The 68962-nt window shown below is 56.4% G+C and overlaps 3 protein-coding genes across 5 annotated transcripts in view; 2 read left to right on the top strand and 1 right to left on the bottom strand.

Moving 5' to 3' along the window:
• Positions 1 to 2638, top strand: part of LOC102462155 (butyrophilin subfamily 1 member A1-like) — a 19751-nt gene extending 17113 nt beyond the window's left edge. For all 3 annotated transcript variants that reach the window (XM_075914143.1, XM_075914144.1, XM_075914145.1), the window contains one exon: positions 54 to 2638. The gene's annotated coding sequence lies outside the window, so the exon portion shown is untranslated. The remainder of the gene's footprint in view (positions 1 to 53) is intronic.
• A 25419-nt stretch (positions 2639 to 28057) lies between these two features.
• Positions 28058 to 45794, bottom strand: LOC102455716 (C-type lectin domain family 2 member D-like). The gene is made up of 5 exons (XM_075913338.1): positions 44195 to 45794; positions 43458 to 43553; positions 41433 to 41677; positions 40723 to 40787; positions 28058 to 38957 (listed from the first exon to the last, which is right to left on the bottom strand). Exons 1-5 carry the CDS (start codon positions 44247 to 44249, stop codon positions 38810 to 38812), a joined length of 609 nt encoding a protein of 202 aa, XP_075769453.1. The 5' UTR covers positions 44250 to 45794; the 3' UTR covers positions 28058 to 38809.
• Positions 44284 to 51829, top strand: LOC106732356 (C-type lectin domain family 2 member D-like). Its single transcript, XM_075913339.1, has 4 exons — positions 44284 to 44398; positions 47270 to 47445; positions 48144 to 48247; positions 50062 to 51829. The coding sequence occupies exons 1-4, from the start codon at positions 44284 to 44286 to the stop codon at positions 50207 to 50209; spliced, it is 543 nt and encodes a 180-aa protein (XP_075769454.1). The 3' UTR covers positions 50210 to 51829.
• Positions 51830 to 68962: the final 17133 nt, after the last annotated feature.

Genomic DNA, 68962 nt, shown 5'->3' on the forward strand with positions numbered 1-68962 from the left:
TCCCAGCCACCAGGGCGCCTCAGTGATTCGCGGTTTGCTGTGTCTCTCTGCAGGTGGTCAAGGCCATCAACCAGGTGCTGCTCTGCAGGGTGGTCCGCCTCGCCGACCCGGACGCCGTCATCCGGGGATTCGACGCCCTCAGCTTCCCCAACTGCGGGGGGGGGGGGGGGCCATCAACGGGACACACATCCCCATCCGTGCCCCGGAGCACCAGGCCTCCCAGTACGTCAACCGAAAGGGGTACTTCTCCGTCCTGCAGGCCATGTGTGACCACCGAGGACAGTTCACGGACATTAATGTGGGCTGGTCAGGCAAGGCACACGACGCACGGGTGTACAGGGAGCTGGAAAGGGGTGGAAGGGGAGGAAGGGAAGGGAAAGCTCAGGCTTGGGGGTCCTGCTGGTTCTCTGGTCTCGCAGCACTGTGGGGGCGGGGGTATCAGGAGGGAGTGGGTGGGGCAGGAGAGACGGGGTGTGCGGAGGAAGCAGGAGGGGGAGGAGAGGTGGGAGGAGGAGCGAGAGCTGGGGTAGCCGCAGGGGTCGGTGCAGGAGGAGGCAGGAACCTGTCCACCAGGGTCTGGAGGTGGCCTCTGAGGGCACGGCCCTGCTCCTCCAGTGCCTCCACTCCGCTGCCGCAGCTGTAGGTCCTCCCAGACCCAGTGGTCCTGGGTGCGGAGCTGGTGATCCAGGAACCGCAGGTGCCGCCGCTGGTAGTCCTTGTTCCTGGCTCTCCTGCTGGCCCGGGCGCGGGCGGCTGCTGCAGGCGGGTTGGTGTGCCCTGCAGTCCCAGGTGGTGCAGCTGTGGTGAAACGAGCAGCGGTCAATTCTCCCTGGGGACAAGGTGGGTGAAACCCAGCCCCCCTCTGCAAGGTCAGGGCCCCTGCATGACACCCAGCTGTTGTTCCATGGTGGGCAAGGCCCAGGTGCACAGTCCTTGTACTCCCTCTCCCCCCACCCCTCCCGTACACATAAGGGGAGCATGATGGCACTCACATGTGGAGCCCTCCCCGGCCTGGGATGACACAGGCGATGTGCTCTGTGGGGTGCCTCCGGGGTCCTGGGTCCTGGGCAGGCTCTCTGCAGGCTCCTGGGTCTCTGTGTCCTCCTGCTCCTCCTCCTCCTCCTCCTCGGTGTCCGGGACGGGTCCTTCTGCCCTGGGGTCGATCACCACTCAGGGAGCATGGACGGCGTGAGCCCCCAGGATGATGTCCAGGGCCTCAAAGTGGGGGCAGGTCTCTGGGTCGGCTCCTGATTGGCATGCCCTGGAGTAGGCCTGCCGCAGGTCCTTGATTTTACAGCGGACCTGCTCCCGGCTGCGCTGGTGGCCTCTGGTGGCCAGGCTGGCAGCCATGTGGCTGTAGACGGCCGTGTTCCTGTGGCTAGTGTGGAGATTGTGGACATTTGGAGGCCTCCCCCCAAACCTCAATGAGGTCCACGATCTCCGCACTTGACCAGGCGGGCGCCTGCCTCTTGTGGCCCTGGGCAGGCTCCTGGGAGCCGCCAGCCTGGTCCTGGGAAGAGGTGGAGGGCTGGGTGGCAGCGGGTGGCTGGCTCATCCCATGCCAGGTGCAGGGTCTGCTGGCTGGGTGCTGGCAGACTTGCAACTGGCACAAACACTGTAGCCAGATTGTGCCCCTTTAAGGGCTCCGGGGCCGGGAGGGGGGCAGACGAGTTTCCCTGGTTTGGCCAGAGTGGCCAACAGGGCAAACTGGGGAGGGCTAGTCTCCCACTAGTTCGAATTAAGTGGCTACACAGCCCTTAATTCTAACTACTTAATTCGAACTAGGCGTTAGTCCTTGTGGAATGAGGTTTACCTAGTTCGAATTAAGTGCTCCACTAGCTCGAATTAAGTTCGAACTAGTGGTTTGTATGTGTAGCGCCTATTAAAGATAATTCGAACTAACGGCTGTTAGTTCGAATTAACGTTGTAGAGTAGACATACCCTTAGATCCCTGAAAGCTCCTTCCCTTTCCTCCCTGCAGATCCAGAGAAGGGAGGTGGAAGAAACCTACTTCAGCCCCAGGGAGCAGACAAGCCTGAAGGGATGAGGTGGGGGCTGGGAAGGGGCAGAACTAACAGCCAGGCTGGGGACAGGTGGAGGTGGGGGCTGGGCTGGGGAGAGGCAAAGGTGAGTGTGGCAGGACACAGAATTAACCAATCTGCGTTGGGGAGAAGCTGGAAGCTCTGCAGCAGTAGGAGGCGATTTGCAGAGATCTGGTCCATTGGGACAGCCAGAGGGGAAGGGATAAAATCAGGACAAACAATGGGACCAAATCAGAGGCCCATTCCCTGCCCCAATCTTGGGGTCCTTGGGCACATTCTTGGGGGGAGGGTTTCTAGGCCTTCATTGCAGAAGGAGTAACAGGTAGTTCGATTTAGGGATTTATTTTGAACGCCCGTTTCCCTGCCACGTGTAGACGCGGGCAGTTAGTCCAGGCTTGTAAATTTCAAAAAATGGCGCCTGGCCAGGAACATGCAAATCAAGCACAGGATATTTAAATCCCGGGCTTGATTTGCAATTCCAAATGCCTACATTAGCCTCCCTAGTGTAAATTAGGCTGCAAGTGTAGACACCCCCAAGGGCTGTGTCTACACTGGCCACATAATCCGTAATAGCTATGGAAATGAGCGAAGTCAGAATAGGGAAATGCGCGGGGGATTTAAATATCCCCCGCGGGATTTAAATAAACATGGCCGCCGCTTTTTTCCGGCTTGGGGAAAAGCCGGAAAAGAGTGTCCAGACTGGCGTGATCCTCCGGAATAAAGCCCTATTCCGGAGGATCTCTTATTCCTAGTTGCAAGAGATCCTCCGGAATAGGGCTTTATTCCGGAGGATTGCGCCAGTCTGGACGCTCTTTTCCGGCTTTTCCCCAAGCCGGAAAAAAGCGGCGGCCATGTTTATTTAAATCCCGCAGGGGATATTTAAATCCCCCGTGCATTTCCCTATTCTGACTTCTCTCATTTCCATAGCTATTACGGGTTATGTGGTCAGTGTAGACACAGCCAAGGACTCAGATTCTCTATGAACTCACGACTGGATTCAGGTACTGGGGACACCTGAGCTGCTACGTATGTATCAATGCAGACACACTTGGGTGCAGCGGGGGGGAGGGGCTCTTTAAGGACATAAGAACATAAGAGTGGCCATATGGAGTCAGACCAAAGGCCCATCCAGCCCAGTGTCCTGTCGGCCCACAGTAGCCAATGTCAGGTGCCCCAGAGGGAGTGAACAAAACAGGGAATTCTCACGTGATCCCTCCCCTCTCGCCCATTCCCAGCCCCTGCCAAACAGAGTCCAGGGTCACCATCCCTACCCATCCTGGCTAATAGGTAGTGAAGGGTCTAACCCCCGTGAATTTATCCAGCTCTTGCTTGGACCCTGTTAGGATGCATCTCCTCAGCAGGGATTAACTCGAAATAAATTACAAAAAGTGAGCTGTGTCAGTTGTGTTTCTGATTTTGAAATTGCGAATGTCTACACAGCACTTATGTCAAAATAAAGCTCTCTTCCTCTGACTTCCCTTATTTCTTGTACAATGAGGCTATGTCTACACTGCACGCTTTTTGTGCAAGACCTCTTTTGTACAAGTGTTCTTAGAATCATAGAATACTAGGACTGGAAGGGACCTCGAGAGGTCATCGAGTCCAGGCCCCTGCCCTCATGGCTGGACTCCAGTACTGTCTAGACCAGTGGTCTCCAACCTTTTTACACTGAAGATCACTTTTTAAATCTCAGAACAGGCGAAGATCTACTGCCCCGCCCCTTCCTTGAAGCCCCGCCCTTTCTATTTTCCTCCTGTCCATCACTTGCTATACCCAGCCCTTCCTTACCCACTCTGATAAACTGTTTATTTTTAAATTATGCAATGTATAAAATTAAAATCACGTGTTTATAGTTATGAAATAAATGGTCTGTTTTTTATTCATGCTATTTAAACGTCAAATGAAGCATTTACAATTATACTTTCTGTGGGGACAAAATTCTGCGGCTGGGGGCAGGGGAGAGGGAACAGGGTGCTGGGAGGGCAGAGGACAGGGTTCTGCAGCAGGGGACAGGGTGCCAGTGGGGACAGAGTTCAGTGAGTGGAGACGGGAATGGGGACAGAGTTCTGTGGCTGGGGTCAGGGGAGGGGGGTCTGGTGAGGGGAGTGGGGACGGGACAGGGTGCCAGTGGCAGCAGAGAGTCCCGTGCATCTGCCTCCTCTCAGGATTCTCCCCACCCCCCCAAAGAGTGAAGCCAGCACATGCCTCCTCTGGGCCCGACCCCTCCCCCCCGCCGTGCAGGGAAACCCTGCGTGTGCCTGCCCCGGGGCCAAACCCTCCTTCCACAGCACAGCCCATCCCATCTCCCCCTTCCCCTCTCCTGCAGCGCGGCCAACCCCCATGGGCACCTGCCCCTTGGACAAACCTCCCTCGCACGGCACAGCACAGCCAACCCCTCCCGCAGCACGGCCAACCCCTGCATGCGCCTACCTCAGGGCCAAACCCCCCTCCCGCATCGCGGCCCGGCCCAGCCCAGCCAACTCCCTCCCCTCCCACTGTTCTAATGCCAGAATATGAAAGAATTGAAAACCACCCTCCTCGCAGGTCCCTGGGGGGGAAGGGCACCGGGGGCCAGTCATGAGCAATGCTACCCCACGGTATCCACACTGCCCCCAGTGCTGGGGCCAGAGCCCAGCAAGCTCTACACCTCTAGCCATGGTGGTTTACCCAGAGTGCAGCGACTGCGGAGCCAGTGCGCCCAGAGACCGTGTCTACTCTAGGAAAGTGATAGAAATGTAGCCGTGTTAGTCTGGGGTAGCTGAAGCAAAATGCAGGACAATGTAGCACTTTAAAGACTAACAAGATGGTTATTAGATGATGAGCTTTCGTGGGCCAGACCCACTTCCTCAGATCAAATAGTGGAAGAAAATAGTCACAACCATATATATCAAAGGATACAGTTAAAAAAAATGAACACATATGAAAAGGACAAATCACATTTCAGAACAGGAGGGGGATGCGGGGGGGGGAGGAAGGAAGGTAAGTGTCTGTGAATTGACGATATTAGAGGTGGGGAGAGTGGGATGTTTGTGAGTTAATGGTATTAGAGGTGATAATTGGGAAAGCTATCTTGATAATGTGTAAGATAGTTCAAGTGTTTGTTCAATCCTCTTTGGAGAGTGTCGAATTTTAACATGAATGACAGTTCAGAGGATTCCCTTTCAAGTGCAGATGTAAAAGGTCTTTGTAGCAGCATGCAAGTGGTTAAGTCATTGAGAGAGTGTCCTTTCTGGTTAAAATGGCAAGAAACTGTTTTTTCTTTGTGATCTTGTCTGATATCTGTTTTGTGGGCATTAATCCTTTGGCGAAGTGTCTGAGGTGTTTGTCCAATGTACATAGCAGACGGACACTTTTGGCACATGATAGCGTAGATTATATTTCTGGATGCGCAGGAATATGTGTTCTTGATCTTATAACTCACTTGGTTAGATCCAATAATGGTATCAGCAGAATAAATATGTGGACAAAGCTGGCAACGGGGTTTGTTGCAAGGGAAGGTACCAGGGTTGGTATTAGTGTGGTATGTCCTGTGGTGGTTGGTAAGAATCATCTTGAGGTTAGGTGGTTGTCTATAGGAGACTATGGGTCTGTCTCCCAGAGCCTCTTGGAGTATGGTATCCTGTTCCAGTATAGGCTGTAGTTTATTGATAATGTGTTGGACAGGTTTAAGTTGGGGGTTGTAGGTGATGACAAGTGGTGTTCTATTGTTGGTTTTCTTGGGTCTGTCTTGAAGTAGATGGTTTCTAGGTATTCGTCTGGCTCTTTCAATTTGCTTTTTTATTTCTCCGGGTGGGTAGTTGAGGTTTATAAATGCTTGGTAGAGATCCTGAAGCTTCTGGTCTCTGTCAGTGGGATTAGAGCAGATGCGGTTGTATCGAAGGGCTTGGCTATAGATGATGGATCGTGTGGTGTGTTTTGGATGGGAGCTGGAAGCATGTAGGTAACTGTATGAGTCGGTGGGTTTTCTGTAGAGAGTGGTGTCTAATTTTCCATTGCTGATTTGTACTGTGGTGTCCAGGAAGTGGATTTCTCATGTAGAATGGTCCAGGCTGAGGTTGATGGTGGGGTGTAGGTTGTTGAAATCTCTGTGGAATATCTCCAGTGTTTCTTGGCCATGCATCCAGATCATAAAGATGTCATCGATGTACCGTAGGTAGAGAAGGGGTGAAAGGGGACAGGAGTTGAGGAAACATTGTTCTAGGTCAGCCATAAAGATGTTAGCATACTGTGGGGCCATGCGTGTACCCATGGCTGTGCCGCTGATCTGGAGGTATAAGTTGTTCTCAAACTGGAAATAATTGTGGGTGAGAACGCTAGGAAACAATTTCAACATCACTAAATTCGACTTAACTCCCAATGTTACAACATCAAAATAGCGTGTTCCCACGCTATACACCCAAGATACATTCCAAAAAACATAAAGGGATATTTTTTCCCACAGCTGACTTTCATTTGAACAAATGTCTCTTTTTTTTTTGCACGGTGTAAGAGCAGGGAATGGGAGGAGGTCTAACGCAACAGTTCTCAAAACCTCAATGATGTTAGTGTGGAACCAACGTATACTGTGGATACGTATAGTGTGGAAACCCAGAATGTGGAAGCCTCAAAAATAATCCAAGGCAGGCTCCATTAATGAAACCGTGCTACCTCGACTTAGAGCTCCAGGAAGCCCTGGGGAGTAATTAGTTCAAATGACTGGGGTGTTTAACACAAGCCGTTACTGGCAGGGTGCTCTCACGTCCTCCGCAGGCCTCCGCTTTCTGCACCCGATGTACCAATGCGGGAACAGCCTGGGCAGTGTGTAGCTGGCTGTAGCGGACCGGGCCAGGTCTAGGCACTGCTGAGGGCATCCGCTTAGGGCGAATTGCTCAAACTAGGGGCTCCTTACAGCCCCCAGACTGGAGACCTTCCCAGACAGGCCACAAACCAGTCCCATAGAGCACTTCAACTGCCTGTCTGGCCAGCCTGAAGCCTCATGAGCAAAACCCCTCTAGCACCCCAGCTATCTCCATGCTCCAAACAGCCCCGATGAGAGGTTTTAAAGCCCAATCTCACCTACCCTGAACAGGTTCTGCCAGTCCCAAGAAACCAGCCACAGATCCCAGATCAATTTACCCTCTGGACCTTACCCACAATACCACACTGAGCCAATCCTTTAGAATGTAACATCTAAAGGTTTATTACTACCAGAAAGAAAAGTGCTAGAGTAAGATTTTTAAAGTATCATACATTGCATGCATTGAATCTCTCAGTTCTCGATGCAGGCTTGCAGCAGAGATGTTATAACTGCTGACTTAAAAGTCTTTGGTGTACATCCGATGTCAGGATGGGTCCACAGTTCTTTCCGGCTCCTCAATCCCTCCTCGATGCACTCTTGCCTCTGGGATGAAGAGCAGAGCTGAGCACCAAGATGGAGTCGGCCACATGCCATATTTATACCCCCTCCTGGCTTCTTCCAAGCTGGCTAGAGTCACATGGCCAGTGGCCAGATGTGTCTTTGGCCTCCAGAGATCCATTGATCCCTGGAGCTTTGCTCATTAGCATGTCCATGGGCAAACATTCCTGACTCATTGCTCTGCCTCAGATAGAGAATCTTTCAGCATCAACACAGAGTACATATTTATAACTTCACACACAGACATTATACAGGTATATGAAAAGCATATAAAGAATCCACAGACAATAACCTTTTGTTTGACACTTTACATGGCTCCCTTTGTACCAACTTTTGGGGCAAACACACCCCCATGGGCGCAGCAGCGACCTGGCTGCTCCCCTCAAAATCCAATAACGTGACACTGGCATGGCTCTCCCATTGGCCGGTGGGAAGGTCGCGGGTGAGTCACTCCGCTAGGGGCTGTGGGCGGGAGGGAGAGGCAGAGGACAGGTAGAGAAGGAGTAAAGCAGTCTCTTGCCTCCTCCTTCTGACTGCTCCATCCCAGCACAGGGCCAGGGACCCCAGTGAGCCAAATGATTCAGGGGGGGTGTCCTTCAGCCTGGAGCTGACTCCAGTCTCTCAGGTCCAGCTCAGTCACTCCCATGGCTCGCCCAGGTACCAAACCCAGGTCAATGAGCCATTGGGCTGGGTAAATCCCAGGCTGCTGGCAGAGGGAACACGGGGAAGCCCGGAGGCACTGGAACCGGGGGAGGGTCGGACAGGCTGGGCCTGGTCACTTTGGCTCCCACCCCCTCCCCTTCCAGACCCGAGCGGCCGTGCGAGGTGTCTGCACACGGGCTGGTTTGCAAGTGCCGTGTCTGTAGGTTTGTGCCCCCTTTGCACTGGGAGCTGTGGGGCTGCGGGTGTCTCTGAATGTCGCCCTGGCGCTGTGCAGCGGGGTCACACCCCACACAGAGCGGCATCAGCCCGGCCTCCCCGCTCGGGGCTCCAGCCAGGGACATGGGCTGTGCCACTGCGCCAGGGACAGACCAGGGACGGCAGCGCTGGGCCAGCGAGCCAGGGGGCCTGTGCGGTGATGCTGGTTTGGGACACAGGAAGTACCAGCCTCTGCCACAGAATGGAAAATGCCCCGGCAGCCCCTCGGCTTGGTCCTCGCTCCTGCGCCTCCCTCGGGAGCAACCTGGCTACGAACCAGCCTGTGAGGGGAGCAATGGAGGGGGGGGGGAATTCGGGCTCCTGTGGGGGAGGGGACCTGAACGGGAGCAATGGGCCACACAGGCCCAGCACTGGCAGGGGAGCCTTTCCCGTGTTTGGGGACCAGCAGCCTCCAGAGCCCTGCCCCAGCCGGCCACTGTCTGATGGGTGCACGGCCCCGGGCACGACGGCCGGTGTCCCCTTTGGGCCCTGCTCCCAGGCAGAGTTGGCAGCCACAAGGGCTGGGTCAGTGTCTGGGGCTCCCCTGCTCATGGGCCCCAGGACAGGCCTCCCTCTCCAGCTACGGCAGGGCCAGTCCTGGGCTGGGTTGGGCCAGGGGATGGGAGTCACCACAGGTGTGAGAAGACCGTCCATGGCTGGGTTCCAGCCAGGTAGAGGGGTCTGCCCGGGCAGGTCTGGGCCTGGGGTTTTGGGCTGGGAAGGGGTGACCGGGCCATGGAAGATCCCAGCTACAGGAGGAAGTGACATGTCCAGGCACCCACATGTCCAGGTGTATTGGCTGCAGCTGAGTTCGGACTGGGAGCCCCCGAGGCCTTCCTCTCTCCTCTCGCTCTGCCCAGCTAGGGGAGGGAAGAGACGCTCCCCTTGGAGCCAGAGTCCAGCCAGCCCCCGAGGGTCACTAGCTCAGCGCCCGCTACAGCCCTCGCTCTGCCGGCCGGGCTATGGAAGGGCCTGCGGGGGTTGCCGCTGAGCAGGCAGCTCAGGTTTAAGCCTCAAGCTCCAGTGCAAACCGTACAGCCCGGCCCGGTCATGCGCCTCCGCACAAGCTCAAAGGGGAGGGGGGGAGCCCTGTTAACTCAGGGCGGGGGAGGAGACAGGAGGCCCCGTCTCTCCCATCCTGGCTCTTCTGTCACAGGGTGTGGGGGAGTCACCGGCCTGCACCCCACCCACAGCCGGACGTGAATCTCACCAGCAAGTCGAATTGAAGGTTTATTGGTTCACAGGACACAGCGCAGCGCGGGATCGTTGTTAACACAGGGACCAGGAGCAGGCAGGCTCTGGGCCTGGCTCCCCACTTCCTGCTCAATCCTTCCTCCCTCATCCTAAACCAACTGAGACTGACCCTTCCCCCCAGGCCCTCGTCACCATTCTGGAGTCAGCCCCGCCTGCCCCTTTGTTCCCCTTCCTAGCCAAAAGTGTTGTCTCCGGCCCCCTGGCCCTCAGGACACAAGACTCAGGACAGGAGAGACACATTCACCTCCACAGTGAGTCATGACCAACCTTCCCCTTCCTCAACCAAGCAGTGTTGCAGTGGCCAGGGAAACTGAGGCACACACACAAAGTTATTACAGAACAGCACAGGACAGTAGAATCACATACAGCACCACCAGGCAAACAGAGTGAACACAGTCCCCGCGATGTCACAACTTCCCTGCAGGCATCACAGGTGGACATGGCAAGAATCCTCACTGAGCCCAAGGCTGGTGTGACGTAGTGGGGGGAACTTGCTAGGGCTGTAGCGACCTTGCTAGGGCTGTGGTGACCTCTGCTGTCTGTAGCAAGACCCAGCAGGGAAAACCTCAGTATGCAAAGGTGACTCAAAACCTGTCTGACCTGCTGCCCCCCATGGGGAGAAACAAAGGAAGGTGGAATGCTGCCCTGGCTGGGGGCAGGGCTTGGAGAGAGGGAGTTTGGTTCCTGTCTGGAAAGCAGGGAAGAAGGAACTGGGGAGGGGGCTGGGATTCCCCCATCTCAAGGGGGGCACTGAGGCCTCTTAGCCCCAGTTCCTGTAACCAGATTACATCTGTGCTGTGCTATATCCTGGAGAAGCATTAAACTACCTGCATTCTACTGGCTGGTGGAGTCTGTTCGTGCCATTTCGAGGGTGCAGGAGACGGGAAAACCCCAACGCATCGTCACACAACTCACATACAGCACCACAAGGCAACAGAGTGAACACAGACCCCGCGACGTCACAACTTCCCTGCAGGCATCACAGGTGGACATGGCAAGAATCCGCACTGAGCCCAAGCCCGGGAACCACATTCCCTGGAGGGAGGGGGGATCTACAAAGTTCTCAGGGGTGCAGGGGGGTAAACAGGCCGACACTGTGACATGTTAGGATGAGTTAAATCATCCTGCATTGGGCAGGGCAGGGACAGGGGTATCCAGAGGCCCCCAAACTGTGGCTGGATGCAGGAAAACCCACAAAAAGTCTCTGCCTCATAGTATATTTTGTAAAGACAAAATGACTCAGCCAGAAGCCGGGCAGAGGAGGGGAGATAGTGACTCAGGCTGGCGGAGAGAAGGGACTGAACATTGAGAGGGGAGGGAGAGATGTGTGAGTTCGGGGCGGGGGGGGACAGGGCTGAGGTTTCCATGCCCATGAACCAATCTTGTTAGTCGTTAAAGTTCTACATAGTTCTGTATTTTGTTTCATGATCAGGACAGCAGAGTTTTCTCCCTGCCCGCTCCTCTTGTGAATGTCGGGGGAGATTTCGCTGGGGGTCGAGGTACCAGGAATTCCCCAGCTCCCCTGAGTGTGGCAGCTCCCCACAACCGCGGCCCCTGACCCGACTTACCGTCCATGTTCTCCTGGGTGCTGGGGGGTGCTACAGGGAGTATTTGACCCCCCAGCTAAGCTCTGGCGCAGGGCGGGAGGACTCCAGCCGGGTGCGGCTCCCCCTCGGCCTGCAGCTGGACAGGACACAGCAGGGAGCGAAGACCCCGTCGCCCATCACAGCCTGGCCCTAGGAGCAGGACCCAATGTGGGAGGGTGCAGGGGGAGCCCCTCACCAGCCATGGAGATAAGCCAGGAGGAGGGCAAATTGACCATGAGCCCCGCACACCCTGTACCACCGGGTCCGGCGGGTGGGGCTCTCTGTGTGGGGCACAGACTGGCAGTTAGTCAGGGATGTGGGGCAGAGGCTGGCAGTGGGGGGCTCTGTGTGTGGGGCACAGACTGGCCGTTAGGGACGTGGGGGAGGGGCTGTTAGAGGCTGACTGTGGAAACTGACTGGTAGTTAGGTAGGGACGTGGGGCAGTGGGGGGCTGGTATTCAGATACATGGGGAGGGGCTGGCAAGGGGGTTCTGTCTTTTGGGGCACAGACTGGCAGTTAGTCCTGGATTTGGGAATTGGCTGGCAGAGGGGGGGCTCTGTGTGTGGGGCAGAGACTGGCCGTTAGGTTCATGGGGGAGGGATGTTTAGAGCCTCCAGCAGCAGCCGTGGCCAGGGAGGCCCTCGGATGGGCCGTGCCCACAGGCCGTGTGAGGGGAGAGACGCCAGGGCTGCTAGGAAGGGGCCCAGGGCGGGGATTGTTCCTGGGGGCTCAGCGTCTGGCGGTCGGAGTCCCTGCTCCTCGGCCAGCAGGGCCCAGGGCTTGGGCCCAGGGACACGGGGGCTCAGGCGACGGGGCGGGAATGGGAGCGTTTGTGCTGCCAGTTCCCATCGGCGGCCCTTGGACTGACATGGGTGGGAGGAATTGGACCGGCTGCCCCGCGCTCCGCAGAGGGAAACGGGGGCTCCCCAGTGCTGAGCTGCTCCAGACAATTCTTTCCCCGCCGTGTGGCTGGGGGCTCCGGCCAGAACACGCCTGCTCCTACTGACCCCGTGTGTGGGGGGGGGAAGGGCTTGTCAAGGGGTCAGACGGGCAGAGCCCGTGAGGGTTGGGTGGATGCGGCTGCCCCCCTCTGCAGAGACCAAGTCGTGCAATGGGGGATTCTCCATCCCTTGCCATCACTGAGCCGTGACGTGAGGGCATCAGTAACAGCCAGGGCAAGTGGGGCTGGGACCGGAGGGGTGGGGAAGGTTCTGGGGTCTGCAAGGTGCAGGAGCTCAGATCAGATGAGCATGATGATTCCTTTGGCCCTTCAAATCTGAGCCCATGAGACCGGCCTCTGGGCTGCTCTGGGACTCCTGACCCCAGCTGTGACCCACAACCCCTGCTCTGACTGCTAGTCATGACTGCTCCAGCCAGGAGTCTGGAAGGGCTTTTCCTGGGGAGAGACTGTTGTCATGGCAACAGAAACACCCCTTCTGTGCCTGTGGGCTGCATGCACCGCTCTGTCCCCACAGGCCCTGGGGTGTCGCCTCCCCCTCAGCTGTCACAAGAAAAGTTTTTCAAGTCCTCTGGTTTGCAGAGAATGGCTGAGACCAACCCGAGCATGTGCTTAAGGGCAAGAAAGCAAAGCTCGTACAAAAAATGATCGGGTTATTTCTCTTCAATCTCTTTATTTTAAACCAGTCTCAAATTCTTTTACTTGGCTCCTGAGGTGGGTGAAGACTTTGGCGTTGAAGGAGCATCTCTCGGACACCACGAATCACTTCTCCTCTTCCAGGCAATGCAGGAGAAGGCAGCAGGGACTCCAGAGTCAGCGGGAGGCTGGATACATCTGGGCTGGCCCCAGTGGCCGGCAGACACAGAGTTTTGGGCCTGGCTGAGCAGCAGGTTTCTTTTCACACCCGTCGGTTCCCAGGAGTCTCTGGCCACTCCCTGCCATGGGTGCTGCCGTGTGAGCCCTGCCGTGGCCCTGGGCGTTCCTGGCCAGGCCCTCCCTTTGCTCCTCCACTCTCCATCCAGGCAGATCTCTGCGTTGGGGAAACCTCCCCTGAGAACCTGCCGCCTCCTCCGTGGAAGTGGTGGGAAAGGAGCTGCCGGGAACTCCTGGCCGTGGTGGCCCTCGGGGTCGTAGAGGAATCCCCTAGTGCAGCGTTTCTCCCCCTGGGGGTCCCTGCCCAGAAGGGGGAGGCAAGGCGAGGGCAGGAGGGTCGCTCACGGGGGCACCGGACGTTTGGGCTTTCCCAGCCGTGGCCTCGTGTTCAGTCCCCAGGTCCCCATCCCGGCGGAGTTTGGAAATAAGAAGAAATGTCCCTGATCTCTCCTGGCCTCCCCAGCTGGGCGGCTGGAGGGGCAGCTGCTCTCTGCCCCCAACCTGGCCAGCAGCGGCGCAGACGGAAGGGTGGCAACGGCATCGCTGCCTCCACTTCTCCTGCGCTGCTGCTGCTGCTGGCACTGACCCCACAGCTGGGATCCCGCTCGCTCTGGCCACCCAGCTTGGAAGGGAGCGATGCCCCCAGCAGGGGGCAGAGGGAAGGATGCAATGGCAGGCCACACACCCTTCCTTCTGCGCTGCTGCTGGGAGCAGAGCTGCCCTCCGAGCTGGGCACCTCCCCTGTGGCCCCTGCTCTGTGGTCCCCAGCGGAGAAGGCAGCCCTGCCAGCAGCAGTGCGGAAGGAACGGTGGCAACAACATGCCAGGCCACCCTGCCTCTGCGCTGCTGCTGGGGCGGCGTTGACTTCTGAGCTGGGGGACCCGTCAGTGACCACCCCTCACTCGCTGCTCAGTGGGGCCCCCTCCGATCTGGGCCCCACAACAGCAGCCGCTGCTCTGCTGCCGCCCAGGTCCAAAGGCAGCGCCACCGCCTGCAGCGGCACAGAAGGAAGGGCTGAGATACCAGACCAGGCCTCCCTTCCTCCTGTGCTGCTGCTGGCGCTGACTTTGCAGCTGGGAGTCCTGCCAGCATGGGCCACTCGCAGGTCACTCAGGGTGGCTGTGTCTACACTGGGCCACTTATTCCGGAAAAGCAGCCGCTTTTCCGGAATAAGCTGCGAGCTGTCTACACTGGCCGCTTGCTTTTCCGGAAAAGCAATGACGATCTAATGTGAAATCGTCATTGTGTTTCCAGAAAAACTATGCTGCTCCCACTCGGGCAAAAGTCCTTTTTCTGGAAAAACTGTTCCAGAAAAGGGCCAGAGTAGACAGCACAGTAGTCTTTTCCGCAAAAAAGCCCTAATCGAAAAAATGACGATCAGGGCTTTTTTCCGGAAAAGCGCATCTACATTGGCCACGGACACTTTTCCGGAAAAAGGGCTTTTCCGGAAAAGCATCCTGCCAATGTAGACGCTCTTTTTCCGGAAATACTTATAATGGAAAACTGTTCCGTTTTAAGCATTTCCGGAAAAGGGTGCCAATGTAGACGTAGCCGGTGTGTCTAGACTACAGGGTTTTGTCAACAAAAGTGGACTTCATCTACACTGCCGCTGAATTCTGTCGAAACAACGTCGACAGAACTCAGCAGTTTTGTCGAGGGCTGTAAACCTCATCTACGAGGAATAACGCCTTTTGTCGAGAGAGTTCTGTCAACAGAAGGCGCTATTGCATCTCCACTGTCCTTTGCGTCTACACTGTCATGTTAACAAAGCGGCTTGCTTTGTCGACAGAACTAGATTTAGTCTAGACACTCTTTGTCGACAGAAGCTTTCTCGACAGTATGGTTGTGTCTAGACTACATGCCTCCGTCGATGGAAGCATGTAGATCAGACAGATCGGCAAAGGGAAATGAAGCCGTGATTTAAATAATCGCGGCTTCATTTAAATTTACATGGCTACCGCGCTGAGCTGACAAACAACTGATCAGCTGTTTGTCGGCTCAGCGCGCTAGTCTGGACGCTCCCCTGCCGACATCAAAGCCCTTTGTCGGCAGCCCCGTTATTCCTCGTGGGATGAGGACAGAAGCCTGTCGTCTAGACGTACCCTCAGTGTGGCAGGCAGGGCTGCCCCCAGCAGTGGCACAAAAGGGAGGGCAGCAGCCGCAGACCTTATGTGCGTTGGCTGGGGGCAGGCGGCCTTGTGCACATGGTGCCTGCGCTCTCTAGCTGCCCAGCTGAGCAGTGAGAGGCACGGCCAGCAGCGGCACAGCAGGGAGGGTGGCGATATCAGACCAGCTCCCCTCCCTCCTGCGCTGTTGCTGGCGGTGGGGTTGCCATCCAGGTTGGGCACCTGGCCCCTTGTAATTTCCTCAGCCTCCCCGTTAGTAGGCAGAGCCTCTGCCCGCAGCAGTGCAGAGGGAAGGGAGGCACCGCCACACCAGGCCGCCCTCCCTTCTGCGCTGCTGGTGGTGCTGGCGCTGCCTGCTCATGGGAAAAGGTATGAAAAGGGGGTTCTCCAAAGGAGCAGCGCCGCATGGACCTCGGGGTTCCCAGTGGTCTGAGTCCCCCACTGACTCCAGGCTCCATGCAGGTGCTTCCACTCAGAAATGTACAAGAGCCTCCAGGACCCTGAGCCTTTCAAAGCGGAAGGACCCTCGTAAAGCCGAGTCAGTGGAACTTCCTGCTGGCCCCGGGCTGCACACGGAGTTCCCGTTTTGAAGTGCACAGGAGGCCCTGCTGGGGCCCTTGTCCAGTTCAAAGTGCAGAAAGTGCCCATCGACTAGTCGAGTAGCCAATGGAAATTCCATCGACTCCTCAACTTGTCCATGAATCGTTATTTAACATCCTTACCCAGCAGCAGCGGCGCGGAAGGCAGGGAGGCAAAGCTGCAGCAGCCCACCTGCCTTCTGCACTGTTACCGGAGACAGCACGGACTGTCCAGCTGCCCGGCGGGAGTGGCGGCGCTGTTGCCAGCGATGGCAGAGAAGGACGAGGGGAGCACCGTCCAGGGCCCCCCTCCCTGTTTGCTAGGGATGTCAGACAGGGAGTCACTAAACAATCATGTCACTGCATCAAACTGTAGCAATTCCACGATTATTCGATAGTCCCTGGTGCCTGAGTCAGCAATGAGGGGCTGCACCGGCATCCCACACAGCAGACAGAGGCTGCACCGGCATCCCACACAGCAGCCTCTGTGCGACGAGAGCTTGTGCCAGCCCCGGACAGAGGCTGCTCTGCAGCAGCCTCCTCTGGAGTGTGAGAGGCAGGAGCAGGCAGCTCCGCAGAACTGGTGCTCACGGAGAACTAGATTTTAAGTCAGCTCCCCTCGAGCAACCCCCCATCCCCCTCGCCTCAATGTGAGACAGCGAGGGAGGAAAGGGGGCTCCATGGAGCTGGCCTGTGTGGAGAGCCGGCTTAGAAGATAGTTCCCCGAACATCTCATCTCATGTCTGCCCTGCCCCCACGCTGATAGGGAGGCAGCAGTGGAGGGGGATGGGTGAGACGTGGTCCCATAGGAGCTGATACACATGGGGAGCTGTCTTAAAAGCTGCTTCCCGTGTGCACCAGCTCCTGCCTGACTCCCTCACCCTCCGTGTTGCTGCATCTCTATGAGAGGCAGCAGCCCATGGTGTGGGCCAGGCAGCTCCATGGGATCTGGTGCTCATGGGGAGGCAGCTTAATAGCTGGATCCCCGCAGACACCAGCTCCCACCTTCCCCCCCTCTTGCTGCTTCTGTTCCTGAGGCAGCCGGGGGAGGGGTGTGTGGAGGTGACAGGATTAACCATAAGCCCAGATGTATCGGTTAATCGTGTAGCCAGCTACACACATTGACACCCCTAGTTTGTGCTGCTGCTGGTATCGGCGCTGCCCTCTGAGGTAGCCCCTGGCCAGTGGCACCCACTCTCTGGTCACCCGGTTTGGGAGGCAGGGCTGACACCCGCCGCGGTGCTGAAGGAAGTGCTGCAATCCCGCCCCTCCTGCACTTCCTGCTGCACCGCTCTTGGGGCAGCACTGACGGCCGAGCGGGTGACCAGAGAGTCGTGGCTGCTCCTGGGGCGCCCAGCTCGGAAGACAGGGCCACCGCCAGCAGTGGTGCAGAAGTAGGAGTGATACAACACGGAGCCACCCTGCTTCTGTGCTGCTGCTGGCAGGGACGCCGTCGTCTAAGCTGGGCCCCTGGCCAACAGCCACTGCTCTCCAGCCACCCGGGTCAGAAGGCAGCCCCACACCCTGCAGCACTGCCCCCTTCCCTCTGCGCTGCAACTGGTGCTGGCACTGAATTCTGAGCTGGGTGACCTGCCAGGGGCCGCTGCTCTGCAGCCACCCAGATGGAAAGGCAGCCCCCCCGCCAGCAGCAGTGCAGAAGGAAGGGTGGCAACACCGGACCAGGCCTCCCTTCCTCCTGTGCTGCTGCTGTCAATGGGGCTGCCCCCAAACCGGATGGCCAGACAGTAGCCGCTGCTCTCCAGCCACTCAGCTGGGAAAGCCGGGAGAAATCCGACAGTTTTTAATATTTCCAAACATCTGCCCAGAGGAAGATTTGTGGCCTGAAGACAAGGTCATGGCTGGGAAAACCCAGGCGGCCAGTGACCCTGCTCGCGAGCCCCCTCCCCTGGCCCTGGGACCCCCTTTTGGGTGGGGAGCCCCAGCTGGAGAAAGGCTGCACTAGGGGATTCCCCAATGACCCTGGAGACCAACAGGGCCAGGAGTTTCTGGCAGACCCTTTCCCACAACTTCCAGGGAATACGCCGAAACAAGGGCCCCATCGCGTCCCCCTGCAACCTCGCCTATTTCACAGCCAGTCCGTGTCCACACTGCTCCCTGGCACACTCCTGGGGGCTTGCCTGGGAAATTTCCCGGCTCTCTGACCGGCTGGGTCCTGGCCCAAATTAGGATTGTGTGCAATGGGGGTAGGGGCGTCCCAAGAGTGCCAAGTTCACTTCCCAGCAGCCTGTGGGGCAGAGCTAGAGCCGTTCCACCCTCACTTCTCCCGGCCCCTCAGGGTGGCTCTGATCTGCCCCCTCTGCGAGTGCCCGTGTTGGGGCAGGACAACTCCTGTCCCATCCCAGCCAGGTCAGGGAGCAGCTGACGCCCCAGGCCCCTCACCAAGTGGGGAGCTCAGACTCCCCTTGCCATTCCCCCATCCCCTCCTCTCCCCCCGTTGCACGTCTCCTGGCTGTGAAATGGGTGGGGCCCTAGTCAGGTTCCCAGGGACCTTTACCCCCCACAGAGCAGGGGTGGGGAACCTTTGCTGGGTCGGGGCCACTGACCCACAGAAAAATCTATGGGGGGCTGCACACAAGTGAGAAACAGCCCCCCTCCCCTCCCCAGCATAGGCCCCCAATGCAGTGGGGAGCCCCGAGCTTCAGGGGCCGGATCCCCGCCAGCCGGGGCTGCATCCGGCCCCCCCGCCTGAGGTTCCCCACCCCCGCCGTAGGGATCTGCACTGGATGGGAGTCTCCCTGGGAAGGGCCTGGCCAGGCCTCCGACGCCCAGCAGGGCTGCGAGGCGCCGCGGTTGCTGGGGCTTCTGTGCCCGGCGTCCTGGCTGAAGGGCACCGGCAGCCCGAGCTCGGGTCTGGGGGAAGCGGCGCGACGGGGAGGCCCCTTCGTCTGTTCCAGCTTTAGCAGGTCCCCGAGGTTCAGCAGGTCCCTCTCTGTCCTGGCCGGCCGGTTTCCTCCTCCGCTGCCCTGGTCCCGTGTGTGACCTCGCCTGGTCCTGGCTGCTCGGCGGGTTGTTTAGTCTTCAGTCTGCGCCGTGACACTCCCCGTCTCTGGGCTGGAATCGTCTCCGTCGGGTCGCTGGGTCCAGCCCGCGCCTGGTTCCGAGGGGACGGCAGCTTCTCCCGCCACAAAGCCTGCAGGCTCCCAGCTTCCCTCTGGCAGAGCTTGCCTTAGGGCAGAGCGGCCTAGTGGGTGGAGTCTGTACTGGCCCCTTTTCTCAGGGCAGTTTGGCCCAATGGCCAGAGTCAGAACTTTGCCCCTTTTCTAAGGGCAGTGTGGCCCAATGGCCAGTGTCAGTACCTTGCCCCTTTTCTAAGGGCAGTGTGGCCCAATGGCCAGAGTCAGTAATTGCCCCTTTTCTCAGGGCAGTATGGCCCAATGGCCAGAGTCAGTACATTGCCCCTTTTCTAAGGGCAGTGTGGCCCAATGGCCAGAGTCAGTACATTGCCCCTTTTCTAAGGGCAGTATGGCCCAATGGCCAGTGTCAGTACATTGCCCCTTTTCTAAGGGCAGTATGGCCCAATGGCCAGTGTCAGTACATTGCCCCTTTTCTAAGGGCAGTGTGGCCCAATGGCCAGAGTCAGTACATTGCCCCTTTTCTAAGGGCAGTGTGGCCCAATGGCTAGAGTCAGTACATTGCCCCTTTTCTAAGGGCAGTATGGCCCAATGGCCAGTGTCAGTACATTGCCCCTTTTCTAAGGGCAGTGTGGCCCAATGGCCAGAGTCAGTACATTGCCCCTTTTCTAAGGGCAGTATGGCCCAATGGCCAGTGTCAGTACATTGCCCCTTTTCTAAGGGCAGTATGGCCCAATGGCCAGTGTCAGTACATTGCCCCTTTTCTAAGGGCAGTGTGGCCCAATGGCCAGTGTCAGTACCTTGCCCCTTTTCTAAGGGAAGTTTGGCCCAATGGCCAAGGTCAGTTTCTTGCCCCTTTAGTCCAACCAGTGTGGCCCAATGGCCAGTGTCGGTACCTTGCCCCTTTAGTCAGGGCTCTGCAGCCCAATGGCTACAGTCCATAAGCTGGCCCTGACTCACTGGGCTGTGCAGGTCCCTGTCCAGGGACAGGAGATGGGGGAGGGGAGGTTCTATCCCCTGCGGGGGGGAGGGGCAGCTCCTCCTTCTCCCCTGGTGCCCGGTCCAGGGCCGGGTCGGGTCCATGGCTCCAGTCCCGGCGTGAGCAGGAAAAGCTCCGACTGATGCTCCAACTCCCTCTGGCAGCTCCTTCCCTGCAGGCAACACCGGCCCTGGAGCCAAGCTGGGGGTGGGGGAGCTGGTGCATCCCCGTGGCCGGGCTCCTCCTGTCCCAAGACAGCAAGGGCCTGTCATATGCGGGGCCTGGGACCCAGGGGGCAGTGGGGGCTTGGCCCTGGGCGGCGCCTCTCTAGGGCCCCCAGGGCCAGACCCCTCTGGCCTATCACTGCAGGAGCTGCTACCGCCTCCCCCCCCCCATGCCAGCTGTTCCCCCACAGCATCCGGCTGCCCCAGGGCTCCCATTCAGGGTCCCAGGTGTCCAGTGTCCGACCAGACAGTCCAGTTTTTGTGCCCTCTGCCCGTTGAGAACAGTCAGAACTCACCGGGCATGAGCAGTGTCGGGACTTTCTGGTTTTCCGGCTGGGAGCCCGACGGAAGCCTGGTGGGGGGGAGGGGCTGGGAGGGGGGCGCGATCGGCGCTGGGAGCCTCTGGTTGGAGTGACGCCTGGAGGGGAGGGGAAGCCCCGTCTGTGCTCCTGAGCGCTGGGCAAGCGCCTTGTGCAGCCGCAGCAGAACTCACTGGCGCTGCGCCGGGACCGTGTGCGGAACAGGCAGCGCCCTGGGATCTGCACATGCCCGGCTACGTCCCGCTCCCGGCCGGCCGATTCACTCCCCCCAACCCTCCCGGCAGCCGGTTCTCCCCACTTCTCCTCCTGATCTTTCCCGGCCAGTCCCGCTGCACCTGCCAGCCTTGCTTCCAGCAGCCAGTTCTTTCCCCCTCCCCCCGATGTCCTCCGGCCAGCCCCGCTGCACCTGCCAGCCTTGCTTCCGGCGGCCAGTTCTCCCCCTCTCCCCCCGATGTCCCCCGGCCAGCCCCGCTGCACCTAACCCCCAGCCCTGATTCCCATCGACTGGTTCCCCCCCATCTCCCCCGTCCAGTCCCGCTGCCCCCGACCTGTTCTCCCCCCCCCCCCCCCGTCAGGCCTGCTTCCCACTGGCCACCCCAACCCCCCTCCCTCCCCCGGCCAGCCCTGCCTCCCTCCCGGCCCGGCCCCCCACCCTCATCTGAGATCAAGTGTGTCCAATATTTTTTTTACTCACCTGGTAACCCTACTCCCATTGCAGGTGGGAGCCTGGGCGGGTCATTTCCACAGGGCCCCCGGCCTGGCATCTGCCGGTGTCTGCTCTAGCAGCCCATTGCCCAGCGGGGTCCCTCACCTCTGGCCCAGCAGCAGTGGGCAGAGGGGTCAGCCCCCTCCCTGGCCGGCCGGCCGATGTCCTTGGCTGGGCCCCCGAGGGACCGTCCCAGCTGGGTCCTGAGCTCCCTACTGGGGGCTGTGCTGAGCTGGGATGGAAGGGAGGAGATGGGGCCCATCAGAGTCCTGCTCCCAACCCCCCTGGGCCAGGCGCCTCCCTCCTCATGACCCGTGCCCAGGCTGTGCCAACGAGCCCCCATCCCCATCCCCGGGGCTGGGCCCTGGTGCTCAGGGGAGCGAGTCGGATCCATGGGGCCTGGCTCTTGGGAAGGGCCTTGTCTCTCCAGACTAGGGCAATGTGGATGGATCCCATAGTGGGGGGGGAGGGGATGGGATTTGAGGTTCTTGTTCCCAGAACCAGCCAGGCCCTGAGATCAACTTCCACTCCCAGCCCTGACCCTGGAGGGGGAAGGGCCCAACACAGCCCTGCCCAAGGGTCCCCAGTCTCCCCTTTCCCACCCCCCACCCCCAGTGCTAAAGGAAAACAGCCTCCCCCTGCTCGCCCATGCTCACCTCCCCGCTGTCTGAGCGCCCGTGTGGGGCTCTGCCCGCAGGTCCCCCCGCAGGGCCGGCCCGAGGCCAGACCCCGCCGTGCGGAGCCTGCAAAGGAAGAGGAGCCGGGGTCACCGCTGGGAAACCTCCTCCCTCACCATGGCCCCCTGCTCAGCCAATCAGCAGTGAGACTGGGAGAGGGGGCGGCCGAGAGGTCTCAGGGGACGTCCCAAGGGCTGGCCCAGGTCACCCCCGAGGGGTCGGTCTCAGAGCGATTCCAGCCCCGCCTCTTTGGGGGGCTCCCACACAGCCAGAAAGGGCTGGGGGGGGGGTGTCTGAGGCTGCCCTGCCTTGCAGCTGATGTCAGGGGATCTCCATGAGCTCAGCCCCCCCCCCCCCAGCTCCTTCCCCCCACAGGCCTTTGTGGCATCACCGTCCCCTCCCCCCACACGGCTGGTGTCCTGCCCCCAGCCAGCACCTTGGGACACTTGGACAATCAGAGCCCAGAGCTGTACAACCAGCCACAGCCCAACCACTGCTCATGGGCACCGCCAGCAAGTGTGTGAGCAGCCCTGGCCCTTAGAGAGACTCGGGAACTGCCCAGAGATAGGTAGGTAGAGAAACAGCTTGATCACTCCCCCTCCTGCCGACACACACACACCTCCCCCGCAAGCCCTGCTGCTCTGGGACTGATCCGTCTGGTCTGTGAATCACAGAACAGTAGAATGGGAAGGGACATTGAGAAGCCATCAAGTCCAGTTCCCTGCCCTCACGGCAGGACCCAGCTCCGTCTAGATCATCCCTGACAGGTGTCTGTGCAACCTGCTCTGAAATATCCCCAGTGATGGAGATTCCGCAACCTCCCCAGGCAATTTGTTCCAGTGTTTCACAACACTGACAGGAAGTTTTCCCAACAGGCAGAAACATTTTCCAAATGTCCAACCTAAACCTCCCTTGCTGCAGTTTCAGCCCATTGCTCCTTGTCCTGTCCTCAGAGGCCAAGGAGAACAGTTTGTCTCCCTCCTCCTTGTGACACCCTTTTGGGTACGTGAAAACCGCTCTCATGTCCCCTCTCAGTCTTCTCCTTTCCAGACTAAACAAGCCCAGTTCTTTCACTCTCATGTTTTCTAAACTGTTCCACATTTTTGTTGCTCTTCTCCAGGCCTTCTCCAATTTCTCCAATTCATTCTTCAAACATGGTGCCCAGAGTTGGAGACACGACTCCAAGTGAGGCCTAAGCAGCTCAGAGCAGAGCGGAAGAACGACTTCTCGTGTCTTGCTCACCACACTCCTGTTAGTGCCTCCCAGAATCATGGTTGCTTTTTTTTGCAAGTGGCACACTTTTGACTCCTATTTAGCTTGTGGTCCACTCTGACCCCTAGATCCCTTTCTGCAGGACTCCTTCCTAGACAGTCACTTCCCGTTCTGTGTGTGTGACGTGGATTGTCCCTTCCGAAGTGGAGCACTTTGCATTTGTCTTTATTAAGCTTCATCCTATTTACCTCAGACCATTTTTCCGGTTTGTCCAGATCACTTTGAATTCTGACCCTTCCTCCAAAGCACTTGCCACCCCTCCCAGCTTCGTATCATCTGCAAACTTAATAAGCGCCCTCTCCATGCCAATATCTAAATCACTGATGAAGACTGAACAGTACTGTCCCAGAACAGACCCCTGCAGAGCCCCACGTGTTAGGCCCTTCCAGCATGGCTGGGAACTATTAATAACGACTCACCGAGAACAGTTTTAAAGAGAATAAAAGGCCGCGAGTCTCCCCTGTCAATAACCACCCACTCGACCAATCAGCAGCCAGACTGGAAGCTCGGAGGCAGCAGGGGGAGGGGAGAGGGCTCAACAGATGTCCGAAAGGACGGGCCAGGTCACCTCCGGCTCCCAGCGCTCTGCCAGCTCAGCTCTGAGTGAGGCCTCCGACTGCCCCAACACCCACCCACCCTGCTTGGTGGAGCAGGGAAAGGGGGGAAGACGCAGAAAAAGGCGAGACAGAGGGAGAGGAGGGGCAAAGGGGAACCAGACTGAGCAGGCTCCAAACCTCTCTGAGGCTCCGACCATCTCTCCGGGTCCGACACTGCCGGCTGCAGGGAAGTAGAAAACGCCGACGAGGCTCCTCCTGCCCCCTCCCCTCGGTCCCAATTCTCCATCCTGGCCCCGCAGAGACCCTGGGAAGGGGCCACGCTGCTGCCAAACCGCGGGAATCTCTGAGCTTGCCCCGGCCTTGCGCCTCTGTCCTGATTGGCTGTTGTCAGAGTCTCTCTGTGAGGTCATCCCTGTCCTCCAATAGGCTGAGGTCCTGCCACAGGCCTTTGTGATGTCACTGCCACGCCCACTCCTCCCCTGCAAGGCTGATGACCTGGCCCTGGCTGGCCCCTCTGGGTGTTTGAGGGGTTCCCCTGGGCCCCACTGAATGGCAGCTGGGTCTGGGGCCGAGCCGGCTGGCCACTAATGCCCCCGGGGCTGCTCCCTCGGCCCCACCCAGCTTGTCCGTCCTTCGCAGAGTGCCAGGCCAGACAAGCCCATTCGAGGATCAGTAAAAGTTGCCCCTCCCCCAACACCTGAGACATTAGGCTACTGTAACAAGGTGTGGGGAGGAGGGAATTGTTAGCGGGACGTGTTGAAGCCCTAGCGTGGATACTATAAAAAAATTCATCGCCCGCTCAGCTACGATTAAGTTTTTGAACAAACGTGTTGCAATGGTAGAACATTTTTGTGTGTGTCTGAAAACTGTAGGTACTGGCGGGTACTTATAATCTTTTTAAAGGGGTACTTTATAAAAAAAGTTTAAGAAACACTGGTCTAGATGATACTGGATCCTGTCGTGAGGGCAGGGGACTGGATTCGATGACCTCTCGAGATCCCTTCCCGTCCTAGTGTTCTGTGATTCGATATCTTATTCCTTACAGAGCATAGAAATACATACACCCCATGGAAATGTGTGTTATACAATGCTTCACACCTGTGAGATACAGAAACATGAAATGCAATTCAGTACAAAACTCTGTAGCCAACAATGCTTACCCTGTCTGGCCACTAGACGTCACTGCTGCTGTGCCAGACAATCACTGCTCAGTGTGTTTATGGCATGACCCAGACAGGATGGACAAGGCAGAGGGATGTCTCAGTCCTTGACCTATCAGCCATTAGAAATGAGCTAGTGTGGCGGAGCGGGTCAGGTCTGGGCACAGCTGAGGGCATCCACTCAAGGCGAAGTGCTCAAATCCGGGGCTCCTTACAGCTGGAGACCTTCCCAAACAGGCCACAAACCAGTCCCACAGAACACTTCAGCTGCCTGCCTGAAGCCTCACGAACAAAACCCCTCTGACACTCCAGCAATATCCGTGCCCCAGATGGCCCCGGGCCTCATACACAAGCGAGGGGTTTTAAAGCCCAATCCCACCTACCCCGAACAAGTTCTGTCCGGTTCCCAGAAACCAGCCACAGATCCCCGGTCAATTTACCCTCTGGACCTTACCCACAAATCACGCTGAGCCAATCCTTTAGAATCTAACATCTAAAGGTTTATTACTACAAGAAAGAAAAGCAGGATAGTAAGGTTGTTAAAGTATCATACGTTACATGCATCAAATCTCCCAGTTCTCGATACAGGCTCGCAGCAGAGATGTTATAGCTGCTGGCTTAAAAGCCCTTGGTGCACATCATATGCCAGGATGGGTCCACAGTTCTTTCCAGCTCTTCGATCTCTGCACTGCTGCCTCTGGGGCTGAGCTGAGTACCAAGATGGAGTCGGCCACATAGCATATTTATACCTCCTTCCTGGTCTCTTCTTGGCTGCAGCAGGTCACCTGGCCAGCAGCCTATCCCTGTGTTCCCTGCTGATGGCCCTTAGGTGTGTCCTTGGCCTAGTGAGGGCTATTGTTCTACAGAGCCTCGCTAATTAGCATGTCCATAGGCCGAGCTCTGCCCATTGCTCAACCACATACAGAGAAACATTCAATACTCATACAAAGTACATGCTTATAACTTCACACAGACATTATACAATTACATGAATAGCATATATAGAATCAGCAGACAGTAAGCTTCTATTCGACACCTTACATGGCCCCTTTGTACCACTTTTGGGGCAACCCCCCCCCCCATGGGTGCAGCAGTGATCTGGTTGCTCTCCTCAAAATCAAGTAACATGACAGCTAAGTTAGAAGTATTTTGTGGTGTTCAGGAACTGACGTGGGAAGAATCTTATTATCAGAAAAGTTTTACAGCAGCTGGAAGGTACCAGTAGCCTGCGATACTTACATATAGGCTTGCTTACAAAAAATACTGAACGTGGAGGGGAAAAAATTGGTTGAGCAAAAAACAAAACAAAACAAAAAAAACCCCAAGGGACTCAAAGTTGTTGAGCAAAAAAAAAAAAAAATCACATTCCCTGCCTCCCCCACCAGACTCATCAGAGGAAGAATGTCCCAAGCAACCTTCCATCTGAGACAAACAGAAAATATTTTCTGTTTTTTTTACTGGACACCTGGCAACCCTACTTGCCTAGAGTAACTCTTGCCCTGTCCCACATCCATTCTGTGCAAAACCATCCTGGAAGACAGGCCCATCAATGGCTACCAGGACTAGCCGATTATCCCCATTTTATAGATGGGGAACTAAGGTGCAGAAGCGACGAGGAGTCCTGTGGCACCTTATAGACTAACTGAAGTGTAGGAGCGTAAGCTTTCGTGGGCAAAGACCCACTTCGTCTGATTATAAGTACTCCCAGGCCCTGCTTTTCCAGAGGATGAAGCGATTTTATAACTTCAAACCACAGCCCCAGCTGATTTCATCTGCAGCAGAGTGCTCAGCACCTGCTACACATCTGGTCCCAGGTCAGGGTCTCACCTGCAGCACACACAAAACGCGGAGCACAGGATGCGAGGCCCCTGATGAATGTTTTGCTTTAAGTGACTTGCCCACCGATGCCCAGGAGCTCGGTGGCAGAGGCAGGGTAGAATCTCATTCTCTAGGATGTCATTCAGCTTAACCACAAGATTGTCCTTTCTCTTCTGGTAGTCCCAATCACCAGGCATGGCCCCGCCCACACGCTGCCCCCAAACACCTACTGTAGGCATGCTGGGAGTAGGGTGTTGCTGGCCCTCGCACTTGCCATCCCTGTGCTCTGGGGCCAGGGAGGCTGGGGGCGTGTGCCGTTCCACCTCCGCGTGGTGCTGTGGGCAGGGGGAGGGGGAGCAGCTTGGCTCCTATGGGAGGTGGGATCTGAGCAGAAGGGGCAGAGCTGGGATAGGGCTGGTGTCTTTCCTCCCCCAGCCCTACATTCACCCACTGCACATGCTGTAGTCCAGGGGTGGGAACCTTTTTAATGTCGGGGGCCACTGACCCACAGAAAAGTCAGTCGGGGGCCGCACACAAGTGAGAAGCCAAAAGAAACCAAACCCGCACTGATGTGGCCTCCAACTGAGAAGCAGAAGGACACTCCTCACATTCCCCTCACACTCAAGAACCTAAGAGGCCCAGGGCTAGTAGATCTTGTGTGTCCAGCCCCACAGAGGAGGTGGCCAGGGGTCTGGAGCACTAGTGCAAGCTCCCCAATGTCGGGGGGAGGGAGCCCGAGCCTTAGGGGCCAGATCCAAGCAAGCCGGGGGCCACATCTGGCCCTTGAATCTTAGTTTCCCCACCCCTGCTATAGTCCCTGGACCTCTGCCACTGAAAACGGCTTCTATTCACCTATGCAACCCTGATTCATCTCCAGAGCATGTTCCATGCCATGGTTTGAGTGAGGCAGGGATCCTATCTGAAAAAACAGACAATAATCATGTAACTACTTGTGTCGAAGGGGGCTAAATGAAGATTGCATTGCCTCGCTTAACCTTCCATTTCCTAACTTCCAAGGAGCTCCATGGGGCAGTCAAAATAGTTTGTAACTGGAAAACCTTCAAAACCAAGAAATAGGCTAGCACAGTGTTTCTCTAGCAGTGGTACGAGGACCCTTGAGGTACTCGAGAGAAGTCTGGGGGGTACGTCAACACAACTGAAATTTGGAGAAAACTGAATTTTTGTTTCTAGTTTTACAGAGCTTTACTATTTTTGTATTTTTATACCCAAAAATTTCATCACCTACCCAGCTATGATTAAGTTGTTTAAACACATTTGTTGCAATGGTAGAAAATATGTTTGTGTGTCTGAAAACTGTAGGTACTGGGGGTACTTATAATTTTTGGCTAGGTCTACACTGGCATGATTTTCCGGAAATGCTTAAAATGGAACAGTTTTCCGTTATAAGTATTTCCAGAAAAAGCGCATCTACATTGGCAGGATGCTTTTCTGAAAAAGCACTTTTTCCAGAAAAGCGTCCGTGCCAATGTAGACACGCTTTTCCGCAAAAAAGCCCCGATAATCATTTTCATGATCGGGGCTTTTTTGCGGAAAACACTACTGTGCTGTCTACACTGGCCCTTTTCTGGAACAGTTTTCCGGAAAAAGAACTTTTGCCCGAACGGGAGCAGCATAGTATTTCCAGAAAAGCGGCTGATTTCTTACAGTAGATCGTCAGTGCTTTTCCGGAAATTCAAGGGGCCCATGTAGACAGCTAGCAAGTTATTCCGGAAAAGCGGCTGATTTTCCGGAATAAGTGGCCAGTGTAGACGCAGCCTTTGTGTTTTAAAAAAAGGGTACTTTATTTAAAAAAAGGCTGAGAAACACTGGTCTAGCAGCACATTAAAAAACCAACAGTACATGTACAGGGGTGTCGTGAGTTTTCATGGACGCAACCCACTTCTTCAGATGAATGGAGTTAATAAAGGTCCAGTTCCAAAATAAATAGGGAATGTGGGGGGAGGAAGGAAGGGGAAAAAATAGTCAATTAGAATGCTAATTTTACAAGAAGCTGACAGAGAAGGTACAAATTGTTCTTAAGTGCCCATTGTTTGGTTGGTTAAGTCATTAGGATGCGGAAGGCAGTGTGCTAGCCAGGCAACGTGATGGGTCCCAAATGTGATGGGTCCCAAAGTTGTGAATGAAGTTACGTTCTAAGGCTTCCCTGGGTATTGGCTTATGGAATTAGCCTTAAACAACACGATGACTCGGAGATCCTTTAATGCAGTGGTCCCCAACGCGGTGCCCGTGGGCGCCATGGCGCCCGCCGGGGCATTTGTGTGCGCCCGCTGACAACCTGGGCTGGCCCCACCCCCGGTGCATGGGAGGTGCCTGCCCCAGGTACGCGATACGCACCGGCGCTGGGTGCGCGGCGCTCGGGCGGCCCCAGCCCCGGGGCACATGCTGGCGCTTGGGTGCGCGGTGCTTGAGCGGCGCCGGTGCCGGCCCCAGGCGCGTGGCTTGGGTGGCAGCGCCGGCCCTGGGCCTATGGCACAAGGTGCTCGGGCGGCCCCAGCCCTGGCCCTAGGGCACATGCCGGCACCGGGTGCAAGGGCATTTCAGTCCCCTGGCGTGCCCCCGGACGCGCGGCCCCGCCCCCGGGCGCCCGGCGCGTGAGTGGCCCCCACCTCCCGGGCGCTCAGGAGCCTCTAAAGGTTGGGGACCACTGCTTTAATGAGTGTCGGGGCATGTTTGAGTGTTCTCCAACAGGTTTCTGTGTGTTACCTTGTCCGATATCTGATTTGTGCCCATTAAGTCTTTCCTGTAGAGACTGTCCAGTTTGGCCAATATCCATGGCAAAGGGGCATTGCTGGCAGAGATCACATGGGTGGAGGTGCAGTTAAATGAGCCTCTGATGTGGTTGAGTCCAGTTGAAATCACTTGTGTAGATGTGTGGGCAGAGATGGCACTGGGGCTGATTGCAGACTGTTCCTGTGTGCAGGGGCAGATGACTGTTTTGCGGGGCCCCGGGCAGCATAATTCCGCAGGGCCCCCCCTTTGCCATGGCGCATGCGCAATGACGCCATGTGCATGCGCGGTGGCGGCACAGCGCATGCGCGGGGCTTTTTGAGGCGCGGGGCCCGGGGCGGCCGCCCCATTCGCCCTGCCCTATATCCACCCCTGCCTGTGAGATTATGATGGAGGTGGCTGCATCTGGAGGGTAAGGGATCCATTTAAAATCCCCCGGTCCGCCTCCCTGTTCTCGTCACCAGCTGGACCGGCTGGCGCTAAGAGTCATCTTTTACTTAAAATTTTTGGTTAAGAGGCTTGAGGGAAATTTAAAACGAAAACACTGGGTATAGCCAAATAGGGGTTGGATTTTGTTGTTGTTGTTGTTGCTGACTGATTGGTGGCGAGTCCAAGCACATGGTTTTGAGTGAGTGAAGTCCGGAGTGGGACCGCAGCCGCACCAGCGCTGTCAGTGTCACTGCACAGCTGCTGAAAGCAAGGGCGGTTTCCCCCGGCACATAAGGAGTGTGAGTGAAGCTGACAGTTTGTGTGGACTCCCACACTATCCTTGGAGAGGGTAGTGCTGCTGGACGCCTGTACTATCCTTGGGGAGGGTAGTACTGTTGGGCTCCTGCGCTGTCCTTGGACAAGACAGTGCTAACATGGATAAGATTGCTCCCTCAAGTCTGTCTCCTACTGAGGGGAAAGGTTTCTCACAGCCTGGGACTCCCTTGTCTCAGATGATCAGTCAGCTAGGTATTGCCTGCAGGTTTGAAACTAAGGAGACTTAAGGAATTATTGAGCATTTGGAATGGCTATACTCAGGGGAATTCCCAGAATAAATGGCAACTAGAACTTTGACTTACAAAAGCTTGCTTATCTTAGAGTTTTCCTCGAGGAAAAACATCCTAACCAGATGGAATATTGGTGCCTCTGGGAGGAATAAAGAATCAGAGCATTATGGCTAGCCAAAAAAAAGATTCTATTGAAAAGCTGCAGCAAGAATTGGCTACTCTAAAGAAACAGCTTGATTCCCCAGATGTGCCATCTGCACCCCCACCCCGCTTTGGACCCTTGTCAGCTGAACATTCTTTCCTGTTATCTCCCTGTTCTCCTGTAAACCTTATGGGACGTGACTTGTTGTGTAAATTGGGTGCAAACCTTCTCTGTAGAGAGGAAGGGATATTTGTTGACCTTTCCCCCTATCAGGCTCCAAATTTGATGGCATTACTACTCTCAGAGGAATCTGATGAGACCTCAGGACATACACCCCTCCTGGACCTCTCAGAAGTCCCAGAGACATTGTGGGCAGCCCATGTGAATGAAGTGGGGTTGCTAGCCTCTGCAACACCAGTGCAAATAACATACAGACACAACAAGCCTTTCCCAAGGGTAGCCCTGTATCTATTGGCTAGGGAGGCACAAGAGGGCATTAAGCCTGTAATCTCTCCCTCCTTAAACAAGGGATACTTGTTTATACAACTTCACCATGTAATACACCTGTACTACCTGTGAAAAAGCAAATCTATAGATTTGAAGAAAACCTAAGAGCCATTAATAAGTTTGTAATCCCTAGATTTCCAGTAGTACCTAACCTGGTTTTCTGTAATAGATTTATGTTCTGCCTTCTTTTCTATTCCAGTGCATAAGAATTCCCAATTTCTCTTTGCCTTTTCCTTTCAGGGTCATCAATTAACCTGGACATGTTTTTGTAAAGTTATTGTAAAAGCCCTACTCTGTTTTCTCAGTTTTTAAAAAAAGCTGACCTTAACTCTCTCTCTCTTCCCTGAAGTTCAGTATGTTGATGATGTGTTAATTGCTAGTGAAACTGAGGAAAGATGTAAAACTGATACCTCCTATGTGTTAAAGTGTCTTGCTAATAAGGGTCACAAGGCTTCCAAAGCCAAATTGCAATTTGTAAAACAAAGAGTTCAGTACTTGGAACATTTACTTTTAGGAGATGGCCGCCAGTTAACACCTGAGCAAATCTCAAGTTTTTTTCATTCCTCACCCTTTCACCAAAGTCAGGTATACAAATTTCTGGGTACTGCAGGATATTGCAGACAATGGATTCCTAACTTTTCTGGACTCACCAGGCCCCTTACTATTCTACTCTTAATCTTAGCTCCTGACCCAGTGACCTGGTCCCCAGAATGTGAATCTGCTTTCCTTTCCCTTAAAACTCTTCTGCACAGTGGGCTTACCTAAATATAGCAAGCCTTTTACTCTGTTTTGTCATGAACAGGATGGAATTGCAGCTGGAGCTCTCTGTCAACCCCTTGGACACACACCTCGTCCAGTAGCTTATTTTTCTGCAACACTGGACTCAGTAGCCCGTGGGTTCCCACTTTGTCTGAAGGCTGTTGCAGCTGCTGCTGAATTACTTTAAAAAGGCCCAACCTGTCACATTAGGCCACAGCATTATCTTACAGGTCCCTCATGCTGTCTCTGCTCTCTTACAGCGACACCGCACTCAGCACCTATCTGTTCAGAGACAAACCCTGTATGAGAATGTTATCCTCTCTTCCCCAAATGTGGTAATTCAAAGATGTAATGTACTTAACCCAGCTACTTTTTCTCCTTTACCCTCTACTGGTAAAGCACATACCCATAACTGTGAAGAATTGCTTGAGCACTGTGTAAAGCCTCCCCAAGATTTGTCTGCTCAACTGCTGGAAAATGCAGTTCTTGTATTGTATACTGATAGCTCATGTAAAAGAAATGCAGTTGGTAAACTAAAGGCTGGATATGCAGTGGTCTCAGATAATAATGTTTTAAAGGTTTTTTTTCTCTTCCAGAAATCAAATCAGCTCAGTCTGCTGAGCTCATCGCTTTAATTCGTGCTTGCCTTTTAGCTTCCGGACAGTCTGCTGCCATTTATACTGACTCAAAGTATGCTTTCTCTGTCTGTCATGCCACAGAACAAATTTGGAAACAACGAGGTTTCCTTACCCCTTCTGGCTCTGCTATCTCTCATGGTCCCCTTATCTCCCAACTCCTTGATGCTATTCAGCTACCCACATCCCTTTCTATTACCCATTGCCCGGCCCACACAGGTGCCACTGATCCTGTTTCTCTGGGTAATGGGAATGCTGATGCAGCGGCCAGACGTGCAGCAGCACATGGACCTCTGGCTCCCTTTCAGATTCTGGTCTCTCTTTCCCTCCCTGTTTCTTTGCAGGACCTGATAGAACTACAGCAAGCTGCTCAACCTGCAGAGAAAAACCTTTGGGAGAAAGCAGGCTGCTCCTTATCCCCAGCTGGGATAATGGTTGCACCTGATGGCTGCCCAGTCGCCCCAAAAATCTCTCACACGGCAGCTTGCTCAGGTGTCTCATCAAATGACACACATGAGCAAAAGGGGGGTGGCCTCACAGATCCCAAAACAATGGTACGCCCCAGGCGTGCACCTAGAAGCTGTCAAGAATATCTAATTCATGTGTGATTTGTAAGCAGTTTAATGTTGCAGGAGGCCCACAGGCTAGCAGCCACACAGAAAGAAAAAAACCTAGACATAAAATGACGGTTAGAAGAGCTTGCATCTGCAGGTAAAGGAAGCCCTCCCAGTACCTACTGATGTACCGTGCCACAACATCCAACCAGGCGACTACGTGTTCGTGAAGGAACATCGCAGAAAGAATTCCCTGACAGCCCGGTGGAAAGGACCGTTCCAATTGCTGTTCATCACCCACACAGCAGTAAAGGTGAAGGAGGGCCCCTCGTGGATCCACGCAGGTCATGTACGCCGAACTGCAGATCCAACAGAGCTGATTGACCCCGTCACCCAGGACCCCTCCCCGGAGGAATCACCTGAGGACGAGGTTCAGCGGACCGAGGTGGCACTCTCAAACCAGACTGTTACCAAACCGGCCTCCACCAGGAGCTTCGAGGTACAACCTGAGAGGTAGGACTGTGCCAGAAAAGACCTACAGGTGAGCCTGGCGCCCCATAGCTCTCACAAAGGGGAAGCCATTCCAGTATTGAGTGAACTAAGAGACTACGAAATCTCGAAGAGTGCCTGCAGAGGCAAGCCAAACAATACTAACTGATTAAGTTTAGTTAAAAGACTGCTTTGCTAGTTGCTAGATAATTACTATATTATTATTATCCTTTCTACTTTAGAAATTTAAGATACTATAATAGGATAAGGATTGTTTTCCTTCTTTTAGTAGTCAGAATAGCCTTAGTATATAACTTTCCCCACCCTTATTGGGAAGCCCTGCAAAAGGTTGTGTCCCTCACCAATACAAGTGATACAAGTGACTGTTGGATATGTGAACAGCTTATAGAAGGCTCTGAAGGCCTTTTACCATTACAGTTTATCCCAACTCCTGCCTCCCTGTGGACCAGACCCCTAAAATTCAGATCTACTGGTAGTCAGTACTCTACAGGAGAGCGGGAGTGGGTAGATGCCCAGAATGATAACACTGTGCCAGAAGTACATAGTCATGGGGGGGAACCGGCAGATTTGGCATAAAAATCTGATTGCCTCAGGGATTTCCCTTACTCAAGCATTACATCCATCAGGGAATGCTTCCCTTATGTTTCCCTTATGTTTTAAAAGCAATATTGGCACTGGTAAAGATCTGGGGGTGAATGGGCAGTGGATCATTTACCCAACTGATAAAGAAAACCTCCCTCTAAGATAAGAATTCATCCCAGGAAAAAAAAAGAATACCTAAAAATGTCTAGAATAACTTTGAGTAATACTCCAATAGGAGTATTAAAGGGGGGAATTGTGGGAGAAAAATCAAATAACTCCAATTGTGTCTAAGGGGGGACTGTGCAGAAATCAAAACTCTCTGAAAGAAAACTGCTGTAAGGGTTAAAAAGTTTTCCAGGCCTCTCTCCCTGTAACAGAGAGAAATCAAATTAGCTCTAATCAAAGACCCTTACAAATGACTATCTCAAATTCATGGCTACTCCTAGTCTGTCACAATTTGTCATGTAAACCCTTATCTTTGTCACAGTTTGCCTTGTAGACTCCTCCACTCAAGTTCTCATGTGGCTTTGTGTACTGTAAAAACTTACTTCTAGCACTCCTGGGGTGAACAGAAGTCTCAGAGTACTTCTGCTGAGACTTTGATATGTTAAAGAAGAACAATCCACAACTGAACTGTCTAAGCATTCTGTATATAGGATACCTGAATCTGTCTGTCAGGGCTGCTGCTTCACTCTTGGAAGTGACAGCCTGCATGCATGCATCATAAAGTTTTCTCTTCTAAGTTTCTTTCCTGCCTCACTGATTTGACCTCCAGCCTCGAACCCTTCTGGGGGCTCTGTACCCCAGGGGAGCGAGATTTCCCCCTCACTGCGCGGTTACTGGAAAGAATTTGTCTGAGGCTAGAGGATTGTCTATAGATGAGGATTGGCCTGTCCCCCCGGGCCTGTGAGAGTGAGGAGTCGTTTTCCAGGATAGGTTGTAGATTGTTGATAATGTATTGGATTGGTTTGAGTTGTGGGCTGTAGGTGATGACCTACAATGAATTCTGTTGCTTTCTCTTCTTGGCCTGTCTTGAAGTAGTTCGTATCTGGGTACTCATCTGGCTCAGCTCAGTTTCCTCAGCTTTCGCCTTCTATCGCCTCGCTCTACTTACGCTATATTGATGACATCTTCATCATATGGACCCACGGGAAAGAGATCCTTGAAGAATTTCACAGGGATTTCAACAACTTCCACCCCACTATCAACCTCAGCCTGGACCAGTCCACACGAGAAATCCACTTCCTTGACACTACAGTACAGTTACATGATGGATACATTTCCACTACCTTATACTGGAAACCTACCGACCTCTACACTTAACTTCATGCCTACAGCTTCCATCCCAGACACATTTCTCAATCTATTGGTTACATCCAAGCCCCAAGATACAACTGGATTTCCTCCAATCCCAGACAGAGACAAACGTCTACAGAATCTATATAGAGCATTCTTAAAACTGAAATACCCGCCCAGAGAAGTGAAAAAACAGATGGACAGAGCCAGACGAGTGAGTACTCAGACATGAACTACTTCAAGACAGGCCTAGAAGAGAAAACAGCAGAATACCAGGTGGTGGACAGGTGAGTGCTTTAGTGGTTATTGACCCTCTGCCCCTGTTTTTCCCTCAGGTTCATCTCTGCCTCCATTCCTCTTCTTGACCCTGCCCCTTTCCCCCACAACCGCATCACCAGACAGCTCTATCTCTGCACCTAGCCAGAATCTCTGCCTCCTGGAACCTCCTCCTCCCTGTATCTCCTTTCTCACTCCTTTGTATTCCAAGTCAGACTTCCTCTTCCCTCTGGAGTCTTAAGGCAACAATCTTAAGGAAACTCCTGCAGTCCTGGGATGAAGCATGCTCTGTGGATCTGGGGGCGGAGGATGCACTTGAGAAGGCCAGCCACACATGTGGGCTGTGAGGGGCTGGAGCGTGCTCAGTGTAGATGGAATCTTTGACAGATAAATTTTGGAAAGGCTCAGAACTTGGCTAAATTCTGGGTTTTTTTTCCAGAGGAGCAACAGGAAGCACACGGGTCACACCAGGTCACACCCCGATCAAATGTAAAATCCCTACCCTGAAGCATGGATGTGTCAGAGTTTTGGTTTGGGATGTGTCAGGAGGTGCCTGCATGTTTCCCAGCTTATGATTGTCCTGGCTGCTTAGCCAAAGGCCTTTGCTTAAGAACAAGGCCTCAGACAGACCATGATTTCGATTCTTTGTCTTTATATCCCTGTAAGAATGCACCTAAAGTCTTAAAGTATAGGCTGTACGAGGCAGGCCTGAATGATCTGATCCTAACAGCCCTGAAACAGTGACCAGGATTTCTGATGGGCATTTTCTTGGGGTGACTTGCTCATGCAGCACCTTGTGCTGCTGTGGCTACATTCCAGCGCTAGTTTCGTGTGAAAAAGTAGCTTTAAGATGTCTCTTTTTCTATTGCCCAGGCCTAAGTCCTATCTTTTGACCTTCGCAAGCAGAAGGTTCTGGGTATAATTAAAATTTGTATTTTACAATCTTAGAGTGGGATTTCCAAAAGCAGCAGAGTGATGTAGCCCCTTTCAAGGCCCATGGAAACCCAGTAACATTTGTGCTCCCAAGAGTTTGGCCAAAGACAAAACTTTCTGTTTTAGTTAAAGCAGCACAACCTCTGTGGTTTGGGCAACATTAGATTGGTTTTCAAGGGCTTATATATGTATAGCTTAATCTATGCTATTGTAAGGCACCTTTTTCTTGTAACAATGCATCCACACTAGGGTTGTACTGGTATTACTATATTAGTTATATACATCTCCAAAACAGAAATAGTTATCTACTAGGGCTACGTCTACACTGCAGGCTGTTTGCGCAAGAACAGTCATTCTTATGCAAAAACTTGAGGAGTGTCTACACCGTACACGTGTTCTTAAGCTACTTGCACAAGACCTCTGATGCCTGGGCTATGTAAGGGACACTGGAGGGGGGCAGGAGCCAACATTTGCCCCCACTACAACCAGCTGCATGTCATCCTGGGCGAGACAGTGGTGCAAGAGCCCTCACTGGCGGTGGATACCAGCTTGCGCACCTCAGTGGTGAAGCTTCCTGACCTAGAGGAGGAGGGTGACCTGACCACTGGGTCCAAGCACAAGGGAGATGACCTTAGCATTACCGTCACCCTGCACCTCAAGCCAGGATGCCTCCCGGGCTTTGTCCGAGGCCAGTAATGGATCCACCAGTGAGTGTAGCATTTCTCCCTCACAACACCAGCCCCGGGTGATGGGGCTTCCTTCACCCTCCCAGTTCCTCCCAGCCTGGAGTCTTCCCTTCCCCCAGGCAGGAAGTGCAGCACCCCTCTGAGGGCCTTACCTGCATCAAGACGGCACCCACAGTGGACTAGCCCATCCCAAACTGGTTTGCCACCAAGTGGTAGCTGTCCAGGGTTGCCAGCTTCCATAGGGCGATGGCAACCCTCTTGTTGACGGGGATGGTGGGCTGCAGCTGGGTGGTACATCTGAGGAGTGCAGGGGTGAGCCAGGCACATAGCTCCAGGAATGTCTGCTTCCACATCCTGAAGTTCTGGAGCCACTGCTGGTCGTCCCATCACTCCAGGGCCAGCCAGTCCCACCAGTCGGTACTGGTGTCCAGTCTCCAGTAAGGCCTCTCTGTGGTCAGGTAGGGATGCCACAGGGATGCCACCACATCCGGGGAGAGGGAGTTCAGAGTGAGCTTGGCATTGAGCTTGTTCAGGAGCAGCGAGGCAGCATGGAGCAGCAGCTGCAGGCACTCCAAAATGGCCGTGTGGGGCCAGAGCAGGCACAGGGCCACCTCTGGCTCCATGGCACAGCACAAAGAAGTGACAAGTCCCCAAAGGCTCTAGGGCACAAGCTGTGGAGTCCAATGAGGCAGAGGGCAACCACAGCAGGCACTGCTACAGCTGTCAGTCCCTACCAGAGGTCCCACAGCACGCAGCAGGGGAGAAATGGCTGTGCAGGGAGATCCTTCTAAGCATGTGTCTCAGAGGAGCTCCAGTCCCCTCCCCCAGAAGGTCCTGGTGCCCTTTTGCCCTGTCTGAAGTGGTTCCAGGGAGAGATCTTTGTGCAAGAAAGTTCTGCCAGTGTGGACACTCTCTCGTACAAAGCGCTTGGCTTTTGTGGTGTACTTTGAGCAGTGTGGGTGCGCTCTTGTGCAAAACAGTTCTTTCATATGAAGCCTGCAGTATAGACATAGCCTGAGTGTGCTGAGGGGACATCTACATGGCACACTTATTTCAGAATAAGCTATTCTGGAAGAAATACTCAGAAGTGGCTTATTTCGAAATAGCACATCCACACGAAAGGGAGCCTTGAAATCAGTCCTAACATGGAGGCACTACTTCGAGTTAGAGCCCCAGGAAGCACTGGGGAGTAACTCCTTTGAATGGCCCTGGGAAGAAGCTATTCCGAATTAGCAGCAGTGGTGTGGCTGTCCCATTGCTATCTCAGAAAAGGCTTCATTCCTCATGGAATGAGATTTGCTGAAGTCAGAAGTGGAATTGCCGTGTAGACGCTCACATTGTTTTTTGGGAATAATGCTGCTGTGTAGATGCACCCTGAAGCAAAAAGCTTCTGCAGAGGGGGCTCGGGCAGGGAATACTGAGGCTGATATTGTGCCTCTTGGCTCAGGGATGATTCCTGCACCAGATGAGCCGGGTGGGAAAGGCCGATCTGAGCAGTTCCACTGGCAGGGAAAACAGGCAGCTGTGGGGAGAGGACAAAATGTGCAAGCGGCTTTTGTGGTTTTCACCCAGAGAGGCTCAGACGGCTCAGGTGTGATGCTGAAGACAGACCAGTCCAGCTTTCCCAGGGCTAATTGTCCAACACTCCTGTTACGAGCCTCGTCCCACTGGAGTCTCCTTTGCTGCTGTAAGTGCATCTGGCTTGCTGCAGATCCAGTGTCCCTCACTGGCGCATCGCAAGCTGCTGACCTTCTTCTCGTTCAGATACGCGCAGTCGCCATCTCCTCCGATCCTGAACCTGCAGGGCAGAAGCCAGGGAGCGGGTGTGAGGCAGGAGCCGGGTGTTTCCCATCGCTGACAGACAGGGGGCGACACTCGCACATTCCCAGCCCCTCAGTTCCCTTCCTGCACCAGAACCAGGCCCCAGCCCTGCCCCCCGCTGAAGGGGCCAGTTCCACAGGGGGCAGTGGGGCCAGGCGAGGTTCTAAGAGGAACTGGCCTCCCTGGAGCATTTACGCCGAGGGGATGTTTTAACCCCTGTTCCTGCTCCCCACCCAGCTGCCCCAGCACCCAAACTGCCCTGAGCATTGGCTCCAGGGGAGCAGCAGTGACACCGCACAGAAGAGCTGGGGCCAGGGCTCCCCGGGCACTTGACATCAGCTCTCAGGCCGGGGGCCCAGCAGACCAGGCTGCGCTGGGAAGGCTGGAGCTAAACGGCAGCAGCACAGACCTCGGGGCCATGGCGTGACCCAGCCGCTCACACCCAGCTTCCGCCAGAGCTGGACCCAGCACGACCCACCTGGGCACAGGGCGGGATCCCGGCCCACAGGCAAATCCTCCCCCACTGACCCATCCTGGCTACTCAGTGGCAGGTTCTGGGCTGGGAAGAGGCCCAGCACCACTCTGGGCAGGCTGGGATCTCCCCACCCCCAGACCTCCAGCCTCTGGCTCTGGGTGGGCCAAGACGTGTCCCAGAGCCAGGCTAACCCAGCCCCCGCCCGCCTGATCACATGGCTGAGGGAGCAGGCGGGGAGCCACCAGCACCCTGCCAGCAGAGCTGGGTTGGGATGGCAAGGAGGTAACCCAGAGCATCGTGGGTGGTGAGTGGGGGCCTCCTGCCATGTGCCCACCTCTCCCGCTTATCTAAGACTGAACAGGGGGAATAATCAGGCCCAATAGAGAGGAGGCTGCTTAACTTGTGAAAGGGACGAGCAGAACAACTACTGGGATAAGAATTTGCACGGAGCATGTTTCTTTGCGTATTAGGATTAGCTGGCGTGTTTTGCTTTGTCTTAGTAACTTGCTTTGAGCTGAGTGATTTCACTTGCAATTGTGTCTGTTAATTCTGGTCATTACCACGGTTTGCCTGGCACTGAAGTTGCAGTCACGTGGTGCAGAGATAAATGCGAGCACCGGGTTACACACTGCTGGCAGTGCTGCAATTTCATTGCTGAGTTCCTTCACAGCTCCCCTCCTGAAGTGACACGTACCCAGGCAACATGGGAAGAGCTGAAACCCTCCAGCATTATTGGGTTTTCTGCCTTTGTAGCCTCTCTCATCTCTCTGGGCTTCTCACAATCACACACCTGACCAGCACGGGGAGGTCGGTGGCACTTCCCTACTGCTGTGCTCTTGGGGGTCAAGCAGGGAATTTCTATCTAGAGATTTCATGGTGCAGCTTGTGGTTAGATTTTCACACCCCACCTCACCCCCAGCAGTGAGGCCTAATCTGCCATTCTAGGATTCACACCCTGCGATTGGCTCAGGTGGGGGTTGGGTATTTGAACCCACCCAGCTCCCACTGAAATCAGACTCTCAGGCACCCAGAACTTAACACTGTCCAGCCCTTTCCATGTTGATGCCTGGTTAGAGTCAGACAGACGAGGAGGCTTTGGCCCATCACCAAGCGAGAGACACCGGCTGGCACCCGTCACTAACACACCGAGCGCTCTCTGGCTGCTCCCACAGCACCAGCTGGCGGCTCGGCCTGAACTGGGCACCTCACACAGCGGGGACACAAAGCCCAGGGAGCTCACAGAGAGGGGAGGGGGGCAAAGACTCACCAGTTGTTGAATTTGGTGCCGTTTGCCCATTTCCAGAGCTGCCCCGGGTCCCTCTGGAAGCCGAGCTAGTGGTCCTAGAACAGCGGAGGGAAAGGGGGTGTCAGGGCCAGACCCTGCTGCTCCCCATCTCTGGGCAGGGAATCCCAGGGGAGCACAGAGGGGTCTCAGTGTTCCCAGGGGGTGGCTGGGGATTTGCCCCTCCCCCTTGCCCAACTCTAGGTAATTCGGTATTAACCCCCCCACCAAACCCAGCTCCCCCACCCAAACCTCCCCAGGGCTGGGGCTGCTCTTGGGAACTGCTGGGTCCAAGCTCCCCCAACCTCCCATGCCGGGCCAGGCTCTGTGTGAAACCCTCACCTGACAGGCAGCTGTGCTTCCTCCAGCCCTCCCCAGGGAAGGGAAAGGAAAAGCCCAGCTGATCAGTGCAAGGGATGCTGGGAGGGGCCAGGCCTAAGAGGACCCTTCCCCCACCCTCAGCTGGCTGCTCTTCCCCTACCCAGGGGCACTGGCTCTTCCAGCCGCGCTGGGGTCTCAGCCCCCTCCAGCCCCAGGCAGCCCAGCAGACACTGGGGCAGCCCAGCCCCAGAGGGGCGTCTCCTGCTGAGAGGCCTGACAGTGGCTGATCCTCTCCCCCCCTCCACCGGTCACTGACACCAGAGGGGCCTGGGCCCAGCCCGGCCGGGCATTCAGTGGCTGGAAAGTCCATTGGCTCTGGGCTCTGGCCTGCTCCTCCCACGCAGGGCAGAGCCCAGGCCTGGCCAGTGTGATGAGTCTCTCACCATTTCCTGCTTGTTGTCGATCCCAGCCAGGGAAGCCCCCAGGGCAGAGCAGCGGCTCCGGCTGTAGGTCCAGTTCCCTTCCCCCTCGGAGAAATAGAAGCATTTCCCCTGGTAGCCCACCCAGGTGTCCGGGCACGCGGGGCCCTGCACAGCTGGAGAGCGGCCAGATAACAACACTGAAATGAGACAAGAACAGGTGGAGTGAGAGGGGACCTGCGCCCCAGGCTGCTGAGACTCCTCTGACCTTGGCAGTGCAGGGGAGGGCAGGAAGAGGGGACATGAAGGAGCCAGGGGAATGCTGGGAATCCAGCCCCCAAGGGCGTTACCTGTCTCTGGTCTCACTGGGCCACTGTCTCAGTTCACGTTCAACAGGGAAGCAGATGACCAAGGGCTCGTGTGTCTAAGCCCCCCAGGCTGCGGGTCAGAGCAGGAGGTGAGCAGGGTAGGGGGCGGGGGCCAAGGTCAGGGCTGGTAGCCAGCAGGAGAGCGACGATGGGTAGGAGGCGGGTTCAGCAGGGTTGGCCAGGCCAGTTCCCCAAGTTGCTCCACTCGCCTGGGCTGCCGGGCTGCCCAGGAGGGGGCTGAGGGGAGGATGGAACAAACTCCCTGCCCTTCTCCAGGCTGAGCGCCCGCTGCCCGGAGCTCCCAGCGCAGCCAGATGCAGGGTGAGGAAGACGCCTGGCGGGAGATGTTTGCAGGGCAGGAAGGGACACGCCCAGCCCGGGGGCAGGGACAGCTCAGAGCAGCCCAGGCACAAAGGTATCCCTCTGTTGAATGTGTGACAAAAAGGTGAATAACAGATGAAAGCAACTGAAAAAACTTTAAAAAACAATGGACAGTCCTGAAGCACTTTAGAGGCTCTCATGAGCTGTTGTGGGGACAACCCACTTCTCAGATGGTGCCCATGAAAGCTCATGAGACCATCTACATGTTTTGTTAGTCTCCAAGGTGCTGCAGGACTAGTCATTTAAGTTTTTCCAGAGGACAGGGGTATAAAAGTTGGCTCATTCACAGCAGCTGAGGGGGAGGTAAAACTACCAAGAGAGGAAATAGTCTTTATAGTAAGATAACAAATTTAAATAATCATTCTGTCCTATTTGGATTGTATTGAAATTGCAAATGAATTGCGGTTCTGCGGTTTCTCTTTATAATCTAGTTTTGAAGGGTTTTTTTGTAGAACATACATATTTTTATTATACACACACACTCTCTCTCTCTGGGTATGTCTACACTGCCACCCTAGTTCGAACTAGGGTGGCTAATGTAGGCATTCGAACTTGCAAATGAAGCCCGGGATTTAAATATCCCGGGCTTCATTTGCATGTTCCCAGCCGGGCGCCGTGTTTAAATGCCCGTAGTTCGAACTACCTGCCTGTGGCTACACGCCGAGCTCCCATGCACAGGGGACAGCCACTCCCGGCATGGTCAGGAGAGTCACTAGCGCTGCGGGGCCCTGCGCTTCCCAAGTTAAGGATGTTAGCAAGGAGTCGACTACCAGTAAGCATAAGCTTACTCGCTCCCCTCCCCCACCCTTTGCTGCTTCATTATGACAGGCAGCAAGAGGGGTCAGGGGAAACTGGAGCCAGTGCTGGGGGAGCCAGCTTAGCACTCTGTTCCTACCAGCCCTGTCTCTGTGGTGCCACCTGCCCCCACTCCTGCTACCTCTAGTAAGAGCAGTGGGCGGGAGAGGGGAGGCTGCTGTCAGTCAGCCCCTTGTCTGCAGGGGTCCCAGCAGGGAGCTGGTCTCCCCCATGGACAGGGGCTTCTCCCACCAAGCAGCACCTGTTCACAGAGGCCCGCACTGGCTGTGAACAGGGATGGATGGACATTTCCCAGGAGCCCCCCTGTTCCGGGGCGGGAGCCAGACAGGCCAGGAGGAGACACTGTGACTGGGGCAGCCCCAGGGGGGTGGGACGTGCAGAGAGGGGGTGGGGGGAGGGGAGGCTGAGAACTCACCTGCCAGGGCAATAACAGTGACAAGGAGACCTAAGAACACAACTCCAAGGGTGACTCCGGGGGCGACTGTTCGCTTGTTGCAGTTACCGCGAGGCTCTGAAACAGAGGGACCCATCAGGCAGGGCCGTTGACAGCACCAGGCTGGGGCTGCCCTAGAACTTGCCCTGTTCTGTCCCTTGCACCTCCCACCAGATGTTCTGGGAGAGGCACCCTGGGGCTCAGGCAGGCTGGGGCTGGCAGAACAGCCCCTCCCCCCTCCCCCGCCCAGCACTGCCAGCCAGGCTGGCACCAGGCCAGTGAGCTCAGGGCACAGAGATAAGGACCCGCATGTTCTGGTGGCAGGAGCCCCCACCCAGCACCCAGCACCCGTCCCCGCACACGGGGTCTCACCCGAGCACCACGGATGAAGGGGGAGACAGAGTCAGGCCAAGAGGGGCCAGGTCTGTCACAGGAGGTCTGACCCACCAGCCCAAATGGCCCCTGCCCCGCCACATGCCCAGCACTGTGCATGCCAGCCAGCCACTGGGAGGCAGGGATCGGAGCCTTGAAAGCAACAGGGGGACCCAGCCCCTGCTGCCCACAGACAGGGGTTGGGAAATTGTTGCTGCCACTGGGAGCCTGCCCCCCCATCCCCATCAGTCTGTCTCTCTCCAGCCCATTCCCAGGCACAGACACCTGCCCCCCACCCCACCCCCGATTACCAGCTCACTGCCACTCCAAGTGTTCACTGCCCTCACCATGCTCCTGCAGTGGCACTTTGCTCTCAGCATCTCCCTCTGCTTCTGGCCCCATGGTCTCTCAGCCAGGCTCAGTTCTTCTCTGCGTGATGGGGCTGATGCAGAAGCAGCAGCAAAGCTCCAGCTGGACAGGTCCTGGCCTCGACTCCCTCCCTGCTTCAGACCCCATGGCCAAGCTGGAAGCTGAGATGGGACAGGTCAAGGGTGGGGGAAGGAGGATTTGGGGCATCTCAGTCCCAGCCCAGCCCAGCAGCCCCACCCCAACCAGAAGTGGTACCAAGGTGATTAAACCCCGTAAATCACAGAACACTGGCATTAGATGGGATCTCGAGAGGCCATAGAGTCCAGGCCCCTGTCCTAGGGGCAGGAACCAGCACCATCTAGATCAGTGGTTCCCAAACTTTTCAGCATCACACCCCCATTTTGATTTTTGAGAAACCCTCATGCTCTCCCGCTTAAAAAAAAAAAAAAAAACAGTGAAGGACCCTTAAACCCCAGGACCTGTGTAAAAAAAAAGGCATGTGTTCCAGTGAACACCCGAGCCAGGAAAAACAGAAAATACCAGACCTTTCACATGGTATTTTCAGAATTTTTTTTACCTGATGGACCAGGCTCTTTCTTGGTCTGGGGAGGAGGGGGGTAAGTGGAGGGGGGCTGGGACACCTCTCCCCCCCTGGAATCTCTTCCTCCCCCCACCAGGTTAGGAACCTATGATCTAAATCATCCCTGACAGGTGTCTGTCCAACCTCCAGGGATCAAATTTCTACAACCTCCCTGGGCAACTTATTCCAGTGTTTAACCACCCTGACAGGCAGGAAGTTGTCCCGCATGCTACATGGGGACTGCACAGCCGCTTGACGGCCGCTGAGCAGCGCAGAAGTCAGCCGAGCGCCAGGTCCGGAGGCGAAGGACCTGACTCAAGGTACAGCACCGCCCAGACGCAATAGTCAGGAGGCAACAGCAGGTCCCAGAGGCAAGAGCCAGCATTTCAGTTACAGAATCAGACATTGGGTTACTATATATATGATCCCTGATGGCTGCTGCCTGTCACCTTCTTATCGGCCAGGGCTTTGCAGATGAATTCCTCAATTACCTGCTCCATTACCCTCCCATCCCCCTCTCCACCCCTTCAGAGATCGGATCTACTCCTGAAACCCCACCGGGCGGGCCCACGAGTGACTGGCACCCACGAGGGGGGAAGAGCCCCCCCCAACAGAAGCTAGCAGCCCGGAGGGGGGCCGCCATAACCAGCGCTGTTTCCTGCCCGGGGAGGGGGGGGGGAATCATGGCCGCCTAACGCTGGGAACTCACCGCGGCGTGTGGCCCGACAGCTGGGGACTGAGACACTCTCGAGTCTCTCTCCCGCCCCGTATGTTCGGTGGCCTCCTACCCGTCCCGCCCCGGAACAGGGGGGCTCCTGGGAAATGTCCATCCATCCCTGTTCACAGCCAGTGCGGGCCTCTGTGAACAGGTGCTGCTTGGTGGGAGAAGCCCCTGTCCATGGGGGAGACCAGCTCCCTGCTGGGACCCCTGCAGACAAGGGGCTGACTGACAGCAGCCTCCCCTCTCCCGCCCACTGCTCTTACTAGAGGTAGCAGGAGTGGGGGCAGGTGGCACCACAGAGACAGGGCTGGTAGGAACAGAGTGCTAAGCTGGCTCCCCCAGCACTGGCTCCAGTTTCCCCTGACCCCTCTTGCTGCCTGTCATAATGAAGCAGCAAAGGGTGGGAGAGGGGAGTGAGTAAGCTTATGCTTACTGGTAGTCGACTCCTTGCTAACATCCTTAACTTGGGAAGCGCAGGGCCCCGCAGCGCTAGTGACTCTCCTGACCATGCCGGGAGTGGCTGTCCCCTGTGCATGGGAGCTCGGCGTGTAGCCACAGGCAGGTAGTTCGAACTACGGGCATTTAAACACGGCGCCCGCCTGGGAACATGCAAATGAAGCCCGGGATATTTAAATCCCGGGCTTCATTTGCAAGTTCGAATGCCTACATTAGCCACCCTAGTTCGAACTAGGGTGGCAGTGTAGACATACCCAGAGAGAGAGAGTGTGTGTATAATAAAAATATGTATGTTCTACAAAAAAACCCTTCAAAACTAGATTATAAAGAGAAACCGCAGAACCGCAATTCATTTGCAATTTCAATACAATCCAAATAGGACAGAATGATTATTTAAATTTGTTATCTTACTATAAAGACTATTTCCTCTCTTGGTAGTTTTACCTCCCCCTCAGCTGCTGTGAATGAGCCAACTTTTATACCCCTGTCCTCTGGAAAAACTTAAATGACTAGTCCTGCAGCACCTTGGAGATTAACAAAACATGTAGATGGTCTCATGAGCTTTCATGGGCACCATCTGAGAAGTGGGTTGTCCCCACAACAGCTCATGAGAGCCTCTAAAGTGCTTCAGGACTGTCCATTGTTTTTTAAAGTTTTTTCAGTTGCTTTCATCTGTTATTCACCTTTTTGTCACACATTCAACAGAGGGATACCTTTGTGCCTGGGCTGCTCTGAGCTGTCCCTGCCCCCGGGCTGGGCGTGTCCCTTCCCGCCCTGCAAACATCTCCCGCCAGGCGTCTTCCTCACCCTGCGTCTGGCTGCGCTGGGAGCTCCGGGCAGCGGGCGCTCGGCCTGGAGAAGGGCAGGGAGTTTGTTCCATCCTCCCCTCAGCCCCCTCCTGGGCAGCCCGGCAGCCCAGGCGAGTGGAGCAACTTGGGGAACTGGCCTGGCCAACCCTGCTGAACCCGCCTCCTACCCATCGTCGCTCTCCTGCTGGCTGCCAGCCCTGACCTTGGCCCCCGCCCCCTACCCTGCTCACCTCCTGCTCTGACCCGCAGCCTGGGGGGCTTAGACACACGAGCCCTTGGTCATCTGCTTCCCTGTTGAACGTGAACTGAGACAGTGGCCCAGTGAGACCAGAGACAGGTAACGCCCTTGGGGGCTGGATTCCCAGCATTCCCCTGGCTCCTTCATGTCCCCTCTTCCTGCCCTCCCCTGCACTGCCAAGGTCAGAGGAGTCTCAGCAGCCTGGGGCGCAGGTCCCCTCTCACTCCACCTGTTCTTGTCTCATTTCAGTGTCGTTATCTGGCCGCTCTCCAGCTGTGCAGGGCCCCGCGTGCCCGGACGGCTGGGTGGGCTACCAGGGGAAATGCTTCTATTTCTCCGAGGGGGAAGGGAACTGGACCTACAGCCGGAGCCGCTGCTCTGCCCTGGGGGCTTCCCTGGCTGGGATCGACAACAAGCAGGAAATGGTGAGAGACTCATCACACTGGCCAGGCCTGGGCTCTGCCCTGCGTGGGAGGAGCAGCCCAGAGCCAATGGACTTTCCAGCCACTGACTGCCCGGCCGGGCTGGGCCCAGGCTCCTCTGGTGTCAGTGACCAGTGGAGGGGGGGAGAGGATCAGCCATTGTCAGGCCTCTCAGCAGGAGACGCCCCTCTGGGGCTGGGCTGCCCCAGTGTCTGCTGGGCTGCCTGGGGCTGGAGGGGGCTGAGACCCCAGCACGGCTGGAAGAGCCAGTGCCCCTGGGTAGGGGAAGAGCAGCCAGCTGAGGGTGGGGGAAGGGTCCTCTTAGGCCTGGCCCCTCCCAGCATCCCTTGCACTGATCAGCTGGGCCTTTCCTTTCCCTTCCCTGGGGAGGGCTGGAGGAAGCACAGCTGCCTGTCAGGTGAGGGTTTCACACAGAGCCTGGCCCGGCATGGGAGGTTGGGGGAGCTTGGACCCAGCAGTTCCCAAGAGCAGCCCCAGCCCTGGGGAGGTCGGGGTGGGGGGAGCTGGATTTGGTGGGGGGGTTAATACTGAATTACCTAGAGTTGGGCAAGGGGGAGGGGCAAATCCCCAGCCACCCCCTGGGAACACTCAGACCCCTCTGTGCTCCCCTGGGATTCCCTGCCCAGAGCCGGGGAGCAGCAGGGTCAGGCCCTGACACCCCTCTCCCTCCGCTCTTCTAGGATTTCCTGCTGCGCTACAAAGGCAAATTCGACCACTGGATCAGCCTCTGGAGGGACCCAGGACAGCCCTGGAAATGGGCCAATGGCACCGAATTCAACAACTGGTGAGTCTTTGCCCCCCTCCCCTCTCTGTGAGCTCCCTGGGCTTTGGGTCCCCGGTGTGTGAGGTGCCCAGTTCAGGCCGAGCCGCCAGCTGGTGCTGTGGGAGCAGCCCGAGAGCACTCGGGGTGATAGTGACGGGTGCCAGCCGGTGTCTCCTGCTTGGTGATGGGCCAAAGCCTCCTCGTCTGTCTGACTCTAACCAGGCATCGACATGGAAAGGGCTGGATAGTGTTAAGTTCTGGGTGCCTGAGAGTCTGATTTCAGTGGGAGCTGGGTGGGTTCAAATACCCAACCCCCACCTGAGCCAATCGCAGGGTGTGAATCCTAGAATGGCAGATTAGGCCTCACTGCTGGAGGTGAGGTGGGGAGTGAAAATCTCACCACAAGCTGCACCATGAAATCTCTAGATAGAAATTCCCTGCTTGACCCCCGAGGGCACAGCAGTAGGGAAGTGCCACCGACCTCCCCGTGCTGGTCAGGTGTGTGATTGTGAGAAGCCCAGAGAGATGAGAGGGGCTACAAAGGCAGAAAACCCAATAATGCTGGAGGGTTTCAGCTCTCCCCATGTTGCCTGGGTACGTGTCACTTCAGGAGGGAGTTCTGAAGGAACTCGGCAATGAAAGTGCAGCACAGCCAACAGTGTGTAACCCGGTGCTCACATTTACCTCTGCACCACGTGACTGGAGGGTCGCTCGTGCTTTCTGAGGCTCATGGATGTTAGACGGCTAGAATCAACTTCAATGCCAGGCAAACCGTGGTAATGACCAGAATTAACCGACACAATTGCAAGTGAAATCACTCAGCTCAAAGCAAGTTACTAAGACAAAGCAAAACACGCCAGCTAATCCTAATACGCAAAGAAACATGCTCCATGCAAATTCTTATGCCAGTAGTTGTTCTGCTCGTCCCTTTCACAAGTTAAGCAGCCTCCTCTCTATTGGGCCTGATTATTCCCCCTCTTCAGTCTTAGATAAGCAGGAGAGGTGGGCACATGGCAGGAGGCCCCCACTCACCACCCACGATGCTCTGGGTTACCTCCTTGCCATCCCAACCCAGCTCTGCTGGCAGGGTGCTGGTGGCTCCCCGCCTGCTCCCTCAGCCATGTGATCAGGTGGGTGGGGGCTGGGTTAGCCTGGCTCTGGGACACGTCTTGGCCCACCCAGAGCCAGAGGCTGGAGGTCTGGGGGTGGGGAGATCCCAGCTTGCCCAGAGTGGTGCTGGGCCTCCTCCCAGCCCGGCACCTGCCACTGAGTAGCCAGGATGGGTCAGTGGGGGAGGGTTTGCCTGTGGGCCGGGATCCCGCCCTGTGCCCTGGTGGGTTGTGCTGGGTCCAGCTCTGGTGGGAAGCTGGGTGTGAGCGGCTGGGTCACACCATGGCCCCGGGGTCTGTGCTGCTGCCGTTTAGCTCCAGCCTCCCCAGCGCAGCCTGGTCTGCTGGGCGCCTGGCCTGAGAGCTGATGGCAAGTGCTGGATGAGCCCTGGCCCCAGCTCTTCTGTGCGGTGTCACTGCTGCTCCCCTGGAGCCAATGCTCAGGGCAGTTTGGGTGCTGGGGCAGCTGGGTGGGGAGCAGGAACTGGGGTTAAAACATCCCCTCGGCGTAAATGCTTCAGGGAGGCCAGTTCCTCTTAGAACCTCGCCTGGCCCCACTGCCCCCTGTGGAACTGCCCCCTTCGGCTGGGGGCAGGACTGGCGCCTGCTGCGGGTGCAGGAAGGGATCTGAGGGGCTGGGAATGTGCGAGTGTCGCCCCCTGTCTGTGACCAACGGGAAACACCCGGCTCCTGCCTCACACCCGCTCCCTGGCTTCTGCCCTGCAGGTTCGGGATCGGAGGAGATGGCGACTGCGCGTATCTGAACGAGAACAGGGTCAGCAGCCTGCGATGCGCCAGTGAGGGACACTGGATCTGCAGCAAACCCGATGCACTTACAGCAGCTAAGGAGACTCCAGCAGGAGGAGTTTTGTAACAGGAGTGTTGGACAATTGGCCCTGGGGAAGCTGGACTGGTCTTTTTTCAGCATCGTACCTGAGCCTTTCCAGAGTGTCAGGGGCTGCTCTGAGCCTCTCTAGGTGAAAGGCAGAAAAGCCGTTTGCACATTTCATCCTCTCCCCACGGCTGCCTGTTTTCCCTGCCAGTGGAACTGCTCAGATCAGCCTTTCCCACCTCGCTCGTCCCTGAGTCAAGAGCCACGGCACCAGCCTCAGTGCTCCCTGCCCAAGCGCCCCCTGCAGAAGCTTTTTGCTTCCGAGAACTCTCAGTGGAGCCCACAAGGTCTGGGCTAGTGCGGGGTTCGTCCGCAGCCAGCAGCCACGTGGAGCAGCACAGCAGGCGAGAGCTCTGCCCACGCCGCCTCCTCCAGCTGCACACTGCAGTGCATGTGTGGAAGGCATCAAAGAGGGGCCTGGTGGGTGCACGCGAGGGCTCAGCCGCCTGCGGTTGTAGCGGGGGCATAAGGCAGCCTGGCCCAGAATGGTGCAGGCTGGTGCAGGGTGGCGGAGCGTGTGGCCGCCTCAGGGTAGCCGCATTGTGGTCCAGGTAGCGGTGCAGGCTCCGCGCATCATAGGCTGCCCTGATCAGTGCCATGTAGCACCAGTTGGCAGCAATTCACAAATGGACTTTCGGAAAACAAGTCATTTCACCTTGGAACTTCCTGTGCAGAGGCAGAAACAGGGTGAGGGGGGCAGGCCAGAGCTCCCCAGGCAACCCTGCGCCCAGGCAACCAGGCAACCGGGCCGCCTCCCCCCCACATGTAAATGTGTCAGCGGTGACACGTTCCCCTGAACACACAAATGGTCACATCCCTAGTGGGTTTAGATCAATATTTGATCACTAGCCGACTTCCCTGTCATTTTCTGGGTCCTTCAGGGCAGGGACTTGAGGAAGGGGGGGGGGGGTGAAGGAGGCTGGGGGCCTGTTCTCTCTCCCCCAGCCGGCCCTGCAAGGGCCTGTTCTTTCTACCTCCAGGTTCCCTCCCCCCTCCCAGCCAGGGTCTGTTCTCTCTCCTCCAGGACAACCCCAAGAGGGGCCTATTCTCTTCCCCGACTCTGGCTCTGCAGCCAAGGCTGAGGGAGGAAAGGGTTTGGGGAGGGGGCGGGGAGGAGAGGGAACGTATCTGATGGGCTGGCAGACAAAATGGCTTGATTTAAAATGGGCGCACGTATTTCTACCTTATTTGTACCTGCCGTAAGGAACATTTCACTTCTGCAAAACACGGGTAGGGACTTAGATAGTTTGAATATAATTTGAACTTTTAATCGTGAATGTTTCAATACGTAATAAAATACATCGTCTAAATCTGGCTGGGGGATCCCTGATAGGGGAGGCCAGGGGCTGGGGGGCTACTTACCTGGTCTGGTGGCAGGCCAGATGGTGGAGCCCCAGCCTTACTGGCTACGTTTTTGGTGGTACCGCTGGCCCCAGTGGTCTCTTTGCAATATAGCTGTTCCTTGTGGGCTCGCTGCCCCTCTGTGGCCACTCTCGGTATCGCGTCCCTCTTTCTGTGCCCCTCCCTTTCCATGTTATGGTGGAAAACTGTCCTGGTCCTGAAACTCCCTGTTTTCCTTGAACAAAGAAACCCTGAACTTGCTTTAAGCCAGGATAAGAGGAAGCTGCTGAAGGATAACAAATCTTGTGGCTCTACCTCTTACTGCTTAGGAGGAGTTGTTGAATAGATGACTTGCAGACAGACACGCAGACAGCCTCACAGGCACACAAATCTCGACTCTATAGATATAAGTTAAAGACATAGTGAGAAAAGTGATTGTTGAAGGGGTTTCATATCAACAGTCATGGATTAGAGAGGAAAGGGAATCAAATCGGAGATGATTTTATGTCAGTATTTGATTATTAGTGAGAAAAGGGGCCAAGGGCATTTTCGATGAGTTTTTGGACATTAGAAGAAAAGATACTAGGCAGAAAGTATTTCAGATCAATAACTAATAACTGAAGGAGAAGAAGGGATTTAATCACATATGGTAGTTGGTCAGAGGCAGTTTAACCCCTAACACACCCTCAAATCCAGTATGTGGGGAAATTATGCAGGGCAACTGTTTCCTACCAAAAGCAGAGGTGGCAGGACTTAATGGGGTCAGCTCCCAAACCATCCATGTTTGTGAATTACAGAGAAAAGGGAAAAAGTTTGAGTGGGTTTTTTGGATGATATATAAAAATTAAAGTGTCAATATCTGAAGAAATATTAGATTGGTATTTTATAGTTAGAGAGAATGGGGCAAAATCGGAGAGATTTGGAAGCAATGTTCAATGCTAAGAATGAAAGGATCCAATTGGAAAGGCTTTTATATCCATAGTTGATCATGAGAAAGAAAATCCCCTCCTGTTTAATAAAAAGGAAGGAATTTAATTTCCCATAAATAAGGGAAAAGATGATCATTGGAGAATTTCTGTAGCTGATAATGAGAGAGGAAGGCTTTAAGATTTGAGGATGTCTTAAATACTACTGGATAATTAAGCAGAAAGGGCCAGATTTGTAAAGATTTTTGGACACTTACAGATAGGGGACTAGTGACTTTGAAAAGTGTCCAGTGTCCAGATCCACAAAAGTTTTGGTCTCCCAATCGCCACTGAAATCAATGGATGGTAGGAGCCTAAATACCTTTGCAGATCTGGGTCTATGTGCTTAAGTCCATTTATTAAATGGGAATTAGGTGTTCAGGCTCTTTTAAAAACCCTTCTAGGCACCAATCTGACTTTTCAGACATAAGACCTCAAACATCTGGTCCAGAATGATTTTCTTCCCCTTGTCTAGATGATGCTTTAACAAGAAAATGGAAGAAGGGCTGGTCCCTCTTTCCTTCTAAATGATCCAGGGCTGAACTAAAGTTCTCTTAGATTCCCGCCCCCCCTTCTGGCTTTTGTACTTGAATATGGAGAAAGACATTGCCTCCGTCTGGGGGCTCATTTCTCATTCCATTTTCAGCTATAACCACTTCCTCTTTTGGAGGGAAACCATTGGGCTACTTCTACACTGGCATGATTTTCCGAAAATGCTTTTAACAAAAAAGTTTTCCGTTAAAAGCATTTTCGGAAAAATCGCGTCTATATTGGCAGGATGCTTTTCCGCAAAAGCACTTTTTGCGGAAAAGCGACCGTGGCAAATCTAGACGCGGTTTTCCACAAAAAAGCCCTGATCACCATTTTCACAATCAGGGCTTTTTTGCGGAAAACAGTACTATGCTGTCTACACTGGCCCTTTTGCGCAAAAGTCTTTCGGAAAAAGACTTTTGCCCAAATGGGAGCAGCATAGTATTTCCGGAAAAGCACTGATGATTTTACATGAGATCGTTAGTGCTTTTCCGGAAATTCAAGCGGCCAGTGTAGACAGCTGGCAAGTTTTTCCGCAAAATCATCTGATTTTGTGGAAAAACTTGCCAGTCTAGACATAGCCTTGGGGTGAGCGGATGAGGAAAGGCAAAGGAAGCCATTAACTCTTCACTGGCAAATTTCTCCTCAGATTTGACTTGTCCCCAATTCTCAGATCTGGCTCTCCCACCCTCTCTGGCTATGTCTACATTGCCATTTTTGGCGGTAGAAGATATGCAAATCGCACTCTCATTTGTATATCTTCTGCTGATCCTCTTTGCAGGAGAGGTTTTGCCACTAAAAGCCCCATGTAGACAGGAACATTTGTCGGAAAAAGAACCTTTTGTGCAAGAACCTGTAAACTCATAAGGGATCTTGTGCAAAAGGGGGTGTTTTCCGACAATGACCCCATCTACACCAGGCCTCTTACGAGCAAAACCTCTTCTGCAAAAAGGACTGGAAGAAGATATGCAAATCGCGCTCACTGCAAAAAAAAAAAAAAAAAAGTCAGTGTAGACGTAGCCTCAAATATTAAACCTTTTCTCTGTATTACGGAGTATTGCTCTGACATTGCCTCAGCGCTTCAGGCCCCCTTTCCATGTTCTGCTCCAGGGTGTTCATGTTTCAGAAGGAGGCATCAGTGTGTCTTATTACCCTGTGGTGTGAAGAACGCAGTCAAGGGAGAACCTAAATTCTCCAATAAGCAACTCTCATAATCAAATTCATAAGAATCAAATTCTCTCCTCACAGGTTAAGAAAAACCAACGTGTTTGGGCAAGTCACTCTGAGCGACTCTTTGAAAGAAATGTTGCCCCTGCAGCTGGTGATGGAGCTAAGCGAGGCTGCCCACTCACGGTTGCCCATCCGAAACCCATCCCCCGCTGCTGCCCTCTCCTATTTTCCTTGACCCCACTGGGCACAGTCTGGTTCCAACCTCCCCTGCCAAGGCAGAAAGTCTCGGCTCCTCACGATTATTTAGGCTCCACGGAAACCAATGGATCTTTGAAGATGCAGGCCAAGATTCGTGGGGCTCGTGGGCGTGGTAGACTGGGCAGCAGGGCAGGCTGGTGAGTGGGGCCCTCACTAGCCAGAGCTCAGTCACAGTCTGTGCAAAAATATCAGCCGGCTTGTTTTATTTAGGGTCCACATTTTGGACAGAGCAGGCTACTGAGCATCTCACAGGTGCTATGGGAACCCACTCAGGCTCCGCTGTGGCTGGGGTGTTCCATGCCGGGCTCCAACCTGCCATGGCCACGGGAGGGGTCCAAACCCAGCCCCAATCTCTTGTGGCCAGAAGCCCCCCCCCCCCAACTTTGCTGCAGCTCGAACACAGCCATGACTGTCTCTGCTGCAGGTGGGGTACCCCAGCCCAAACCCAGCTGGAGTGCCCAGACCTGTGGGGTGGCTGGAGGTGCCACAAACCTCCATCCCTGGTCCCTGTCCTGCTGTGGCTTAGACCAACTGCAACCAGGGCCCCCCTCCCTGACCTGAACCTAGCCCAAGACTAGACCTGCCAGGGCTGGGGCGCCCCATCCAGTTTGAACCCAGCCATGGACAGTCTTGCCAGACCTGCCATGCTGCCCCCCTTCCTACCAGTGAGGTACCCCCCTCCCCAGCCCACAGCCAGATCTGCTGCAGCACCCTTTGCCTGGCCTGTACCTGGCTCCTGCCCAGAGATGCTGGGATGGGGACAGGCCTAGCCTGTGGCCACAGTGAGCCAGCCCTTGTGGCTCCCGACTCCCACTGGCAGTTTACACTAATTCACAGTGAGGGGGTCCACAGACACAAAAGGATTTAGACTGAGACAAGAGAAGGGAACCAACCCCCTTGAGTTCTTTCAGTGACAGTGTGTGTGCAGAGGAGCCTCGGCGTGGCTGTGTCTCGACGGGTATCTAACCATCTGGCTGGGACCAGCTGAGCTACACAGGCTCCCTGGGTTAAGGTCACAGCAGCTGGTGATGAGGCCTGGAAATGGCAGCAGCCCCTCAATCAGCAACAAGCCGTGAGCGGCAGGGCGTTTTCATGGGCAGGCCAGCTTTGAGACTTTGCAGTCCAAGGGCCCAGCCCCACCCTTTCAACACACCCAGCTCAGAGCTGGAGGGAACATTTTTAGGTTTAAACTTTTTGAAACTTTGGAGCCAGAAGGGAAAGTAACAACCCAACCCATCCCCCACCCCATTCCAGCAGCCTCAGGGTGCATCTACATGGCAGGGTTTTTCTGGAAAAACGACACTTACGTCCACACTGCAACTGTGTTCTTGTGGCAGGTAATCAAAAGAACAGAGGGTTTTTTCTGGCAGCAGTAAACCTCATTCTAAAGGAAGACGCCTTTTTCAGAAAAAGACGTGCGTGGACAAGAAAGAGGGATTTTTTTTTGAAAGAAGAGGCCTCCAGGAAAAAGCACAGATGCCCTGGTGGCCACCCCGTCCACAGTAATCACAACTGAAATGCTACAGAGTGTCCAATCAGTGTGGACGCTCTCTGTTGAAAAATCAGATGGTTGTTTTGGTGCACTTTGGCCATGTGGATGCTCTCTTTTGAAGAACACATTTGCTGCCGTAAGTCTAGATCAGTGTTTCTTAAACTTTTTAAGACCGAGAAACATCAAACAATACATTTTCTTTATGAGGAACACCAAGATCTGCAGGGAAATATGCAAATGAGATTGTGGCTCATGCAAATGAATCCCTCATTAGTATATTTTTTGCAGAGAAAACTGGTAGTGTAGACATGGCCACAGTGTATGTGTCTGGCTAGATGCTCACTGCTTCTCTAGTATATTCTCAATTAACACAGTATGTTGCCTTCTCCCCTGAAAAAGATCCCGTGTCCTTCTTATAAGCATAACTAGCTTCATCTGCTGGCACCCCAGCTCCCTCTGTGCTGTTGGTTTATATTGTGGGAACAGGTCACGTGTTTCTGAACATTTCGTTCTTTGCTAGACGCCCCTCAGATCCCTTGGCAGCTGCCTCGTCCCTAAGCTGGGCAGCCTGATGCTCTTAGTTGCTCCTCCTCTGGACCCATTGCCTGGGCTTTGTCATCTCTGGCCCCTGGCTCTGAATGTTTTCCAGTTCCTCCAGGGCCCTTCACTCTAAGTCACCAGCCTCTAGATCCTGAAGAACCCATGCTCAGAGGGTCACTAATATGGTCCTTCCTGATCGAGGGGAACATGTCCAGCCCTGGATTGGAATTCAACAGACCTGGGTCTACCACTTTCCAGGGGGGTGACTTTGGGCAAGACACTGCCCCTTTCTGTGCCTCAGTTTCCCCATCTGCCGAATGGGAATAATGAACCTTCTTTCCTTTGGAAAGTAGGTTGAGTGCTGCTGATGAGACAAGCTAGAGGCGCTTTGCCAATGTATCAACTGTCGTTAATGTGGGGGAAGGAAAAAACTACCAGGGAGTCGGTCCCACCCGTGTGAAAGAGTTTCTAGCAGGACCTGATTCCAGCTCAGGACCAACATTAAAGTCTAGGAAGAGAAGGGTCCTTTATAGTGTCCATGCTAGTGCTTACACCAGTCCTGTTAACAATTCCCCCCCCCCATGCCCACCTCTTGTTATAGTGGCCTAATGTCTGAGGTGTTGAGGGAGGGGCAACTTTATTGACCCACGAATGGGCTTGTCTGGCCTGACACTCTGCTAAGGACCGACAAGCTGGGTGGAGCTGAGGGAGCAGCCCCGGGGGCGTTACTGCCCAGCCTGCACGGCCCCAGACCCAGCTGCCATTCAGTGGGGCTCCAGGGGAACCCCTCAAACACCCAGAGGGGCCGGCCAGGGCCAGGTCATCAGCCTTGCAGGGGAGGAGTGGCTGTGGCAGTGACATCACAAAGGCCTGTGGCAGGACCTCAGCCTATTGGGGGACAGGGATGACCTCACAGAGAGACTCTGACAACAGCCACTCAGGACAGAGGTGCAAGGCCGGGGCAAGCTCAGAGATTCCCGCGGTTTGGCAGCAGCGCGGCCCCTTCCCAGGGTCTCTGCGGGGCCAGGATGGAGAATTGGGACCGAGGGGCGGGGGCAAGAGGAGCCTCGTCGGCGTTTTCTACTTCCCTGCGGCCGGCAGTGCCGGACCCGGTGAGACGGTCGGAGCCTCAGAGAGGTTTGGAGCCTGCTCAGTTTGGTTCCCCTTTGCCCCCTCCCCTCCCTCTGTCTCGCCTTCTTCTGCGTCTTCCCCCCTTTCCCTGCCCCACCAAGCAGGGTGGGTGGGTGTTGGAGGGTTGGGGCAGTTGGAGGCCTCACTCAGAGCTGAGCTGGCAGAGCGCTGGGAGCCGGAGGTGACCTGGCCCGTCCTTTTGAACATCTGTTGAGCCCTCTCCCCTCCCCCTGCTGCCTCCGAGCTTCCAGTCTTGCTGCGGATTGGTCGAGTGGGTGGTTACTGACAGGGGAGACTCGCGGCCTTTTCTTCTCTTTAAAACTGTTCTCGGTGAGTCGTTATTAATGGTTCCCAGCCATGCTGGAAGGGCCTAACACGTGGGGCTCTGCAGGGGTCTGTTGTGGGATGGTTCTCTTCAATCTCCATCAGTGATTTAGATATTGGCATGGAGAGGGCGCTTATTAAGTTTGCAGATGATACGAAGCTGAGCGGGGTGGCAAGTGCTTTGGAGGAAGGGTCAGAATTCAAAGTGATCTGGACAAACTGGAAAAATGGTCTGAGGTAAATCGGATGAAGCTTAATAAAGACAAATGCAAAGTGCTCCACTTCGGAAGGGACAATCCACGTCACACACACAGAACGGGAAGTGACTGTCTAGGAAGGAGTCCTGCAGAAAGGGATCTAGGGGTCAGAGTGGACCACAAGCTGAATAGGAGTCAAAAGTGTGACACTTGCAAAAAAAAGCAACCATGATTCTGGGAGGCACTAACAGGATTGTGGTGAGCAAGACAGGAGAAGTCATTCTTCCGCTCTACTCTGCGCGGATTAGGCCTCACTTGGAGTCGTGTCTCCAATTCTGGGCACCATGTGGAACAGTTTAGAAAACATGAGAGTGAAAGAACTGGGCTTGTTTAGTCTGGAAAGGAGAAGACTGAGAGGGGACATGAGAGCGGTTTTCACGTACCCAAAAGGGTGTCACAAGGAGGAGGGAGACAAACTGTTCCCCTTGGCCTCTGAGGACAGGACAAGGAGCAATGGGCTGAAACTGCAGCAAGGGAGGTTTAGGTTGGACATTTGGAAAATGTTTCTGCCTGTTGGGAAAACTTCCTGTCAGTGTTGTGAAACACTGGAACAAATTGCCTGGGGAGGTTGCGGAATCTCCATCACTGGGGATATTTCAGAGCAGGTTGCACAGACACCTGTCAGGGATGATCTAGACGGAGCTGGGTCCTGCCGTGAGGGCAGGGAACTGGACTTGATGGCTTCTCAATGTCCCTTCCCATTCTACTGTTCTGTGATTCCCAGACCAGACGGATCAGTCCCAGACCAGCAGGGCTTGCGGGGGAGGTGTGTGTGTGTTGGCAGGAGGGGGAGTGATCAAGCTGTTTCTCTACCGTACCTATCTCTGGGCAGTTCCCGAGTCTCTCTAAGGGCCAGGGCTGCTCACACACTTGCTGGCGGTGCCCATGAGCAGTGGTTGGGCTGTGGCTGGTTGTACAGCTCTGGGCTCTGATTGTCCAAGTGTCCCAAGGTGCTGGCTGGGGGCAGGACACCAGCCATGTGGGGGGAGGGGACGGTGATGCCACAAAGGCCTGTGGGGGGGAAGGAGCTGGCGGGGGCGGGGGAGCTGAGCTCATGGAGATTCCCTGACATCAGCTGCAAGGCAGGGCAGCCTCAGACACAACCCCCCCCCCCCAGCCCTTTCTGGCTGTGTGGGAGCCCCCAAAGAGGCGGGGCTGGAATCGCTCTGAGACCGACCCCTCGGGGGTGACCTGGGCCAACCCTTGGGACGTCCCCTGAGACCTCTCGGCCGCCCCCTCTCCCAGTCTCACTGCTGATTGGCTGAGCAGGGGGCCATGGAGAGGGAGGAGGTTTCCCAGCGGTGACCCCGGCTCCTCTTCCTTTGCAGGCTCCGCACGGCGGGGTCTGGCCTCGGGCCGGCCCTGCGGGGGGACCTGCGGGCAGAGCCCCACACGGGCGCGCAGACAGCGGGGAGGTGAGCATGGGCGAGCAGGGGGAGGCTGTTTTCCTTTAGCACTGGGGGTGGGGGGTGGGAAAGGGGAGACTGGGGACCCTTGGGCAGGGCTGTGTTGGGCCCTTCCCCCTCCAGGGTCAGGGCTGGGAGTGGAAGTTGATCTCAGGGCCTGGCTGGTTCTGGGAACAAGAACCTCAAATCCCATCCCCTCCCCCTCACAACTCCCCCCCCGCCCCCCACTATGGGATCCATCCACATTGCCCTAGTCTGGAGAGACAAGGCCCTTCCCAAGAGCCAGGCCCCATGGATCCGACTCGCTCCCCTGAGCACCAGGGCCCAGCCCCGGGGATGGAGATGGGGGCTCGTTGGCACAGCCTGGGCACGGGTCGTGAGGAGGGAGGCGCCTGGCCCAGGGGGGTTGGGAGCAGGACTCTGATGGGCCCCGTCTCCTCCCTTCCATCCCAGCTCAGCACAGCCCCCAGTAGGGAGCTCGGGGCCCAGCTGGGACGGTCCCTCGGGGGCCCAGCCGAGGACACCGGCCAGCCGGCCAGGGAGGGGCCTGACCCCTCTGCCCACTGCTGCTGGGCCAGAGGTGAGGGACCCCGCTGGGCAATGGGCCGCTAGAGCAGACACCGGCAGAGGCCAGGCCGGGGGCCCTGTGGAAATGACCTGCCCAGGCTCCCACCTGCAATGGGAGTAGGGTTACCAGGTGAGTAAAAAAATATCGGACACACTTGCTCTCAGATGTGGGTGGGGGGGCCGGGCCGGGAGGGAGGCAGGGCTGGCCGGGGGAGGGAGGGGGGTTGGGGCGGCCAGTGGGAAGCAGGCCTGACCGGGGGGGGGAACAGGTCGGGGGCAGCGGGACTGGACGGGGGAGATGGGGGGGAACCAGTCGATGGGAATCAGAGCTGGGTGGGTTAGGTGCAGCGGGGCTGGCCGGAGGACATCGGGGGGAGGGGGGGAGAACTGGCTGCCGGAAGCAAGGCTGGCAGGTGCAGCGGGACTGGCTGGGAAAGATCAGGAGGAGAAGTGGGGAGAACCGGCTGCCGGGAGGGTTGGGGGAGCGAATCGGCCGGCGGGCAGCGGGACTGGCCGGGCATGTGCAGATCCCAGGGCGCTGCCTGTTCCGCACACGGTCCTGGCGCAGCGCCAGTGAGTTCTGCTGCGGCTGCACAAGGCGCTTGCCCAGCGCTCAGGAGCACAGACGGGGCTTCCCCTCCCCCCAAGGCGTCACACCAACCAGAGGCTCCCAGCGCCGATCGCGCCCCCCTCCCAGCCCCTCCCCCCCACCAGGCTTCCGTCGGGCGCCCAGCCGGAAAACCAGAAAGTCCCGACATTGCTCATGCCCGGTGAGTTCTGACTGTTCTCACCGGGCAGAGGGCACAAAAACTGGACTGTCTGGTCGGACACCGGACACCTGGGACCCTGAATGGGAGCCCTGGGGCAGCCGGATGCTGTGGGGGAACAGCTGGCATGGGGGGGGGGGGAGGGGGTAGCAGCTCCTGCAGTGATAGGCCAGAGGGGTCTGGCCCTGGGGGCCCTAGAGAGGCGCCGCCCAGGGCCAAGCCCCCACTGCCCCCTGGGTCCCGGGCCCCGCATATGACAGGCCCTTGCTGTCTTGGGACAGGAGAAGCCCGGCCACGGGGATGCACCAGCTCCCCCACCCCCAGCTTGGCTCCAGGGCCGGTGTTGCCTGCAGGGAAGGAGCTGCCAGCGGGAGTAGGAGCATCAGTCGGAGCTTTTCCTGCTCACGCCGGGACTGGAGCCACGGACCCGACCCGGCCCTGGACCGGGCACCAGGGGAAAAGGAGGAGCTGCCCCTCCCCCCCGCGGGGGATAGAACCTCCCCTCCCCCATCTCCTGTCCCTGGACAGGGACCTGCACAGCCCAGTGAGTCAGGGCCAGCTTATGGACTGTAGCCATTGGGCTGCACAGCCCTGACTAAAGGGGCAAGGTACCAACACTGGCCATTGGGCCACACTGGTTGGACTAAAGGGGCAAGAAACTGACCTTGGCCATTGGGCCAAACTTCCCTTCGAAAAGGGGCAATGTACTGACTCTGGCCATTGGGCCACACTGCCCTTAGAAAAGGGGCAATGTACTGACACTGGCCATTGGGCCACACTGCCCTGAGAAAAGGGGCAATTACTGACTCTGGCCATTGGGCCACACTGCCCTTAGAAAAGGGGAAATGTACTGACGCTGGCCATTGGGCCACACTGCCCTGAGAAAAGGGGCAATTACTGACTCTGGCCATTGGGCCACACTGCCCTTAGAAAAGGGGCAAAGTTCTGACTCTGGCCATTGGGCCAAACTGCCCTTAGAAAAGGGGCAATTACTGACTCTGGCCATTGGGCCACACTGCCCTTAGAAAAGGGGCAAAGTTCTGACTCTGGCCATTGGGCCAAACTGCCCTGAGAAAAGGGGCCAGTACAGACTCTACCCACTAGGCCGCTCTGCCCTAAGGCAAGCTCTGCCAGAGGGAAGCTGGGAGCCTGCAGGCTTTGTGGCGGGAGAAGCTGCTGTCCCCTCGGAACCAGGCGCGGGCTGGACCCAGCGACCCGACGGAGACGATTCCAGCCCAGGGACGGGGAGTGTCACGGCGCAGACTGAAGACTAAACAAACCGCCCAGCAGCCAGGACTAGGCGAGGTCACACACGGGACCAGGGCAGAGGAGGAGGAAACCGGCCGGCCAGGGCAGAGAGGGACCTGCTGAACCTCGGGGACCTGCTGAAGCTGGAACAGACGAAGGGGCCTCCCCGTCGCGCCGCTTCCCCCAGACCCGAGCTCGGGCTGCCGGTGCCCTTCAGCCAGGACGCCGGGCACAGAAGCCCCAGCAACCGCGGCGCCTCGCAGCCCTGCCCTGGGCGTCGGAGGCCTGGCCAGGCCCTTCCCAGGGAGAGTCCCATCCAGTGCAGATCCCTATGGCGGGGGTGGGGAACCTCAGGCGTGGGGGCCGGATGCAGCCCCGGCTGGCGGGGATCCGGCCCCTGAAGGTCGGGGCTTCCCCCTGCACTGGGGGCCTATGCTGGGGAGGGGAGGGGGGCTGTTTCTCACTTGTGTGCAGCCCCCCATGGATTTCTCTGTGGGTCATTAGCCCCTTACCCAACAAAGGTTCCCCACCCCTGCTCTGTGGGGGGTAAAGGTCCCTGGGAACCTGACTAGGGCCCCACCCATTTCACAGCCAGGAGACGGGCAACGGGGGGAGAGAAGAGGGGTGGGGGGTGGCGAGGGGAGTCTGAGCTCCCCACGTGGCGAGGGGCCTGGGGCGTCAGCTGCTCCCTGACCTGGCCGGGATGGGACAGGAGTTCTCCTGCCCTGACATGGGCACTTTTGGATGGGGCAGATCAGAGCCACCCTGAGGGGCAGGGAGAAGTGAGGTTGGAACGGCTCTAGCTCTGCACCACAGGCTGCTGGGAAGTGAAATTGGCACTCTTGGGACGCCCCCACCCCCACTGCACACAATCCTAGTTTGGGCCAGGACCCAGCCGGTCAGAGAGCTGGGAAATTTCCCAGGGAAGCCCCCGGGAGTGTGCCAGGGAGCAGCGTGGACACGGTCTGGCTGTGAAATGGGCGAGGTTGCAGGGGGACGCGATGGGGCCCTAGTTCCGGCGTGTTCCCTGGAAGTTGTGGGAAAGGGTCTGCCAGAAACTCCTGGCTCTGTTGGTCTCCAGGGTCATTGGGGAATCCCCTAGTGCAGCCTTTCTCCAGCTGGGGCTCCCCACCCAAAAGGGGGTCCCAGGGCCAGGGGAGGGGGCTCGCGAGCAGGGTCACTGGCCGCCTGGGTTTTCCCAGCCATGACCTCGTCTTCGGGCCTCAAATCTTCCTCTGGGCAGATGTTTGGAAATATTAAAAACTGTCGGATTTCTCCCGGCTTTCCCAGCTGAGTGGCTGGAGAGCAGCGGCTACTGTCTGGCCATCCGGTTTGGGGGCAGCCCCATTGACAGCAGCAGCACAGGAGGAAGGGAGGCCTGGTCCGGTGTTGCCACCCTTCCTTCTGCACTGCTGCTGGTGGGGGAGCTGCCTTTCCATCTGGGTGGCTGCAGAGCAGCGGCCCCTGGCAGGTAACCCAGCTCAAAAGTCAGCGCCAGCACCAGCTGCAGCGCAGAGGGAAGGGGGCAGTGCTGCAGGGTGTGGGGCTGCCTTCTGAGCTGGGTGGCTGGAGAGCAGTGGCTGCTGGCCAGGGGCCCAGCTTAGACGATGGCGTCCCTGCCAGCAGCAGCACAGAAGCAGGGTGGCTCCGTGTTGTGTCACTCCTACTTCTGCACCACTGCTGGCGGTGGCCCTGTCTTCCGAGCTGGGCGCCCCAGGAGCAGTCACGACTCTCTGGTCACCCGCTCGGCCGTCAGTGCTGCCCGAAGAGCGGTGCAGCAGGAAGTGCAGGAGGGGCGGGATTGCAGCACTTCCTTCAGCACCGCGGCGGGTGTCAGCCCTGCCTCCCAAACGGGGTGACCAGAGAGTGGGTGCCACTGGCCAGGGGCTACCTCAGAGGGCAGCGCCGATACCAGCAGCAGCACAAACTAGGGGTGTCAACGTGTGTAGCTGGCTACACGATTAACCAATACGTCTGGGCTTATTGGTTAATCCTGTCGCCTCCACACACCCCTCCCCCGGCTGCCTCAGGAACAGAAGCAGCAAGAGGGGGGGAAGGTGGGAGCTGGTGTCTGTGGGGATCCAGCTATTAAGCTGCCTCCCTATGAGCACCAGATCCCATGGAGCTGCCTGGCCCGCACCATGGGCTGCTGCCTCTCATAGAGATGCAGCAACATGGAGGGTGAGGGAGTCAGGCAGGAGCTGGTGCACACGGGAAGCAGCTTTTAAGACAGCTCCCCATGTGTATCAGCTCCTATGGAACCACGTCTCACCCATCCCCCTCCACTGCTGCCTCCCTATCAGCGTAGGGGCAGGGCAGACATGAGATGAGATGTTCGGGGAACTATCTTCTAAGCCGGCTCTCCACACAGGCCAGCTCCATGGAGCCCCCTTTCCTCCCTTGCTGTCTCACATAGAGGCGAGGGTGATGGGGGTTTGCTCGAGGGGAGCTGACTTAAAATCTAGTTCTCCGTGAGCACCAATTCTGCGGAGCTGCCTGCTCCTGCCTCTCACGCTCCAGAGGAGGCTGCTGCAGAGCAGCCTCTGTCCGGGGCTGGCACAAGCTCTCGTCGCACAGAGGCTGCTGTGTGGGATGCCGGTGCAGCCCCTTATTGCTGACTCAGGCACCAGGGACTATCGAATAATCGTGGAATTGCTACAGTTTGATGCAGTGACATGATTGTTCTGATATCGCCACCCTCCCTGCTGTGCCGCTGCTGGCCGTGCCTCTCACTTCTCAGCTGGGCAGCTAGAGAGCGCAGGCACCATCCCTAGCAAAAAGGGAGGGCGGCCCTGGACGGTGCTCCCCTCGTCCTCCTCTGCCATCGCTGGCAACAGCGCCGCCACTCCCGCCGGGCAGCTGGACAGTCCGCGCTGTCTCCGGTAACAGTGCAGAAGGCAGGTGGGCTGCTGCAGCTTTGCCTCCCTGCCTTCCGCGCCGCTGCTGCTGGGTAAGGATGTTAAATAACGATTCATGGACAAGTCGAGGAGTCGATAGAATTTCCATTGGCTACTCGACTAGTCGATGGGCACTTTCTGCACTTTGAACTGGACAAGGGCCCCAGCAGGGCCTCCTGTGCACTTCAAAACGGGAACTCCGTGTGCAGCCCGGGGCCAGCAGGAAGTTCCACTGACTCGGCTTTACGAGGGTCCTTCCGCTTTGAAAGGCTCAGGATCCTGGAGGCTCTTGTGCATTTCTGAGTGGAAGCACCTGCATGGAGCCTGGAGTCAGCAGGGGACTCAGACCCCTGGCAACCCCGAGGTCCATGTGGCGCTGCTCCTTTGGAGAACCCCCTTTTCACACCTTTTCCCATGAGCAGGCAGCGCCAGCACCACCAGCAGTGCAGAAGGGAGGGCGGCCTGGTGTGGCGGTGCCTCCCTTCCCTTTGCACTGCTGCGGGTAGAGGCTCTGCCTACTAATGGGGAGGCTGAGGAAGTTATAAGGGGTCAGGTGCCCAACCTGGATGGCAACCCCACCGCCAGCAGCAACGCAGGAGGGAGGGAAGCTGGTCTGATATCGCCACCCTCCCTGCTGTGCCGCTGCTGGCCGTGCCTCTCCCTTCTCAGCTGGGCAGCTAGAGAGCGCAGGCACCATGTGCACAAGGCCGCCTGACCCAGCAGAGCCACCCTCCCTTCCGTGCCCCTGCTGGGGGCAGCCCTGCCTGCCACACTGACGCTACGTCTAGACGACAGGCTTTTGTCCACAGAAGTTTTGTTGACAGATACTGTGGACAAAGCTTCTGTCAACAAAGAGCATCTAGACTACGCCCAGTTCTGTAGACAGAGCAAGCCGCTTTGTCAACATGACAGTGTAGACGCAAAGGGCAGTGGAGATGCAATAGCGCCTTCTGGGGACAGAACTCTCTCGACAAAAGGCGTTATTCCTCGTAGAATGAGGTTTACAGCTGTCGACAAAACAGCGGAGTTCTGTAGACGTTGTCAACAGAACTCAGCAGCAGTGTAGACGCAGGTATAATTGTGTCGACAAAAGTCCACTTTTGTCGACAAAACCCTGTAGTCTAGACACACCCTGAGTGGCCTGCGAGTGGCCCATGCTGGCAGGACACCCAGCTGCAAAGTCAGCGCCAGCAGCAGCACAGGAGGAAGGGAGGCCTGGTCTGGTATCTCAGCCCTTCCTTCTGTGCCGCTGCAGGCGGTGGTGCTGCCTTTGGACCTGGGCGGCAGCAGGGCAGCGGCTGCTGTTGTGGGGCCCAGTTCGGAGGGGGCCCCACTGAGCAGCGAGTGAGGGGTGGTCACTGACGGGTCCCCCAGCTCAGAAGTCAACGCCGCCCCAGCAGCAGCGCAGAGGCAGGGTGGCCTGGCATGTTGTTGCCACCGTTCCTTCCGCACTGCTGCTGGCAGGGCTGCCTTCTCCGCTGGGGGAACACAGAGCAGGGGCCACAGGGGAGGTGCCCAGCTCGGAGGGCAGCTCCGCTCCCAGCAGCAGCGCAGAAGGAAGGGGGTGTGGCTGCCATTGCATCCTTCCCTCTGCCCCCTGCTGGGGGCAACGCTCCCTTCCAAGCTGGGTGGCCAGAGCGAGCGGGATCCCAGCTGTGGGGTCAGTGCCAGCAGCAGCAGCAGCGCAGGAGAAGTGGAGGCAGCGATGCCGTTGCCACCCTTCCGTCTGCGCCGCTGCTGGCCAGGTTGGGGGCAGAGAGCAGCTGCCCCTCCAGCCGCCCAGCTGGGGAGGCCAGGAGAGATCAGGGACATTTCTTCTTCTTTCCAAACTCCGCCGGGATGGGGACCTGGGGACTGAACACGAGGCCACGGCTGGGAAAGCCCAAACGTCCGGTGCCCCCGTGAGTGACCCTCCTGCCCTCGCCTTGCCGCCCCCTTCTGGTCAGGGACCCCCAGGGGGAGAAACGCTGCACTAGGGGATTCCTCTACGACCCCGAGGGCCACCACGGCCAGGAGTTCCCGGCAGCTCCTTTCCCACCACTTCCAGGGAGGAGGCGGCAGGTTCTCAGGGGAGGTTTCCCCAACTCAGAGATCTGCCTGGATGGAGAATGGAGGAGCAAAGGGAGGGCCTGGCCAGGATCGCCCAGGGCCAGGGCAGGGCTCACACGGCAGCACCCATGGCAGGGAGTGGTCAGAGACTCCTGGTAACAGACGGGTGTGAAAAGAAACCTGCTGCTCAGCCAAGCACAAAACTCTGTGTCTGCTGGCCACTGGGGCCAGCCCCGATGTATCCAGCCTCCCGCTGACTCTGGAGTCCCTGCTGCCTTCTCCTGCTTTGCCGGGAAGAGGAGAAGTGATTCGTGGTGTCCAAGAGATGCTTCTTCAACGCCAAAATCTCCACCCACCTCGGGGGTAGCAACAGCAGGAGCCAAGTAAAAAAATTGTGAGACTGGTTTAAAATAAAGAGATTGAAGAGAAATCAACCAATAATGGATTGTATGAGCTTTGATTTCTGGGCCTTAAGCGCACGCGCGGGTGGGTCTCAGCCATTCCCTGCAAACCGAAGGACTTGAAACACTTTTCCCATGACAGCCGAGGGGGCGGCTACACCCCAGGGCCTGTGGGGACAGAGCGGTGCCAGCAGAGCCCCTCACTGGGATGCAGCCCACAGGCACAGCCCCCTCCCCAGGCAAAGCCCTCCCAGACTCCTGGCTGGAGCAGTCATGCCTAGGAGTCAGAGCAGGGGCTGTGGGTCAGAGCTGGGGTCAGGAGTCCCAGAGCAGCCCAAAGGCCGGTCTCATGGGCTCAGACTTGAACGGCCAAAGGAACCATCATGAGCATCTGGTCTGACCCCCTGCACCTTGCAGGCCTCAAAACCTTCCCCACCCTTCCGGTCCCAGCCCCACTTGCCCTCCAGCCCCACTTGCCCTGGCTGTTACTGACGCCCTCACGTCACGGCTCAGCAATGGCAAGGGATGGAGAATCCCCCATTGCACGACTTGGTCTCTGCAGAGGGGGGCAGCCGCATCCACCCAACCCCCACGGGCTCTGCCCCTCTGGCCCCTTGACAAGCCCTTCCCACCCCAACACGGGGTCAGTCGGAGCAGGCGTGTTCTGGCCGGAGCCCCCAGCCACACGGCGGGGAAAAAATTGTCTGAGCAGCTCAGCACTGGGGAGCCCACGTTTCCCTCTGCGGAGCGCGGGGCAGCCGGTCCAATTCCTCCCACCCATGTCAGTCCAAGGGCCGCCGATGGGAGCTGGCAGCACAAACGCTCCCATTCCCGCCCCGTCGCCTGAGCCCCCGTGTCCCTGGGCCCAAGCCCTGGGCCCTGCTGGCCGAGGAGCAGGGACTCCGACCGCCACACGCTGAGCCCCCAGGAACAATCCCCGCCCTGGGCCCCTTCCTAGCAGCCCTGGCGTCTCTCCCCTCACGCGGCCTGTGGGCACGGCCCGTCCGAGGGCCTCCCTGGCCGTGGCTGCTGCTGGAGGCTCCTGCCCCCTCGGCTCCCCTGGGCCCGGAGCTCCCTGCGCATCCTCCTCCTCCTGCAGTCGGCCCGGCCTGAGCGGCTCCAGAGGCTTTTCTACTCCGCTCCCTTGGGGGGCAGGCCCAGCAGGACGGGGGGGCTGATTCGCAGGGCAGGGTTGATGCCCCCCAGCCCCCGGTCATCTGAAGCAGGGGGCTGAGCCCGCCAAAGCTCATGATCCCACCTGCATGTTTTATTGGTCTGTAAAGTGCTACCAGGCCATTTGTTGTGTGACCAGAGCGAGGGCTGAGGAGGAAGGTCCGGCCTGGGGCTCACGGCCGCTTGTGCTGGGGGTGTGTGAGGCAGAGGATGCAGGC

The sequence above is a fragment of the Pelodiscus sinensis genome, chromosome 32 (assembly GCF_049634645.1).
Source record: "Pelodiscus sinensis isolate JC-2024 chromosome 32, ASM4963464v1, whole genome shotgun sequence".
In the NCBI taxonomy this organism is placed as follows: domain Eukaryota; kingdom Metazoa; phylum Chordata; order Testudines; family Trionychidae; genus Pelodiscus; species Pelodiscus sinensis.

Bases quoted from the DNA above. Each gene is read 5' to 3' on its own strand.
- LOC102455716 (XM_075913338.1), bottom strand. From the start codon at position 44,249: ATGGGGCCAGAAGCAGAGGGAGATGCTGAGAGCAAAGTGCCACTGCAG. The intron at 40,788-41,432 runs GCCAATGGACTT...TAGGACCACTAG, and splicing joins GGAGCAGGCCAGAGCCCAGA to CTCGGCTTCCAGAGGGACCC. The intron at 38,958-40,722 runs GTGAGTCTTTGC...TCTGCCCTGCAG, and splicing joins GGCACCAAATTCAACAACTG to GTTCAGGATCGGAGGAGATG.
- LOC106732356 (XM_075913339.1), top strand. From the start codon at position 44,284: ATGGGGCTGATGCAGAAGCAGCAGCAAAGCTCCAGCTGGACAGGTCCT. The intron at 47,446-48,143 runs GTGAGAGACTCA...CCGCTCTTCTAG, and splicing joins TCGACAACAAGCAGGAAATG to GATTTCCTGCTGCGCTACAA. The intron at 48,248-50,061 runs GTGAGTCTTTGC...TCTGCCCTGCAG, and splicing joins GGCACCGAATTCAACAACTG to GTTCGGGATCGGAGGAGATG.